The sequence below is a fragment of the Hordeum vulgare genome, chromosome 7H (assembly GCF_904849725.1).
Source record: "Hordeum vulgare subsp. vulgare chromosome 7H, MorexV3_pseudomolecules_assembly, whole genome shotgun sequence".
NCBI lineage: Eukaryota > Viridiplantae > Streptophyta > Magnoliopsida > Poales > Poaceae > Hordeum > Hordeum vulgare.
Window position 1 is genome coordinate 524,229,233 of NC_058524.1, and position 72,089 is coordinate 524,301,321.

Genomic DNA, 72,089 nt, shown 5'->3' on the forward strand with positions numbered 1-72,089 from the left:
GGAATAGTCTGCCTCGTCAACAGATCGTTTCTGGCACCGTTGCTATTATACTCCTTTTGTTGCTTATATCCTGCTTGTAGATACTAATCCTTCAGGTGTGGTTGAACCGACAACTCAACTGCTAATACTGGAGAATATTCTTTCACTCCCATCGTGTCGAACCAACAAATTTGGGTTGAATACTCTACCCTCGAAAACTGTCGCAATCCCACACGCTGGTGGGCCATTGCAAGACAATTGCTAATTGTTGAGCAACTCGAAGCAGTTCTTTTCTGGTGTCATTGCCGGGGACTGCTAGCAGAACTACAACCGACTGAAATTGGAATTTCATGAGAAGTTTTATCCTATGCATCTGGTTCATCGTGATCGGAATTATATTTATATTTTTTGGCCTCGTGAAGGAGAAAGAATCGCTCAAGCTTGGGGGAGGCTTAAGTCAATGTTATATTCATGCCCCAATCATGAGCTCCCGAGAGAAATTATTATTCAGATTTTTTATGCTCGGCTCTCTCGTAATGATCAATCCATGCTCGACACTTCTTGTGTTGGTTCTGTTATGAAGAAAGATATTGAATTCAAATGGGACTTATTGGAAAGAATTAAACACAACTTTGAAGATTGGGAACTCGACAAAGATAATGAGTTACGTATAAGCCTTAAGTTTGATTGTGTTAAATCCTTTATAGACACCGATGCTTTTCGTGATTTTAGCACTAAATATGGACTTGACTCTAAGGTAGTAGCTTCATTTTGTGAATCTTTTGCTACTCATGTTGATCTCCCCAAGGAGAAGTGGTTTAAATATCATCCTCCCATTGAAGTTAAAGTGGTAGAACCTATTAAAGTTGAAGAAGAAACCACTATTTATAATGTCGATCCTGTTATTCCTACTGCTTATATTGAGAAATCACCCTTTCCTATTAGGATAAAGGAACATGCTAAAGCTTCAACTGTGGTTCGTAAGAGTTGTGCTAGAACACCTATACCTCCTGAACAAATTAAAGTAGAACCTAATATTGCTATGGTTAAAGATCTCTTGGTTGATAACATTGATGGGCATGTCATTCACTCCTGTGATGAAGCCACTAGAATTGCTAGACCTCATACTAAGGGTAAACATAGACCTTGTTGGTGTGCCTGTTGTTTCTGTTAAAATAGGAGATCATTGTTATCATGACTTATGTGATGTGGGTGCTAGTGTGAGTGCAATTACCTTTACCTTATACTAAGAAATTATGAATGATATTGCACCAGCCGAATTAGAGGAAATTGATTTTACCATCAAGCTTGCTAATAAAGATACAATTTCACCAACTAGGATTGTTAGAGACGTTGAAGTCTTGTGTGGGAAAATAAACTATCCTTCTGATTTTCTTATTATTGGTTCCCCACAAGATGATTTTTGTCCCATTATATTTGGTAGACCCTTCTTGAATAATGTTAATGCTAAGATTGATTGTGAAAAATAAACGATTACTGTAAGTTTTGGGGATGCATCTCATGAATTTAATTTCTCTAAATTTCATAGACAACCCCATGACGAAGAACTGCCTAGTAAAGATGAAATTATTGGTCTCACTTATATTGATGTGCCTCCTACCGATCCCGTAGAACAATATTTGCTAGACGATGAAAATGATATATATATATATATATTAATATATATATATATATATATATATGAATGAAAGGAATGAAATAGATAAGATTTTCTTTGATCAGTAGCCTATCCTGAAACACAACCTGCGTGTTGAAATACTTGGAGATCCTCCTCCACCTAAGGGTGATCCCGTGTTTGAGCTTAAACAATTACTTGATACTCTGAAGTATGCACATCTTGATGAAAAAGAGATATATCCTGTTATTATTAGTGCTAACCTTTCAGAGCATGAAGAAATGAGATTATTGAAAACTCTGAGGAAGAACCGTGCCGCTATTGGATATACTCTTGACGATCTTAAGGGCATTGGTCCCATTCTATGTCAGCACAAAATCAATATGGAGCCTCATGCTAAAACAGTTCTTGATCACCAACCACGATTAAATCCTAAAATGAAGGAAGTGGTAAGAAATGAAATACTAAAGCTTCTGGAGGCAGGTATAATTTATCCTATTGCTGATAGTAGATGGGTTAGTCACGTTCATTATGTCCCTAAAAAGGGAGGTATTACCATTGTTCCTAATGATAAAGATGAATTAATCCTGCAAAGCATTGTTACATGATATCGAATGGTAATTGATTTCAGGAGATCAAATAAGGCTACTAGGAAAGATCATTATCCGCTGCCTTTTATAGATCTAATGCTAGAAAGACTATCCAAACATACACATTTTTTGCTTTCTAGATGGTTACTCTGGTTTTTATCAAATACATGTATCAAAAGAGGATCAAGAGAAGACCACTTTTACTTGCCCTTTTGGTACCTTTGTTTATAGATGTATACATTTTGGTTTATGCAATGCACCTGCTACCTTTCAAAGATGTATGATGGCTATATTCTCTCACTTTTGTGAAAAGATTGTTGAGGTTTACATGGATGATTTTTCCATTTACGGAACTTCTTTTGATGATTGCTTAAGCAACCTTCATCGAGTTTTGCATAGATGTGAAGAAACAAATATTGTCTCGAATTGGGAGAAGTGCCACTTTATGGTTAATGAAGGCATCGTCTTGGGACACAAAATCTCCGAAAGAGGTATTGAAGTTGATAAAGCTAAAGTTGATGCTATTGAAAAAATGTCGTGTCCAACAGATATCAAAGGTATAAGAAGTTTCCTTGGTCATGCTGGTTTCTATAGGAGATTCATTAAAGACTTCTCTAAAATTCCTAAGCCTCTCACTAATATTTTGCAAAAGGATATTCCATTCGTTTTCGATGATGATTGTGTAGAAGCATTTGAAATTCTTAAGAAAGCCTTGATCGCTGCACCTGTTGTTCAACTACCTGATTGGAACCTACCCTTTGAAATTATGTGTGATGCTAGTCATTATGTTGTTGGTGTTGTTCTAGGACAAAGAGTTGATAAGAAATTAAATGTCATCCATTACGCTAGTAAAACTATAGACAGTGCTCAAAGAAACTATGCTACCACTGAAAAGGAATTTTTAGCAGTTGTGTTTGCTTGCGATAAGTTTAGACCTTATATTGTTGATTCCAAAGTAATTTTTCACACTCATCACACTGTTATTAAGTACCTAATGGAAAAAAAGATGCTAAACCTAGACTTATTAGATGGGTCCTTCTGCTACAAGAATTTGATCTGCATATCATTGATAGAAAGGGTGATGATAACCCCATAGCAGATAACTTATCTAGATTAGAGAATGTTCTTGATGACCCACTACCTATTGATGATAGCTTCCCTGATGAACAATTAGCTATCATAAATGCTTCCCTCAATGGTCCTCGGTATGCCGATTATACTAACTGCATTGTTGCCAAATTTATACCGCCTAGCTTCACATACCAACAAAAGAAAACGTTCTTCTATGATTTAAGGCATTACTTTTGGAACAATCCACAACTTTATAAATAAGGAGTAGATGGTATTATTAGATGTTGTGTACCTGAGCATGAACAGGGACAGATCCTCACAAGTGTCACTCCGAGGCCTATAGAGGACACCACACAGGAGATATAATTGCACACAAGGTATTACAATCTGTTTTTTATTGGCCTACTCTCTTCAAGGATGCTCGTAAGTTTGTCTTGTCTTGTCATGAATGTCAAAGAATTGGTAATATTAGTAGACGTCAGGAAATGCCTATGAATTACTCTCTTGTTATAGAACCATTTGATGTTTGTGGTTTTGATTATATGGGACCTTTTCCAAAATCCAACGGGTATACTCATATTCTAGTTGTTGTTGATTATGTTACTAAGTGGGTAGAAGCTATTCCAACTAGTAGTGCTGATCATAACACTTCTATTAAAATGTTGAAAGACGTTATTTTCCCTAGATTTGGAGTCCCTGGATATTTAATGGTTGATGGTGGTTCACACTTTATTCATGGTACTTTCTGTAAATTGCTTGCTAGGTATGATGTTAATCATAGAATTGCATCTCCTTATCATCCTCAGTCTAGTGGGCAAGTAGAATTGAGCAACACAAAATTTAAATTGATCTTGCAAAAGACCGCTAATATATCTAGAAAGAATTGGTCTAAGAAACTTGACGATGCATTGTGGGCTTATAGAACCGCTTACAAAAACCCTATGGGTATGTCTCCTTATAAAATGGTTTATGGTAAAGCATGTTACTTACCTCTAGAACTAGAACATAATGCTTATTGGGCAATTAAAGAACTTAACTATGATTTCAAACTTGCCAGTGAGAAGAGGTTATTTGACATTAGCTCACTTGATGAATTGAAAATCCATGCCTATGAGAACGCCAAGTTTTATAAAGAAAAGGTTAAGAGATGGCATGATAGAAGGATACAAAAGCGTGAATTTAATGTAGGTGATCAAGTCTTGCTATACAACTCTTGTTTAAGATTTTTTGTAGGAAAACTTCTCTCTAAATTGGAAGGGCCTTACATTATCGAGGAAGTATACCGTCCCAGTGCCATCAAGATCAAGAACACTAAAGGCACAAATCTGAAGGTGGTAAATGGGCAAAGAATCAAACATTATATCTCAGGTACTCCCATAAATGTTGAAACTAATATTATCAATACCATAACCCCGGAAGAGTACGTTAGGGAGACCTATCAGAACGTCTCGGACCCTGAAAAGGAATAGGTATGCGCTACGGTAAGCAAACCGACTCCAAAATGTTTTCAATGGCAATTTTTACCAGTTTTGGAATACTTAAAAAAATAGGAAAATTTAAAGCAGTCCGAAGCGTGCACGAGGAGGCGACAAGCCAGGGGCGCGGCCTACCAACTAGCCGCGCCCTACAGGCTTGTCGCCACCCCGTGCACCCTCCGAACTCCGTTTTCTTGTAGAATACTCCTTCGGGTCGGCAAAAATTAGTTATATAATCTCCCGAAGGTTTTGACCTCTCTACCTCGACAATATGTCATGTTTTTGTTTTGAGCTGTTTCTCCAGCAGATTCAGAGCAATATGTCTTTGCAAGAATCTATTGGGGAGAACCGTGTCGGGCATGTCACGGAGGAAAAGGTGGAATGTCGCTTGAAAAGGATAGATTCTATGGAGGAAGACCAAGAAATTACCTCTCGTTTGCAACCTGAAGCCATGATGGAAGAACTTCACAGCTCATCAATTCCAAATTCGGTTATCCCTCCCAATGCCAAATTTCTTACTTATGAAAATATGGAAAAGAGTGTTCCCCCCCCCCCCCGCAACAATGGAACATCCATGGGTTATGGGAGCTATAACCATCACCGGAAAGCTTCACAAGGAAATAATGGATCTCACACGGCTAAATAATAAGCTTGAGGAGGAGAATCACATCTTGAGAGGCATCATCGCCAATAATATTACACTACCACCTCCGAAGAGAGACAACTGAACAAATGGGTATGGGCACTCCCCTTGGCTTGTGCCAAGCTTGGGGAGGTGCCCCGGTTCGTATCACCACCACACCTCTTTACTTTTTTTTTGTTTTTCTTCGTTCAATCCTTTTGGTTATATCTTGATCTAGTAGAATAAAGTTTTAGTGTGATCTAGTTTTAAGTTTTTCTTTTTGTTCCCCCTATGTAAGAAAGTACGAGAGTTATATAATAAAGAGTAGTTTTGAGTTGAGGGCTTTGCTTGCTTGTTATGATCTTGATAAAAAGAAATAGAAAGAAGTATAGAATAAAAGCAAAAGAGCATACATAATGATCTTATGGGGAGTGATGACTTCACATATAAAAAGTATGTTGATTGAAATTTGTTGTGAGTTGACAAACAAAGCTATTGGTCATTGTTGCAATTAAAAGGAAGTAACAAAGAGAGAGAGGTTCACATATAAATATATTATCTTAGACATCTTTTATGATTGTGAGCACTCATTAAAATATTACTCCCTCCGTCCCAAAATAAGTGTCTCAAGCTTAGTACAACTTTGTACTAGAGCTAGTACAAAGTTAAGACACTTATTTTGGGACAGAGGGAGTATATGCTAAAAGGTTGATGTTGGACAAGGAAGACAACATAATGAGTTATGTTTGCTTATTTCTGAATAGAAGTTATATGGTTGTAGCTCCTTCAACATGTGTCACTTGCTTCCACCTCATATTAGCCAGAAACTCCTGCACCAAGTAGAGATACTACTTGTGCATCCAAAAACCTTTAACCCAGTTTTGCCTTGAGAGTCCACCATACCTACCTATGGAGTGAATAAGATCCTTCAAGTAAGTTGTCATCGGTGCAAGCAATAAAAATTCCTCCTTAAATATGTGTGGTTTCTTAGTGCAAGTAAAATAAACTTTACACTAACTTGTGATATAGAAGAAATAAAAGCGACGAACTGCATAATAAATTATCACAAGGGCTAATATAAAGTGATGTTCTTTTGGATTAAGAGATTTTCCATCCAACTATAAAAGCGCATGACAACCTGTGCTTCCCTCTGAGAAGGGCCTATCTGTTACCTTTACTTTCTATTACTTACCTTTATGTGAGAGTCGTGGTGATCTTCACCATTTCCTTTATTTCACCTTTATCTTTTGGCAAGTGTTATGTGTTGGGGAATGATCTAGACAAATATATCCACTCGGATATGGATGATCATGAGTTATTATTGTTCACATTACCCTTGAGGTAAATAGTTGGGAGACAAAACTTCAAGCCCCTATCTTTGTGTGTGTCCGATTGAAGCTTTGACCTCACAGGTACCGCATGAGTGTTAGAAATTGTGAAAGACCATAAGATGATGGAGTATGTGGATTTCCTTTACAAGCTCTTATATTGACTCTTTCCTACATTGCAATAAATTGGAATTGCCTCTATGACTGAAATCATAGTTTGTTAGTTCTCAATAGAGTTCTTGATTCATATTTTTCCTTGTGAATGAATTGTTACTCTAGTATAAGATATTCTATGTCAATATATTTTGTGGTTCTAAAGATAATCATGATGCCTTCATGTCCGTATTTTATTTTATCAACACCTCTATCTCTAAACAGGTGGGCATATTTATCGATCTCGGCTTTCGCTTGAGGACAACCGAGGTCTAAGCTTGGGGGAGTTGATACGTCATTTTGCATCATGCTTTTATATCAATATTTTTGCAGTATGGGCTGTTATTACACATTATGGTACAATACTTATGCCTTTTCTCTCTCATTTTACAAGATTTACATGAAGAGGGAGAATGCCGACAGCTGGAATTCTGGACTAGAGAAGGAGCAAATCTGAGAGATCTATTCTGCACAACTCCAAAAGTCCTGAAAAGTTACGGAGAATTGTTTTGGAATATATAAAGAATAATGGGCGAAAGAAGTACCGGAGGGGACCCACCAGGAGGTCACAAGCCAGGGGCGCGGCCTACCCCTTATACGCGCCCTACAGGCTTGTGGGGCCCCTGACAGGCCTCTGGTGCCCATCTTCTGCTATATAAAGGGTTTTGACCTAGAAAAAAAATCATATCAGAGCTTTCCGGATGCGACGCCGCCGTCTCGAGGCGGAACTTCAACATAACCAATCTAGAGCTCCGACAGAGCTATTCCGCCGGGGAAACTTCCCTCCTGGAGGGGGAAATTGAAGCCATCATCATCACCAACGATCCTCTCATCGAGAGGGAGTCAATCTCCATCAACATCTTCATCAACACCATCTCCTCTCCAAACCATAGTTCATCTCTTGTATCCAATCTTTGTCTCAAAACCTCAGATTAGTACTTGTGGGTTGCTGATACGTCCCAACCGTATCTATAATTTCTGCTTGTTCCATGATCTTTTGGATGACATTGTTATATGTTTTGCTACACTTTTATATCATTTTACACATATTTGGACTAACCTACTAATGCAGTGCACCCAGTGCCAGTTTTTGTCTGCTAATGTCTATTTTGCACGGGATTTTACCCAATTTTCCGAAGCCCGAAAAATTCCAGGAAAAATATATAAAAACTCAGCGAAACAGAAGCTTCCGGATCACCGAAGATGGGCTAGAGGGGGGCCAGGGGCTGCCTAGGTGACCTGTTGGGGCGGCCAGGCCCTAGGCCGCGCCAGGAGGCCGCCTGGGTGGGCCCCACCTCCTCTGGTGCCCTCCTTTGGCCTATATTTAGAGTCCCGAGAGGAAACCCTTCCACAACTTTCAGAATCGCGAATTTCTCCATCGTTCCGCCGCCGCAGCGCTTCCGAGATCGGGAGCGTCACGAGACCTCTTCCCGGCACCCTGCCGGAGGGAGGATTGACCTTCGGGAGCTTCTCCACCGCCATGAACGCTTCCCGGACGTGCCATGAGTAGTCCTCCTTGGACCATAAGTCCATGACCAGTAGCTATGAGATGTCTTCTCTCCAGTCTTGTGCTTCAATGGTAAGTCCTTGTGAGCTGCCCTACATGATCAAGGCATCTATGTAATTCTCTTGCTATTGCTATGCTCGGTTTGTTGGGATCTGATGGATTATGAGATTATGTTCATATTGTTATGAGTTATATATTTTATTATCCTTTTATATTATGTTCCTTGGTGATTCATGCATGTTCTTCGTTGCTATTTATTGTTTTGGCAGACAGAAACATGAGACTAGGGGATGTGTTGTTGCCACCATGGAGAAAACAGGGGTCCTTGTGACCATGGTTGCAAGGATTGTTTACCTTACGCATAGTTTGTTAATGCAGTTGTCCGTTGCTTTGAGTTTACACTTTGGGTGGGGCTCGCAACTTAATACCTGCGAGATGTTCTGGATAGATATCTCAAGGTGGACGATTAGTAAGTAGATGCTGATGAATAAATAGTCTACTTGCCTTGGTGTACTGCCCATTACTATTGAACCTCTAACTATCAAGTAGCATAATTAGCATTGCGGTGCGTTCATAATTATGTTAATTGCCCAACTGTTATTTGTTTACCCAAGCATAGTTGTTTATCGTCTTTTGGGAGAGAGACGTCACTAGTGCACATCATGTGACTCCGGTCCATATCACCATCATCGTTTACACCTCCATCATTTACCACTTTCATTTACTTTTCCGTTGAAATCACTATTACCTTCCCACTTTTGTTTTGATCCTTTGAAAACTACAAGGCCAGAGAGATTGACAACCTCTCTATACTCGTTGGGAGCAAAGTTATTTGTTGTGTGTGCAGGTCCATGTCTTCTGCTAGCGCGAGGGTGGAAGACACCTACTTGTTGATCCTAGGAGTCCTCCTGGATCGATAAACCTTACAATTCCCGTGTGAGGGAAAACTTGATGTTGACTACATCTCAACCTTCCACTTGGGGTAACCAACGAGGTGCAAGAAGTATATACATCATCTCGTCATCAGTTGCTAGTAGTGTTGATTACTCCTTGCAGTTGATGCTAGTTGGTTTATTTGGTGGAAGACCATATGTTCAGATCCTTAATGATTATTAATATTCCTCTTATTATGAACATGAATATGCTTTGTGAGTAGTTACGTTTGTTCCTTAGGACATGGGATAAGTCTTGTTATAAGTAATCATGTGAATTTGGTATTCGTTCGATATTTTGATAAAATAGATGTTGTCTCTCCTCTAGTGGTGTCATGTGAACGTCGACTACATGACACTTCACCATTATTTGGGCGTAGAGGAAGGCATTGGGAAGTAATAAGTAGATGATGGGTTGCTAGAGTGATAGAAGCTTAAACCCTAGTTTATGTCTTGCTTCGTAAGGGGCTGACTTGGATCCATATGTTTAATGGTATGGTTAGATTTATCTTAATTATCCTTTTGTAGTTGCGGATGCTTGTGAGAGAGGTTAATCATAAGTGGGAGGTTTGTCCAAGTAAGGTCAGCACCCAAGCACCGGTCCACCCACATATCAAATATCAAAGTAACGAACGCGGATCATATGAGCATGATGAAAACTAGCTTGACATAAATTCCCATGTGTCCTCGGGAGCGCTTTTCCTTATATAAGAGTTTGTCCAGGCTTGTCCTTTGATACAAAAAGGATTAGCCCAGCTTGCTTCACCTTTGTTACAATTGTTACTTGTTACCCATTACAAATTACCTTATCACAAAACTATGTGTCACCGATAATTTCAGTGCTTGCGGAGAATACCTTACTGAAAACCGCTTGTCATTTTCTTCTGCTCCACGTTGGGTTTGACACTCTTACTTATCGAAAGGACTATGATAGATCCCCTATACTTGTGGGTCATCAATATCTATCAATATAAGTCATGCAAACTATAGGATAAGTAGATAAATAACTACTGCAAAAAATTGTTGAAACAAAATAGTTTGTAGCAATTTATTCAAAAAGTGTACTTATGTAGATCCAAATATTCAGAAAATTTAGGACATGATAAAGAATTTGTATGAAAGTATTGTGTTAAATTTTCAAACACTTTCCCCATTCCAATAAAATATATAGATTCACACACTACAACAAAAGTTTCTGTTTTTAAGTAGCACACATCAAACATGCAATTCAAGCATTCTAAAGGCAATCCTTGAAACTTTTTATTGAAATATGATTAAAAATAAAGCAACCAAAGTTGAACAAACTAAAATGACACTCTAAGCAAAACACATATTATGTGACGAATAAAAATATAACTCCAACTAAGATATATCGATAGCGTTGAAGAGGAAAGAGGGGATGCCTTCCGGGGCATCCCCAAGCTTAGACGATTGAGTCATACTCAAAGTTGTCAGAATCGCGATTTTGAATCGGATCGCAACTCCGTTGCTACGATCGTGAATCATAGAATCATAACTATCAGGATCGTAGAAACTTAGATTCTATGAGCGAAATCATAGAATCGGAGAGCCTAGTTTGGATCGTAAAATCGTAAGATTCTAAGACCTGAGTCATGATTCTGACAACTTTGGTCATACTTGGGTATTACATTGGGATGCCTTGGGCATCCCCAAGCTTAGGGTCGTGACACTCTTTATTCTCCTCAAATAGGTATATCACGTAAAACTTGAAAACTTCAATCAGAGAAAACTCAACGGAACTTGTGACATGGGTTAGTGTAATAAAGATGGATCATTCACTTAGATACTTCCAAGACAAGATCCATAATTGTTCTCATGTAGCGGCCCGACTCAAGACGAGTCAAGCCTCTGGTGTTTCTGTACCATCCCAAGATCATGCTGGTACACACTCAGTACATCAATGTATATATCAAGAGTTCAATCACACAGCTTTATTAATCGAAATCTCATATCGAGTACTTTATTACAATAATGGATTACAATAAAGTGGCTGAAGGCCATCTCATGAGATATCTAACGAAGACTAGCGGAAGCATCAGGTAGACGAGTCCATCCAACTCCAGGGCATGTCGCTGAGCGTAGATCGTAGCCTCACTCCTGGTCGGAAAAGTACTCTGCAACATGATACGTTGCAGCCGTGTAGGTCAGCATATGGAATATGCCGGCAAGTCATCAAAGAGAGGGGTAAAATAATAATCAACTATATCTATATGCATATTTGGCAGGTGGGGCTATAAGTTTTGCATAAAGCCAATTTTCTCCTACAACAAGAGGGGCTGAAAGTAAAATATTACTACAATGTTTGTTGTTAACGAGATGGTTCCGCCAACCAATTCTCGTACCCGAGTTGTTGTTAATATCCACATCATTATTAAGTTGTGTCGAGAGTTCAGGGAAATTTCAATGCCTTCGGCTCAAGTTGTCCATGACCGTGGACACGGCTAATCGATTAGGTTTGGGCACTCTGCAGAGTTTTGCACACGTTCCCCACAAGATTTGATCGCCTCCGAGTATGTCCTCGCACTTCAGGGTGTTTGAAGACTGGATGATCAAAACATGGTCTTTCAACGGGTCCCTCTGAATCCCTGTCGGTGCCCATCCATTCCTACCGTTCTTCTACATCTGCTAGCACCGCCTGTCCAGAGTCGCCGCGTTGTCCAACCAAGCCAGAGCCCATAATGACTTGTGGCTGTGCAGGTAAGCCTTGGGTCTTGAAGCCTCCGTCCATCTCTTCGAGCCTGGGTGAAGCTTTCCGCAAGATGTCATGGCCGTCTCCAGCATCCCGGGTCATCCACTGGTTTCTCCAGGGAGCCGATCAACCGTCCTTCACCCAGAGTTGCATTGCATCATGAGGTCTTGAAAATCTTGTCTTAACCGGTCTTGGTTATTTAATCAACCTCGCATCACTCGTGTTATGCACTCAACCAAAATCCCGTCTACTCAAGCATAGCAATATGTAATTTGTCGTCCCGGGCCAAGTATCGGGGTTTGTTGTGTGCCTACCACATGATACTACAACCTATACTAAAATTTTCAAGTACCTAAGCAACATGCAATTGGGCAAAGAAAGGTGAAACTAGCATGCATCAAAAAACATAGGAGATAGTATGATCAAAATGACTTGCCTTGATGATATTTGTCTTGATCGAGCGCTTCTAAGTAACAAGCTTCGCACTCCGGGTGATCTACCGATACAAACAAATACACACCATAAGCACTACAATCAAACAACAAGTAAAAATAACATCACAAGTAATAAGTTGCTATGGCCTAAGTGAAAGAATTCACTATACGTCACTAAGGCAGAAACTTGTTTCTGTTTTTAAAAAGTACAGAATTTTTTTGATCTACTGGAACAAGTTTCAACTCCATTGGAATTCGGGATCAAAATCTATGATCAAAACAAATTTGAAACTTTCTCTGTTTCGGAATTAAACAGAAAAAAAGAAAACAGATTCTAACAGACAGTGGTACACGTGGCAGTTTCTGATTGGCTGATGGGTGTTTGCTGCGAGGGAAAACTAACACACGGCCGCAATCTAAAGAAAACTACTCGGCTCAGTTTAAGTGACAGAAAAACCGGTCCGGTTTTCTTGTAAGACCCGAAGGGGTATGCACATCTAATCTAACCCATTGATCTAAGATCCTACGGTGGAAAAAAAACAACAAGAAGAAAACTAGAGGAGGGAGAGGCTCACCATGGCTGAGAGGAGCTGGGCAGCTCCGGTGGCTACTAAGGTGAGGGGGGGGCTGGTCGCCGGCGGGGTGGGGCAGCGGAGGAGGGGGGCGTTCGGCTCCGGGCGTCGGGGAGGCAGCAGGGCGACGGGGAGGCAGCAGCAGTTTTCTGCTGCTAGCTCGAAGGGGAGCTCCGGCGAGCTGTGCGGGCGGCGTGGGGCTCGGGCAGGGCGGCGTGGGGGTGGAACGGGGCGAGGGCGGCGTGGGGGTTCGGTTTTTATAGGGGGAGGGGGTGGCCGAGGAGGGTAGGGAATCGGGGTTGCCATGGAAATTTCAGGTTCGTTCGGAGAAAGGAAGTTCACGGGAGAACAGGGAAGGAAGGAAGAAGAAGAGGGAAGGAAAGAGAGAGAAAAAAAAAAGAGAAGTGGGAAAGAAAGAAAAAAAAAAGAAGAGGTGGCGCTAGAGGTGCTCGGCGCTGCGGTTGCGAGGGAATTTTTGGCTTCCTGGCGATGGGATCTCGCCATAATATCTCCCGTGTGTATTTTTTTTAACAGAAACTAAAACGAAAATAAAAGGAAACAAATAAAATAATTAATATAGGGTATTATATACCAAAACGATCAGAAAAATATCCTCTACCCGATTAACATTTTTCCAAGGCAAAAAAAACTTAAAAAAATGTTTTTTCAGAAAAAATCCCTTATGCTATATTTTCTTTTTGCAATTATTTTCACGATAAAACTTTGGCTTTCTTGGCTCAAAATATTTCAAAAATGCCTCACACTTTGGAGGGTCATTTTCCTCCGCTCTCTCTTGCGTGCAAGAGATTATTTCCCGGCACTTCTCGTGTGAAGAAAAAAAATAGAAATGCAAAAGCAAAAGTCGAAAGAATTCAAATGCAAACTTTATTTAAATCAATATGCATAGATGCTTAGCTAGAATGTAAAACATTCCCAATTAGGAAAATTGGGATGTTACATCTCACATAATGCCTATTGTATTCTTTCATTTATATAATTTATATCACTAAATATAAGTTATGGAAACAGTATAACAAGCAAACTATGTATGCAAAACAGAATCTGTAAAAAATAGAACAGTTTGTATAGATCTGGAGTAGAACCAGACTTACCTATCTATGAAAATTCTGATAAAACACGACAACATAGTAAATTTACAGAGACAAACTATGTAAAAATTTCAGAATATTTGGATGCACTAGTAAAATCTGAGATTTTTATACTAGACACAAAAGTTTGTGTTTTTGCAAAGAGTCAAATGAACAAGTATCCACACTATCCCAAAGGCTTTACTTGGCACAATATTGAAATGAAAGACACAAAACGTGATTACTACATTAGATTAATCATGTGAACATACGAAAAACAGAAAGGATAAGCGTTGGCTTGTCTCCCAACAAGAGCTTTTTCTTTAAAGCCTTTTAGCTAGGCATGATGATTTCAATGACACCCACATAAAAAGTAATAACTGAAACATGCAAAAGAGCATAATGAATCACATGACAAGCACATTTAAGTCTAGCCCATTGCCTATGCATAGGGAATTTTCAAGCAAACAATTTATTGTTGCAAGAATCAACTTGCGTAGGAAGGTAAAGCAAACAAAACTTTAGAACTTTGAACACATAGGGACTAAACTTGATATTGCTGCAATTCCTACAAGCATATGTTCTTCCCTTATAATAATTTTCAGTAGGATCATGAAGGAATTCAATATAACTATCACATAGAAGCATTATTTTCATGATCCACAAGCATAGAATTTTCATTACTCTCCACATAAGCAAATTTCTTATCATTCATAGTAGTGGGAGCAAATTCAACAAAATAATTATCGTGAGACACTTGATCGACATAACTAAATTGAATAATAAAATAATGATGATAAGTTTCATGATTATCACTACTATTTTAAGCATACATGTCATCACCATAATCATCATAGATAGAATCTTTATTGTCATAGTCAATTGAAACCCTTTCCAAAATAGTGGATTCATCACCAAATAAAGGCATGACCTCTCCAAATCCACTTTTATCATTATTATAATAAGATTAACCCCCCCCCCCAAATAGTGGGATCATTAGTACCTAGAGACAACACTCTTTCAAACTCAGTGTCGTCAATATAATCATCATAAATTGGAGGCACAATATCATCATAATAAATTTGCTCATCAAACTCGGGGGACAAAAATATCATCTTCATCAAATATAGCATCCCCAAGCTTGTGGCTTTGCATACCATTAGCATCATGGATATTCATACAATTCATACTAACAATGTTGCAATCATACTTATTGTTCAATAATTTAATGCCAAACATCTTATTGAATTCTTCTTCTAACACTTCGGCAAAATTTTCTGATCCATCATTTCCACGAAATACATTATAAAGGTGAAGCATTTGAGGTAACCTAAATTCCATTTTTTAGTTTTATTTTCTAAAACGAAACTAGTGATAAACAAGAAATTAAAAGATTCAATTGCAAGATCTAAAGATATACCTCCAAGCACTCACCTCCACTGCAACAACGCCAAAAAAGAGCTTGATGTCTACTACACAACTTTATGGCCATGATGTCTACTACACAACTTTGTTCTTCTAGACTGTATTGGGCCTCCAAGCGCAGAGTTTTGTAGGACAGTAGCAATTTCCCCTCAAGTGGATAACCTAAGTTTTATCAATCAGTGGGAGGTGTAGGATGAACATGGTCTCTCTCAAACAACCCTTCAACCAAATACAAGAAATCTTTTGTGTCCCCAACACCCCCAATACAATAGTAAATTGTATAGGTGCACTAGTTTGGCGAAGAGATGGTAATAAAAGTGCAATATGGATAGTAGATATAGGTTTTTGTAATCTAAAAAATATAAAAATAGCAAGGTAACAAGTAGCAAAAGTGAACACAAACGGGGTGTAATGCTTGGAAATAAGTCCTAGTGTTCATACTTCCACTAGTGCAATCTCTCAACAATGCTAACATAATAGAATCATATGATCATCCCTCAATGTGCAACAAATAATCATTCCAAAGTTCATAAGTAGGGGAGAACATAAGATGAAATTGTTGTAGGTAGTAAAACCACCTCAAAGCTATTCTTTCCAATCAATCTATTGATCTATTTATATAAGTGTCACAAACAGCCCTAGAGTTCGTACTAGAATAACACATATGATACACATCAATCAACCCTAATGTCACCTAGATACCTCAATGTAATATCAAGTATCCGTGGGCTGGTCATTCGACATGCATCAAACAATTTCAGATTCATCATATTCAATCCAACACAAAGAACTTCAAAGAGTACCCCAATATTTCTATTGTAGAATGTAAGACAAGAGCGTGTATCAACCCATATGCAGAGGTTACCCCATTGTCACCATGGGAATCCGCAAGTTGAGTACCGAAACATATATAAAGTGGATCACTAGAACTCCCAATTGTCACCACAGGTATCGACATGCAAGACATACATCAAATGATCTCAAATCCAATATTCAATCCGACATAGCAAAATATCAAGGGAAAGATTCAATTCATCTGAGAGACATAACACGGCTCGAAATGAGTTTTCTTCGGTACAAAGACTTGCGAAGGCGGAGAGGAAGTTCTAGGTTGACTTCTGAGGGTTTCGGGATTTATAGGATTTTTCAGCGTTCAAATCACGGGGATGAGAGCCACAGGGTGGTCCCAAGCCACCACGGTGTGCCCACGGAGTGGATGCACCCTATTGGCTTGGCACCAATAGGTGGCCCCCTCTGGTGGTTATTTGCTCTCGTATTTGTTATTTTCTCTTGAAAAAATCATCAAAAAATTTCAGGCGATTCCGAGAACGTTTATTTTGTGCAAACAAAAAAACACCATGGTAATTATGCTGAAAACAACGTTAGTGTTGGTTAGTTCTAATTAAATCATAAAAAGTGCATCAAATCCATATAAAAATATTGTAAACATAGGTAAATATGACATTAATACTTCATAAATTATTGATACATTGGAGATGTATCAGCATCCCAAGCTTAATTCCTACTCGTCCTTGAGTAGGTAAATGATAAAAAAGTAATTTATGAAGTGTGAATGCTAGAATAGTGTATATTATTTTGAATAATGATAACTTCAGTCACTTCTCTAGCATCATAACAAGCAACTTTTTCTCATAAAACTTCTCATGATCAAGTAGCAAGCTATTCACATGTTAAAGTATGGACCATATACTTTCTTGAAAACCAACAAACTATGTTCTCAATCATCAAACAATTACAATTCATCTTATTTTAAGAAAGGGTGTATGTAAGAGATTTGATTTATCAAATTCCACATACTCAACTAACATATAGTCTTCCATGATTGGTGACACTCAAAGCATATTTTTAGAACATACAGTTTCAGTCAAACACATAGGAAGATAGGGGCTTAATGTTTCGACTCCCAACTTATTTATATCAGGGATAATTTCAACAATAATAAATCATGATCACTTATATTAAAGTAGATATATGTGCCTCGATCTTTCCCCAACACATGATGCTTGCCACTACAGAACTAATAGATTGGAATAGGGATGAACATTATTGATTCCTGCATAAAAGTAAATACAAAAAAGTGAAAACATAAAATTAAAAGATTGGACCTTCGCACACGCAAGTAGAGGTTGTCATGCTAAAAGGACGTGGACGTCGACTAGAGAGGGGTTGAATAGGTGCTTTAAAATAATTACGGTTTAGGATTGAACAAATGCGGAATAAAACTAACATTTAATTTGTCAAGCACAAAACATAAAACAATTAGGCTCACCTACGTGCACCAACAACTTATGCTAAGCAAGATAAACAACTAAGTGATAGCAAGATATATAACAAGAAACAATATGGTTATCACAAAGTAAAGTGCACAAGTAAAAGGTTCGGGTAAGAGATAACTGAGGCACGCAGAGATGACGATGTATCCCGAAGTTCACACCCTTGCAGATGCTAATCTCCATTTGGAGAGGTGTGGAGGCACAATGCTCCCCAATATGCCACTAAGGCTACCATAATCTCCTCATGCCCTCGCACAATGCAAGATGCCGTTATTCCACTAAGGGACCCTTCACAGCGGTCACTGAACCCATACAAACAAGGTTGGGGCAATATCCACAACTTAATTGGAGGCTCCCAATGACACCACGAAGCTTCACCACAATGGAATGTGGCTCCGAGATGACCTCAAATGCTTGGGGCAATCTCCACAACCTACTTGGAGACCCCGATGCTTCCCGGAGCTTTACACCACAATGATTGAGCTCTGAGGCACCACCAAGCTTCTCGGATGCCCAAGCACCCAAGAAGAACAAGTATTAGGGTACCAACCACCCAAGAGTAATAAGCTTCTCAAACCTCACTTGCATGTATCACTGTGGAGAACTCAAACCTATGCACCAAATGCAATTACAAGGGCACACGTAGTGCCCAAGTCTTTCTCTCCCTAATCCCTCCACAACAAGTAATGCTATAGACGAAAATGAGAGTAAGAATGAAGAAGACCACAAAGAACTCCAAGATCTAGATCCAAGGGGTTCCCCTCACATAGAGGAGAAAGTGATTGGTGGAAATGTGGATCTAGATCTCCTCTCTATTTTCCCTCGAGAACTTGCAAGAATCATTGGTGGGATTGAGAGTTAGCAAGCTCTAAGAAGGTCAACAACGGGGGAGGAACACGAGCTCAAAGGATAGAGGCCTTTGGGGAAGAAGGCCCCCTTAAATAGGAAGGAGGAAATCCAACCGTTACCCCCTCAGCCCGAGCCAGGGCGGTACTACCGCTCCTGGGAGCAGTACTACCGCTTAGGAAGAGGGAGGCCGAACTGAGAGGGGGCAGGGCCGATAGTACCACCAGGAGTGGTAGTAACAAGAGGTGCCCACCACTATCGCAAAGTCCGGCCAAAAAAAAGTGTCAAACTTATGGGCAGCGATACTCGCGAGCGGTACAAGGTGGGCTACTACCGCGCTAGAGCGGTAGTACGGCCGGCCCGGGCAATACTACCGATGATAAGAGGTAGTACTGCTCCAAGGAGCATTACTACCACTTGTATCATTCCACGTAGATTACACGCAACAGATGAAAACCAGAACTGCCATATCCTTTGCATATGAGCTCCAAATTGGGCAAACTCAAGCTTGTTGGATTCAGGACGACAAGAGCTATCCAACAGTGAAATGAACATATTAAGAAGAGGCAGTATAAAAATGCCAATGATATAGAGATGTGAAACCTCTATGAGTGAAGAACTGGCAAAAACTCCAACATCGAAAACATCATCGAAGATGCATATGGGCTCCGTTTTCGATGAACTCGAGCTTGTCATGAAGATGACCATAAGCACTACAACTCACAAATAGAACCACCAAACAAGAACCAAGAAATATGATGCAACGATGCAAATGGTTTGAGCTCTTGATGAACGATACGATCAATCTACTGACTTGAGAGCCCCCATTGACAGTGCGAAAATCTATCCTAAAATAGAAAACCTATCAAAGACAAGCCTATACCTTGCACATAGTCCACCTGAGCTTGATGATGACGATCTTGACCTCCTCAAGATGGACCACCTTTCTTGATTGTGCTGGCTTGATGAAGACTTATAAATTTATCCCCCATACTCCACTATGGGTGAGCCAATCTTCAACACATCTTCACTAGTCCATTGCCACCACAATGGACGGCAAGCTTCAAGCATGATATCTTTGTGATCCTCCACTTCAACTTGCACACCACAATCTTGATGACTATCACCACTTAATGTCATCCTTCATGGGTTGTATGAGATCTTCCTCTTGACGCACGCCCATGGAAACACACCTAACCCCACATAGAGTTATCACGAAGACCATGGGTTAGTACACAAAGCGTAATGGACAATGCTTACCATCCCATGGGATCACTTGATCCCTCTCGGTACATCTTGTACGCTTTGTGTGTTGATCAACTTGATGTATTCTTTGTCTTAGTCTTGATCAACCTTGTGTCTTTATGAGCATTCTTTGGATAATACCTTGAATACCATCTTGGTCATCATATAAACTCCTTTAAACCAACAAATGGACTTCAAGAAGTGCCTATGGACAAATCCTTCGAATATAACTTAAGGCGACCATTAGTCCATAGGGATTGTAATCAATTATGAAAACAACATATGGAGAAATATGCTCTAACAATAGTCCACTGTAGGGCCACAAACCCGGAAAGTCATCTTCTCCTCCCGAGCTCATTTGAGCTTGGGATGAACAGTAATATTGAAAGAAAAATTCATTCAAAAAAATCTGTTTTTTTGCAAACATTGATAAAGTTTTTACGTGCCCATTAAATTTCATCTTGAAAAGACATTCGTGGAACTCGTGGTAAGAAAAATAAAATCATCACTTTAAAATGCTTCCAAAAATAACATTTTGGAGCATCAATTTTGTTTTGTTTTGCCACACCTTCGAAAAGTGTGATTTGAAGATGAAATTTTGTGAGCACATAAAACTTTTGTCAATGTTTACACCGAATAATTTTTGGATTTGTATTTTAGTTTTTCTTGAATTTACTGTCCATAGGGTTCATTTGAGCTCGAGCTCAATTACTTCACTTCCCACAAACCCGCAATATCTTGGGCCGCTAAGCCGCCGCAGCCGGAGAAAAGGGATACAGTTATGAAAATGCCAATGATATAGAGATGTGATACCTCTATGAATGAAGAACGAGCAAGAACTCCAGCATCGAAAACATCATAGAAGATGCACATGAACTCCATTTTTTATGAACTCGAGCTTGTCATAAAGACGACCATAAGCTCTAAACCTAACAAAGAGAGCCACCAAACAAGAACCAAGAAAGATGATGCAAGGATGCAAAAGGTTTGAGCTCTCCACGAGCTACTCACTTGAGAGACCCCCTTGATAGTATGACAATCTATCCTAAAATAGAAAACCTATCAAGGACAAACATATACCCTGCACATAGTCCACTTGAGCTAGAATATGACGATCTTGACTTCCTCGGGATGGACCACCTTTCTTGATTGTGTTGGCTTGATGAAGACTAGTTGATTGCTCCCCCATAGTGATTCTTCATCACATCTTCACAAGTCCATTCCCCACCACAATGGATGGCAAGCTTCACATCAACCAAAACCCTAATGTCACCTAGATACTCCAATGTCACCACAAGTACCCATGGGCATGATTATACGATATGCATCACATAATTTCAGATTCATCATGTTCAATCAATCACAAAGAACTTCAAAGAGTGCCCCAAAGTTTCTACCGGAAAGTCAAGATGAAAACATGTGCCAACCCCTATGCATAGATTCCCAAGGTCACGGAACCCGCAAGTTGATCACCAAAACATACATCAAGTGGATCAATAGAACATACCATTATCACCATAGATATCCCATTGCATTACATACATCAAGGGTTCTCAAATCCTTAAAGACTCAATCCGATAAGAAAACTTCAAAGGGAAAACTCAATTCATCACAAGAAGATAGAGAGGGGAAAACTCCATATGACTCATCTATATTAATAAAGCTCGTGATACATCAAAATCGTGCCATCTCAAGAACACGAGAGAGAGAGAGAGATCAAACACATAGCTACTGGTACATACCCTCAGCCCCGAGGGTGAACTACTCCCTCCTCATCATGGAGACCGCCGGGATGATGAAGATGGCCTCCGGTGATGGTTTCCCCCTCCGGAGGGTGCCGGAATGGGGTCCTGATTGGTTTTCGTGGCTCTGGAGGCTTCCGGCGGCAGAACTTTTGATCTAGGTTTCTTTCTGGGGTTTTTGGTATTTATAGGAATTTTTTGCGTCAGTCTCACGTTAGAAGGTTCCCGAGGAGGTCACAAGCCAGAGGGGCATGGCCTAGGGGGTGGCCACGCCCAGCAGGCTTGTGTCTTCCTCATCCACTTCCTCGCCCAGCTCTGGTGCTTCGGGGGTCTATTTTGGTCCATCAAAAATCACCATAAATTTTCAGCCCATTCCGAGAACTTTTATTTCTGCATAAAAAACGACATCATGGTAGTTCTGCTGAAAACAACATCAATCCGGGTTAGTTCTAATAAAATCATACCAAAATCATATATAATTATTGTAAACATGCCATGAATACTTCATAAATTATAGATACGTTGGAGACGTATCAGGGGGTGAATAGACTACTTGCATAAATCAGAACCTAGCATTTTCCCAATTTTAATTGTTGGTATATTTTAGCATTTAGAATAAGTCATACACACCCTGCACATGCAAGTCTACGAGTATAGCAGCGGAAAGTAAAGACATGTATATACAAAGTAAGGAGTAGAGTTTAGGAATATCAAAGGCAAAGATGGACACTGTGTTTTTTGGCGTGGGTTCGATGGATGGTGCCGTCGTATGTCAACATTGATGGAGACTTTAACCCACAGAGGGTTACAAGTGCGAGAGTTCACTGAGGGCTCAACGCACGAATGGTCCACGGAGAAGCAACCTTGTCTATTCCATCACGGCTTACGTCCATGAAGGACTTGCCTCACTCGGGGTAGATCTTCATGAAGTAGACAATCTCCTTGCCGTTACAAACTTCTTGGTTCAACTCCACAACATGAAGTAGGAGGTCCCAAGTGACACCTAACCAATATAGGAGGCACCACCCTCCAAAAGGTAATAGATGTGGTAGTACAGTGAACTCTTTGCTCTCGTGCTTCAAAAGATAGTCTCCTCAACACTCAATCACTCTCTCAAAGATTCGGCTTGGGTGGAAGAGATTGATTGGGTAGAAAGAAACTTGGGGAGGCTAGAAATCAAGATTCAAATGGTAGGATCGGAATATCTTGATCTCGACACATGAGTAGGTGGCTCTCTCTCAGAAAAATGGTTATGGCAAGTGTATATATGTTCTGAGTACTTCCTCTTTGAATGAGAGGTGGTGGATGGGTATATATAGGCATCTCCAAAAATCCAACTGTTACATCATTGTTGCCCAACTCGGTGGCACCGATTAGTGCAAAATGTGAAAAATTTGTATTTTCGGTGAGACCGATATATAAAGCTCCATGGTACCGATACGAGTGTCCTAGGCAATTACTAAATCTTGGTGAGACCAATTCCAAAACTTGGAAATTCCGATTCTTGAAACTCACTAAGCAGAAAGTTGGTCACTCATTTTGGTGGCACCGAGATTGCTAGGGTTTTGGCATAGGTTCCGTCTCTCATGGAAATTGGTAGGACCGAGTGGAAAATCTTGGTGGCACCGATTTTGGGTATTTAGGCCTTGGACAAAGAATTTTGTGGGAGATTGGATGAGTATTTTTGGTGGCTACCTCTAATCACTTGAGCAACCAGATCATCATAGATAGCTCATCCCCTTTTAATAGTATTGACTTTCCTATGGACTCAATTCTGATTTCTCACATAAAGTAAAATGCAGAATCTTGAAGCTTGGCCAATCCTATTCCTTCCTATTCTTCTTTGGGGCTTCTCCACACATTCCTGAGCCAATCCTCTTTGTGGAGTATATCTGAAATATACTAGGTAAAGTATTAGTCCAATAGATAATGTATGTTGTCATGAATTATCAAAACTACCAAGGGAGCATATGTGCCTTCAACGGTGGAGCGTGCAATTCTTAGAGAGCGACAGGGAAACGGGGAGAGCGACCTGGCACGACCATCTTGTTGGGGAACGTCGCATGGGAAACAAAAAATTTCCTACGCGCACGAAGACCTATCATGGTGATGTCCATCTACGAGAGGGGATGAGTGATCCACGTACCCTTGTAGATCGTACAGCAGAAGCGTTTAGAGAACGCGGTTGATGTAGTGGAACGTCCTCACGTCCCTCGATCCGCCCCGCGAACAATCCCGCGATCAGTCCCACGATCTAGTACCGAACGGACGGCACCTCCGCGTTCAGCACACGTACAGCTCGACGATGATCTCGGCCTTCTTGATCCAGCAAGAGAGACGGAGAGGTAGAAGAGTTCTCCGGCAGCGTGACGGCGCTCCGGAGGTTGGTGATGATCTCGTCTCAGCAGGGCTCCGCCCGAGCTCCGCAGAAACGCGATCTAGAGGAAAAACTATGGAGGTATGTGGTCGGGCAGCCGTGAGAAAGTCGTCTCAAATCTGCCCTAAAAGCCCCATATATATAGGAGGAGGGAGGGGGACCTTGCCTTGGGGTCCAAGGGAACCCCAAGGGGTCGGCCGAGCCAGGGGGGAGGACTCTCCCCCCCCAAACCGAGTCCTACTTGGTTTGGTGGGAGGGAGTCCTTCCCCCTTCCCACTTCTTCCTCTTTTTTTTTCTTCCTTTGATTTTTTCTTCCTTGGCGCATAGGATTTGGTGGGCTGTCCCACCAGCCCACTAAGGGCTGGTGTGACCCCCACAAATACCTATGGGCTTCCCCGGAGTGGGTTGCCCCCCTCCGGTGAACCCCCGGAACCCATTCGTCATTCCCGGTACATTCCCGGTAACTCCGAAAACCTTCCGGTAATCAAATGAGGTCATCCTATATATCAATCTTCGTTTCCGGACCATTCCGGAAACCCTCGTGACGTCCGTGATCTCATCCGGGACTCCGAACAACATTCGGTAACCAACCATATAACTCAAATACGCATAAAACAACGTCGAACCTTAAGTGTGCAGACCCTGCGGGTTCGAGAACTATGTAGACATGACCCGAGAGACTCCTCGGCCAATATCCAATAGCGGGACCTGGATGCCCATATTGGATCCTACATATTCTACGAAGATCTTATCGTTTGAACCTCAGTGCCAAGGATTCGTATAATCCCGTATGTCATTCCCTTTGTCCTTCGGTATGTTACTTGCCCGAGATTCGATCGTCAGTATCCGCATACCTATTTCAATCTCGTTTACCGGCAAGTCTCTTTACTCGTTCCGTAATACAAGATCCCGCAACTTATACTAAGTTACATTGCTTGCAAGGCTTGTGTGTGATGTTGCATTACCGAGTGGGCCCCGAGATACCTCTCCGTCACACGGAGTGACAAATCCCAGTCTTGATCCATACTAACTCAACTAACACCTTCGGAGATACCTGTAGAGCATCTTTATAGTCACCCAGTTACGTTGCGACGTTTGATACACACAAAGCATTCCTCCGGTGTCAGTGAGTTATATGATCTCATGGTCATAGGAATAAATACTTGACACGCAGAAAACAGTAGCAACAAAATGACACGATCAACATGCTACGTCTATTAGTTTGGGTCTAGTCCATCACGTGATTCTCCCAATGACGTGATCCAGTTATCAAGCAACAACACCTTGTTCATAATCAGAAGACACTGACTATCATCGATCAACTGGCTAGCCAACTAGAGGCATGCTAGGGACGGTGTTTCGTCTATGTATCCACACATGTAAATGAGTCTTCATTCAATACAATTATAGCATGGATAATAAACTATTATCTTGATACAGGAATTATAATAATAACTATACATTTATTATTGCCTCTAGGGCATAATTCCAACAGTCTCCCACTTGCACTAGAGTCAATAATCTAGCCCTCACATCACCATGTGAATTACATTGTAATAAATCTAACACCCATACAGTTCTGGTGTCGATCATGTTTTGGCCGTGGAAGAGGTTTAGTCAGCGGGTCTGCTACATTCAGATCCGTGTGCACTTTGCATATATTTACGTCCTCCTCCTCGACGTAGTCGCGGATGAGGTTGAAGCGTCGTTTGATGTGTCTGGTCTTCTTGTGAAACCTTGGTTCCTTTGCTAAGGCAATGGCACCAGTGTTGTCACAGAACAAGGTTATTGGATCCAGTGCACTTGGCACCACTCCAAGATCCGTCATGAACTGCTTCATCCAGACACCCTCCTTAGCCGCCTCCGAGGCAGCCATGTACTCTGCTTCACATGTAGAATCTGCTACGACGCTTTGCTTGGAACTGCACCAGCTTACTGCACCCCCATTAAGAATAAATACGTATCCGGTTTGCGACTTAGAGTCGTCCGGATCTGTGTCAAAGCTTGCATCGACGTAACCTTTTACGGCGAGCTCTTCGTCACCTCCATACACGAGAAACATCTCCTTAGTCCTTTTCAGGTACTTTAGGATATTCTTGACCGCTGTCCAGTGATCCACTCCTGGATTACTCTGGAACCTGCCTGCCATACTTATGGCCAGGCTAACATCCGGTCTAGTGCACAGCATCGCATACATGATAAAGCCTATGGCTGAAGCATAAGGGACGGAGCGCATATGCTCTCTATCTTCATCAGTTGCTGGGCACTGAGTCTTACTCAATCTCGTACCTTGTAACACTGGCAAGAACCCTTTCTTGGACTGTTCCATTTTGAACCTCTTCAAAACTTTATCAAGGTATGTGCTTTGTGAAAGTCCTATCAGGCGTTTTGATCTATCCCTATAGATCTTAATGCCTAGAATGTAAGCAGCTTCTCCTAGGTCCTTCATAGAGAAACTTTTATTCAAGTAACCTTTTATGCTCTCCAAAAGCTCTGTGTTGTTTCCAATCAGTAATATGTCATCTACATATAATATTAGAAACGCCACAGAGCTCCCACTCACTTTCTTGTAAATACAAGATTCTCCAACCACTTGTATAAACCCAAATGCTTTGATCACCTCATCAAAGCGTTTGTTCCAACTCCGAGATGCTTGCACCAGTCCATAAATGGATCGCTGGAGCTTGCACACCTTGTCAGCATTTTTAGGATCGACAAAACCTTCGGGCTGTATCATATACAACTCTTCCTTAAGGAAACCGTTAAGGAACGCCGTTTTGACATCCATCTGCCAAATTTCATAATCAAAAAATGCAGCTATTGCTAACATGATTCTGACGGACTTAAGCATCGCTACGGGAGAGAAAGTCTCATCGTAGTCAATTCCTGGAACTTGTGAAAAACCCTTTGCCACAAGTCGAGCTTTATAAACGGTCACATTACCGTCAGCGTCCGTCTTCTTCTTAAAGATCCATTTGTTCTGAATAGCCTTGCGGCCCTCAGGCAGTATCTCCAAAGTCCACACTTTGTTCTCATACATGGATCCTATCTCGGATTTCATGGCTTCTAGCCATTTGTTGGAATCTGGGCCCACCATTGCTTCTTCATAATTTGCAGGTTCATTGTTGTCTAACAACATGATTGATAAGACGGGATTACCGTACCACTCTGGAGCAGCACGTGATCTCGTCGACCTGCGTGGTTCAACAGAAACTTGAATTGGAGTTTCATGATCATCATCATTAACTTCCTCCTCAACCGGCGTCGCAATGACAGAGGTTTCCCCTTGCCTTGCGCCACCATCCAGAGGGATGAGAGGTTCGACAACCTCGTCAAGTTCTATCTTCCTCCCACTCAATTCTCTCGAGAGAAACTCCTTCTCGAGAAAAGTTCCGTTCTTAGCAACAAACACTTTGCCCTCGGATTTGAGATAGAAGGTGTACCCAACTGTCTCTTTTGGGTAACCTATGAAGACGCACTTTTCCGCTTTGGGTTCCAGCTTTTCAGGCTGAAGCTTTTTGACATAAGCATCACATCCCCAAACTTTAAGAAACAACAACTTTGGCCTTTTGCCATACCACAGTTCATATGGTGTCGTCTCAACGGATTTCGATGGTGCCCTATTTAAAGTGAATGCAACTGTTTCTAATGCATAACCCCAAAATGATAACGGCAAATCAGTAAGAGACATCATAGATCGCACCATTTCTAACAAAGTACGATTACGACGTTCGGACACACCATTACGCTGTGGTGTTCCAGGCGGTGTTAACTGCGAAACAATTCCACATTGTTTTAAGTGAGTACCAAACTCGAAACTCAGATATTCACCCCCACGATCAGACCGTAGGAACTTGATCTTCTTGTTACGATGATTTTCCACTTCACTCTGAAATTGCTTGAACTTTTCAAATGTTTCAAACTTGTTCTTCATCAAGTAGACATAACCATATCTACTTAAATCGTCAGTGAAGGTGAGAAAGTAACGATATCCGCCGCGTGCCTCCACGCTCATTGGACCACACACATCGGTATGTATGATTTCCAACAAGTCACTTGCACGCTCCATTGTTCCGGAGAACGGAGTCTTAGTCATCTTGCCCATGAGGCATGGTTCGCACGTGTCAAGTGAATCAAAGTCAAGTGACTCCAAAAGTCCATCAGCATGGAGTTTCTTCATGCGCTTTACACCAATATGACCCAAGCGGCAGTGCCATAAAAATATGGCGCTATCATTGTTTACTCTAACTCTTTTGGTCTCAATGTTATGTATATGCGTATCTCTATCAAGATTCAATATGAACAATCCTCTCACATTCGGTGCATGACCATAAAAGATGTTACTCATAGAAATAGAACAACCATTATTCTCAGACTTAAAAGAGTAACCGTCTCGCAATAAACAAGATCTAGATATAATGTTCATGCTCAACGCAGGCACTAAATAACAATGATTTAAGTTCATCACTAATCCCGATGGTAGTTGAAGTGACACTGTGCCGACGGCGATTGCATCAACCTTGGAACCGTTTCCTACGCGCATCGTCACTTCGTCTTTCGCCAGCCTTCGTCTATTCCGCAGTTCCTGCTTCGAGTTGCAAATGTGAGCAACAGAACCGGTATCGAATACCCAGGCACTACTACGAGAGCTGGTTAAGTACACATCAATAACATGTATATCAAATATACCTGCTTTTTCTTTGCCCGCCTTCTTATCTGCCAGATACTTGGGGCAATTGCGCTTCCAGTGACCCATACCCTTGCAATAGAAGCACTCTGTTTCAGGCTTAGGTCCAGCCTTGGGTTTCTTCGGCGGATTGGCAACAGGCTTGCCGCTCTTCTTCGAATTGCCCTTCTTGCCTTTGCCGTTTCTCTTGAAACTAGTGGTCTTGCTCACCATCAACACTTGATGCTCTTTACGGAGTTCAGACTCTGCGACTTTCAGCATCGCAAACAACTCGCCGGGAGACTTGTTCATCCCTTGCATGTTGTAGTTCAACACAAAGCCTTTGTAGCTTGGTGGCAGTGATTGAAGGATTCTGTCAGTGATAGCTTCTTGCGGGAGTTCAATCCCCAGTTCAGCCAGACGGTTTGAGTACCCAGACATTTTGAGCACATGTTCACTGACAGACGAGTTTTCCTCCATCTTGCAAGCATAGAATTTATCGGAGGTCTCATACCTCTCGATCCGGGCGTTCTTCTGAAAGATAAACTTCAACTCCTGGAACATCTCAAATGCTCCATGACGCTCAAAGCGACGTTGAAGTCCCGGTTCTAAGCCATACAAGACTGCACATTGAACTATTGAGTAGTCCTCCTTACGTGCTAACCAAGCGTTCTTAACATCCTGATCAGCCGTAGCGGGTGGTTCATCTCCTAGCGCAGCATTAAGGACATAATCCTTCTTTCCAGCTTGTAAGATTAGCTTAAGATTACGAGCCCAGTCTACAAAGTTGCTTCCATCATCTTTCAACTTAGCTTTCTCTAGGAACGTATTAAAATTGAGGATGACACTTGCGTGAGCCATGATCTACAACACAAATATATTCAAAGTGGACTTAGACTATGTTCAAGATAATTAGAGTTCAACTTAATCAAATTACATGCTAAACTCCCACTCAAAAAGTACATCTCTCTAGTCATTTGAGTGGTTCATGATCCACTTACACTATCCCAAGTCCGATCATCACGTGAGTCGGGAGTAGTTTCAGTGGTAAGCATCCCTATGCTAATCATATCATCTATATGATTCATGATCGACCTTTCGGTCTCATGTGTTCCGAGGCCATGTCTGCACATGCTAGGCTCGTCAAGCTTAACCCGAGTGTTCCGCGTGCGCAACTGTTTTGCACCCGTTGTATGTGAACGTTGAGTCTATCACACCCGATCATCACGTGGTGTCTCGAAACGACGAACTGTAGCAACGGTGCACAGTCGGGGAGAACACAGTTTCGTCTTGAAATTTTAGTGAGAGATCACCTCATAATGCTACCGTCGTTCTAAGCAAAATAAGGTGCATAAAAGGATTAACATCACATGCAATTCATAAGTGGCATGATATGGCCATCATCACGTGCTTCTTGATCTCCATCACCAAAGCACCGGCACGATCTTCTTGTCACCGGCGCCACACCATGATCATCCATCAACGTGTTGCCATCAGGGTTGTCGTGCTACTCATGCTATTACTACTAAAGCTACATCCTAGCAAAATAGTAAACGCATCTGCAAGCACATATGTTAGTATAAAGACAACCCTATGGCTCCTGCCGGTTGTCGTACCATCGACGTGCAAGTCGATATTTCTATTACAACATGATCATCTCATACATCCAATATATCACATCACATAATTGGCCATATCACATCACAATCATACCCTGCAAAAACAAGTTAGACGTCCTCTAATTTTGTTGTTGCATGTTTTACGTGGTGACCAAGGGTATCTAGTAGGATCGCATCTTACTTACGCAAACACCACAACGGAGATATATGAGTTGCTATTTAACCTCATCCAAGGACCTCCTCGGTCAAATCCGATTCAACTAAAGTTGGAGAAACCGTCACTTGCCAGTCATCTTTGAGCAAAGGGGGTTACTCGTAACGATGAAACCAGTCTCTCGTAAGCGTACGAGTAATGTCGGTCCAAGCCGCTTCAATCCAACAATACCGCGGAATCAAGAAAAGACTAAGGAGGGCAGCAAAACGCACATCACCGCCCACAAAACCTTTTGTGTTCTACTCGAGAAGACATCTACGCATGAACCTAGCTCATGATGCCACTGTTGGGGAACGTCGCATGGGAAACAAAAATTTTCCTACGCGCACGAAGACCTATCATGGTGATGTCCATCTACGAGAGGGGATGAGTGATCCACGTACCCTTGTAGATCGTACAGCAGAAGCGTTTAGAGAACGCGGTTGATGTAGTGGAACGTCCTCACGTCCCTCGATCCGCCCCGCGAACAATCCCGCGATCAGTCCCACGATCTAGTACCGAACGGACGGCACCTCCGCGTTCAGCACACGTACAGCTCGACGATGATCTCGGCCTTCTTGATCCAGCAAGAGAGACGGAGAGGTAGAAGAGTTCTCCGGCAGCGTGATGGCGCTCCGGAGGTTGGTTATGATCTCGTCTCAGCAGGGCTCCGCCCGAGCTCCGCAGAAACGCGATCTAGAGGAAAAACTATGGAGGTATGTGGTCGGGCAGCCGTGAGAAAGTCGTCTCAAATCTGCCCTAAAAGCCCCATATATATAGGAGGAGGGAGGGGGACCTTGCCTTGGGGTCCAAGGGAACCCCAAGGGGTCGACCGATCCAGGGGGAGGACTCTCCCCCCCCCAAACCGAGTCCTACTTGGTTTGGTGGGAGGGAGTCCTTCCCCCTTCCCACTTCTTCCTCTTTTTTTTTTCTTCCTTTGATTTTTTCTTCCTTGGCGCATAGGATTTGGTGGGCTGTCCCACCAGCCCACTAAGGGCTGGTGTGACCCCCACAAATACCTATGGGCTTCCCCGGAGTGGGTTGCCCCCCTCCGGTGAACCCCCGGAACCCATTCGTCATTCCCGGTACATTCCCGGTAACTCCGAAAACCTTCCGGTAATCAAATGAGGTCATCCTATATATCAATCTTCGTTTCCGGACCATTCCGGAAACCCTCGTGACGTCCGTGATCTCATCCGGGACTCCGAACAACATTCGGTAACCAACCATATAACTCAAATACGCATAAAACAACGTCGAACCTTAAGTGTGCAGACCCTGCGGGTTCGAGAACTATGTAGACATGACCCGAGAGACTCCTCGGCCAATATCCAATAGCGGGACCTGGATGCCCATATTGGATCCTACATATTCTACGAAGATCTTATCGTTTGAACCTCAGTGCCAAGGATTCGTATAATCCCGTATGTCATTCCCTTTGTCCTTCGGTATGTTACTTGCCCGAGATTCGATCGTCAGTATCCGCATACCTATTTCAATCTCGTTTACCGGCAAGTCTCTTTACTCGTTCCGTAATACAAGATCCCGCAACTTATACTAAGTTACATTGCTTGCAAGGCTTGTGTGTGATGTTGCATTACCGAGTGGGCCCCGAGATACCTCTCCGTCACACGGAGTGACAAATCCCAGTCTTGATCCATACTAACTCAACTAACACCTTCGGAGATACCTGTAGAGCATCTTTATAGTCACCCAGTTACGTTGCGACGTTTGATACACACAAAGCATTCCTCCGGTGTCAGTGAGTTATATGATCTCATGGTCATAGGAATAAATACTTGACACGCAGAAAACAGTAGCAACAAAATGACACGATCAACATGCTACGTCTATTAGTTTGGGTCTAGTCCATCACGTGATTCTCCCAATGACGTGATCCAGTTATCAAGCAACAACACCTTGTTCATAATCAGAAGACACTGACTATCATCGATCAACTGGCTAGCCAACTAGAGGCATGCTAGGGACGGTGTTTCGTCTATGTATCCACACATGTAAATGAGTCTTCATTCAATACAATTATAGCATGGATAATAAACTATTATCTTGATACAGGAATTATAATAATAACTATACATTTATTATTGCCTCTAGGGCATAATTCCAACACATCTCCCTTGCACGCAACCTCCTCATTTGTTGATTGGCCGGCGCTAGTGCCTCCTCATCATGACCAGCCGCATCCATAGCCGCACCATGGTTGCGCTGGCCATGGCCATCACCGTAGCCGCTCTGAACCGCGTCTTGGCCCGAGCAATGACCCGCGCTATGGGCAATGCCATCACCATACAAGCAAGACCGGTAGGTCCTCCAACGTTACATGTGCCTCGGATCATCGCTCTCCGCCTTCATCATTGCCTAGTAGACGTTCTCCATCGAAAGAGCGGCTTATGCGAGCTCTCCTACCTTCTCCTCCTCCGTGACACAACCGGCAATGTCGAGCGCCTTCTTGTGGAGCATCGACCAGTCATGGAACCACGAGCATATATCACGCAGTTGGACGAGCTTCTCCACATCGCCGCCGACCACCTGAACGAGGATTACCGCTAGTGAAGGAGTGATTTGCATTGTGTCTTGGAGATTGGACGACGACGTCCGGGAGATCGATCGACGATGGTTGGGGATTTAGGTGAGATGAGGGATTTTGTGTGTGTGTGAGAGAGAGAGAGAAAGAGAGAGAGAGAGAGAGACGAGCAGCCAACTAGACGGAGAGATAGGAGTGATGGAGTCGAGGCAGCTGGCTTATTGTATAAGGCACCAAAGATTGAATACTCAACGCGTGTGGCCGACATGTGAGGCCCACACGACAACACTGGGTGTGGATCCACGCTGGAGTGTTGGTTGATTTCGAAAAAACTAACGGGGCTTTCTACAAACAAGCTGCATCACGCGATGGCATAAGAGTGATCGACCCTCGAGGGGACCATATATTGAATCATACATGTTACATATTTTCATATATAAGACAATATTGTAGTGTTTCTTGAGTTGGTCACTAGTACGCACTAAGAGCATCTCTAACAGCAACCCTTTATAGGGCAACCACTTTGGGTGTTATAGGGGTGCTCTATTTTTGTTTTAGGGCAGCAAAACGGCTCATGCTTTTCAAACAGACGAAGATAGGGGCATTGCACTGCTCCAATGACTGCCCTATATAGGGCACGACTGCGGCCAAACTACCTTCATATTTTGTATATGTTTGCACATATATCTCAACAAAAAATATGATAAATAAGCTAAAATAAATTCAAACAGATAATAGTTCAATAGTACTTAATTATTACACGAATTGTTCATCAAATGGTTCAACAAGTTCCTCACAAATCATCACACAACAACAAGTTTCATCACATAGAAACACATAAATCAAGTGCACGACTTTGATCTTTGCCTTCCATACCATGCCCACCACTCCTCCATTAGATCTTTATGAAGATCTATGTGCACATCGGCATCACGAATGTCGTGGTAGGCATCCAAGAAGCGCTCAATCCGGTCTCCACCTCTCCTAGGACGCACCGGACGTCCCGTCAACTCATAGGCACCATAGACCACATTCTGGCCACGCTCATCTTGTATAATCACGTTATGCATGATTATACATGCAGTCATGATATACCAAAGCATCTCTTGATCCCAAAACCTCGCGGGTCCCCTGACAATAGCAAATTGGGCTTGCAGAATCCCAAATACCCTCTCCACATCTTTCCTTGCCGCCGCTTGAGCACTATGAAATACACATTCTTTTTACCTTCGGGGGCAATTATGGGCTTCACAAATCTAACCCACTAGGGATAGACCCCATCCGCAAGATAATACCCCATGTTGTATGTGCGGTTGTTGGCTTGGAACTCCACAGGTGTTGACTGGCCGACGCAAGCTTGGCAAAAAGAGGAGATCGTGGAAGAACATTGATATCATTGCATGAACCGGGCATTCCAAAGAATGCATGCCATATTCATGTCTCATGATCAGCCACAACCTCTAAAATAATGGTGGAGTCCTTCTTTTGCCCTCTAAATTGTCCATGCCATGCCGCAAGACAGTTCTTCCACCTCCAGTGCATACAATATATGGAGTCAAGCATACCGGGAAATCCTCGGGCCTTGTTCACTCAATCTATGTAGCCAAGCATACCGGTAAATCGGATTGGGGTTGAAATAGCCGCGCATGAGCTTGTTGTCGACTTCAATGCGTTCCCTCCGAATCATCTCACGACCATAGACCGAACCTCCATGTTTCGGTTTCTTCCTCTTGTGCAAAAGCAGAATCAAAGCAATATCTTCCTCCTCCTCCAAATCATACTCCTCCTCGGACGAATCATCAAATAAATCCATTTACAGGGAAAACATCTATTAAAATTCTATTCCTAAGCAAAAAAAATATATTGAGGGGGACATTACCTCAAACACCTTTAGTGCGGCAGAGTCGGTGGGGTGGCAGCGGAGTCGTCGGTCTGGCCGCAGCTAGCCCGCGCAACCGTCACACGGAGTTGCTGGCATCATGGGGACCGTGTTTTAGCGACGGCGAGGTAGCGGCGGTCGCGAATCGACGGCGAACGACCAATTTCGGGTGCGGCGGCAGCGGCAGCACACACGCGATTCCGGTCACTAGCGGCGAGAATCCGACGACCTACGGCTGCTGCAGGGTCAAGCGGTGGACGACCGACGGTCCTTGGCTGGTGGCGCGGTCTACCGGCGATGGATTTGTGTGGGGCGGCGGAGTGGTATCGCGCGGGGGGGGGGGGCATGAAATGTCCAGTTAGCGGTTGACCTTGGCGCGCGTGTGGGGTTGGAATTTGGAGCAGCCCTTTGCTGCCCTAAATATACATAAGTTTGCTACATTTTAGGACAGTGCCCTAATTATTATTTTTGACCATTGACCTATTTAGGACAGCCATTGAAGACCCTTTTGACCATTTTCTGCCCTATATTCCTCCGTCCGGAAATACTTGTCCTATAAAAGGATTGCTGTTATAGATGCTTTAAAGGGTTTAAGGACGAAAACTGTAATTTCTAACCTTATGTAGATAGGGAAGAAGATAATTCTATACGGACGTATGGACATTTTTTTTAATAAACACACCTTGTTTTACCACAGGGTATATATATATAAATAGATAATAGTCCTGTTTCCTTTTTCTATTCGGATGCTTTGCGGATCACGCAGGCGACCTGTTCATCCGCGTGGATGCCACTCCATCAACCCGGTTGACAATTTAAGCGGCGCGACCTGTTCATCGTGCGCGGCCCTTCACTCCCATCAACCCGATTGCAACGTACGTGGACGCTGTCCCGAGCCGCTGACAAGATCTCGAGACGTGATAAAGCGACGCACACCACCGAGTGAAAATGAAAAGAACACGGGCGCATTGGGGGATCGGCCGGCGACGTGTGGTTGAGCGACCCACCCACGCACATTTCTTTGTGAAAAAAATAGTGAAAACAGGTACGTACGTACGTACACGCGGCGTCGATCTCGCTCGCTCTATAGTGGCATAAATTCCTGGCCACCACCACCACCACCACACCACTGTGCTCTGCGCCGCGTCGAAGAGCGCGAAAGGCACGGGCCCCAGGCCCCCAGCTGGGCTGAGCCAGCGCGGCCAGAGCCGAAGCGTTGGAGTCAGACAGAGGGAGGAGATGGCCGACTCGTGACGGGTCACAATTTAATTTGGGCAACCACCCGACCCCCGTCCACCTCCCTCCCTCTCCGCACTTCCTCTCCTCCCCACCACCTCAACCAGCCGGCTCTTTCTCCTCCACCGTTCTCTTCTCCGACGCCCGGGTCAGCCGGCTGCTGCTCCTGCCCCGTTTGCCGCCCGGCGCACGGCGGCCGGGGCCACCGGAGCGGGGTCCTTCGCTCTGCTCTGGCGGTGTTTGTTTGTTTGTTTGTTTGTTTCTCTGTCTGTCTCTGCGACAGCACAAGTCCCGTCTTGTCGTTAATGCGGCGGCGCCTGTGACCGGGAGACCGAGGAGGAGGCAAGGGGGAGGAGGGGGAGGAGGAAGGAGCTGTTTGTTCGACGACCAGGGCTGCCGGCAATGGAAGGGGACGAGGCGGGGGCCGCGGCGGCGGCGGCGGCGAGGATAAGGGTGGTGCGCTGTCCCAAGTGCGACAAGTTCCTGCCGGAGCTGCCCGCCTACTCCGTCTACGTCTGCGGCGGGTGCGGCGCCACCCTCCAAGGTGCGCACCTCTCCTCCTTTTCCCTTCACCTCGCCACTCCATCCATTTACTGCCTCGCGGCGCCGGCGCGGCCTTGGTTTGTCACGGGCCGAGGCACGACGAAAATGTCGGGTTTTCGGGCTGTCTTTTTTCTTCCTCTGTCTGCGCATCGATTGCGTCGTCTCTTCTCCTGACTGGCCTCAATATTCCTCTTTCTTTTCTTCCACCGCCTTCAGACAGGGCGGAGTGGGGAATTGATTAATTAGCACGATAACTAGTCGATCCATGCATATTTTTCTGTCATTTTGCCTTGATGGTGACACTGACGCCTGGAGCAAGGAACAGTTTGATTCTTTACCTTCCGCGGCAAATTTGGAAAGAGCTTTTACCTTTTTTGTGTGGGGACACATCCGTCTTCCAATTTTTTGACGTCAAAGAAATTTTTACCCTGTATATAGGGTTAGTTTTGAATTTTAACCCACCCATCCACCCTCTGAACCGGGAAGCTCCATTCTCATTTCAGGCTAATTTAGCCTTTTACCATTTAAGTTACTTTTTGGAATTTAGCCTTCAAATGTCTGATTTATATGCAATTTCCTGAAACTTGTGTACCTTCTTTCTTAGAAAGGTTTTGATTTGGAGGACCGGGTCTAATTTTTCTTGCTGTTTCTTGCAAGACAAAGCATAGAGAAAAAAAATCTCGTGTAAAAAGACTAAAGCTGAAACCTCTACTTATGACCGCTTCTTGCCGAAAAATGCCTGTGGCCAGTGTAGGAAGACTTGGTTTTTTTTACTTGTGTAGGTTAAGGGAAACAAGACATGTTGGATTTGACCTAACCTACATGTTTTAAATTACTTGACAATGTCAATAATTATAATTTTATATCCAGCTTATGATCTGTCTGCTCGCTAATAGTCTAGGATCTACTTGCATTTTAGTCTTCGATTGTGCTTTGCTTAGGTTACACTTGGGGCCAATAGGAGGCCAAGGCAATGTCATTGATGCGAGTCTAGGAGATGCAGTTGTGTTTTGCACATCCTTCTGAGATCTTTGTTAATATTATCATGATTGGTTGTCATAGTATGACTTGGTATTCTTTATTAATGATAATTGATATGCCCAATTAATCTGTACCATTGAGTGCTACTAGTATGAATCTGGAAATGACATCATTACTCTCCTGAATTTTTGCAGCAAAGAGAAAAAACTCAGCTCAAGCTTTGGATAACTCTGATAATGGAAATATGAAATACTTGGAAGTGCTGGAGAGTGTGCCAGAGACATCTGAAGCAATGGCTGGAGCTAGCATTGAATATAAATCAGTACCCAATAGATTGCCACCTTTGCACAGTAGATCAGCTTACAGCCGTGATAATAGTCGGATTACAAGAGAGGCAAGCACCTCAAGTGTCAAAGCAAACGTAAGAGATGATGTCAGGGAGGCCAAGTACATGCGCTTTCGTAATGTGGAAAATGGAGAGACTGCACATCCGGTAAGAGCAAGAGGTGTGTCTGACGTAAGCCCAAGGGCGCCGGTCGACAGTCTCCCACCCAATGCATGCCGAGGAGAAAGCCCTGTTAACCACCATTTGAAGTCGAGGAACACATATTCCAACCGAGAGCATGCCAATGATACAGACTTGGATGGTCCAAGCAGAGTTAGGGATCTTGAGAAAGATCGGGCTGAGCTGTTGAGAATGCTTGATGAGTTGAGAGACCAGGTGCAGCAATCGTGTGAGGTAAAGGGGCCGAATACAAGTGCTACAGTCAATAGAGTAGCAGATGCTTCAAGTTCGTACAATATTCATGAACGGTCAAGTCAATTTAGGCATGATCCATCTCAATTGCATCGGAAGGGTACTCAGCACTCTTCATCCATGAATATGCGGGATCCTAGCGTTCCACATATTTATGGTCCATTGCCTACACAGCAAAGCCTTCATGGATATGTGGAACCCATTGCACATGCAAGAACCTCTAGCTATCCTGCTGGCCCTTACCCATGGAGAAATTTCGATAACTATTTCTTTGGACAGCATGATCCTGATCCTCTCCTCTCTTGCCACCATGAAGGTTTCTACCACCAGGCTGCTTGTTCTTGCTCACATTGCTACCACCGGGAGTTCTTGCCTGTACAGGGAACGCCCCTGGGTTTCACTGACCAGAGGGCACCGTATCTTGTGAACAGTTACGGGGCCTATCCTGTGGATGGTCCCTTGCTTGGTCAGCAAAGGTACAATTCCAGAGGCGCTAATCCTTCCTTGCAGCAGCATAACCTCAGGGCCAACGTAAGCAAGAAACCTGCACAAACTTGTGAGCCAATTGCTGGTGGTGCTCCTTTCACCATATGCTACAACTGCTATGAAGTACTGCAGCTACCGAATAAACGCTCCTTGTTGGGAAAGGAGTATAAATTGCGGTGTGGATCATGCTCACACACAATTGTAATCAAGCTTGATGGAACTAGGCTTGATGTATCAGAACTTGCGCCAAGTGCACATTTATCTCCTGCACCTCAAAATGGCACTGGTGATGACATGGCAGACAACTTGCTTGCTAGTGTTGATGAGAGGCTCCTTCCGCCATATGCTTTTTCTGTAGCAAGCCATCAATCTCAGGAAAAGGATAAACACTCAAATTCAAGCGAGACAGACAGCAAGCATACCCCTCTGGGGACTAATTCTGTGGATAGTCCCCAATCCAGGGATCTTCCTGCTGAAGACAATGTGATTTCCCGCACACCGAGTTTACCACGTCGTGATCAATGTGGATTCTCACCATCTGAAGGTTCTGGAATAGGAAGCAGAAGTACCCGTTCTGAACATGAAAAGGTTGTACTGTTAACTGAAACTTGCAAACAGAACTCAATCAAAGATGTATGTGTAGCAAATGAGATGCACTCTTCGGACAACGAGTTTGATGATCCTGATTACACACAAGATGTATTAAATGTACCACAAGATTCTGGCCACATCAGGGCGACAAAGGCGGGTGATTCATTTTTCTCAAATCTTATAAAAAAAAGCTTCAAAATGAACAATGGAACACGCAATGGAAGAGCAAGAGTTTTTGTAAACGGTTTCCCTATCCCAGACCGTGCGGTCAGGAAGGCTGAGAAGCTAGCTGGACCAATATATCCTGGTGATTACTGGTAAATTCTTCAAGGCATATTCTGTTTTTGGTTTTGCTTCATGGATTTTACATTTCATGCAGTTAAGCTTCACTAACCTAGAAAATAAATACTTTAGTTAATTCGTATAAATATGTCCTATGCTCTTAGAACTCATCCTTGTATAAAGTACTCAAATGTTGTCTAATGTTCTCTTACTTAGGTATGACTACCGTGCTGGGTTCTGGGGTGTTGTCGGTCAGCCCTGCCTTGGCATGATACCTGTAAGAGCTTGTGGATTTTGTGCAATTCAGTATTCTGCATAGCGTTGAATAAATTTCTAAGTAGATGTTTTGCTTGCAGCCTTATATTCCAGAGTTTAATTACCCTATGCCCAAGAGTTGTGGTGGTGGAAACACTGGCATATATATTAACGGAAGAGAACTCCACCAGAAGGATTTGGATTTACTTGTATCCCGAGGACTCTCTGATTCCCCTGAAAGATCTTACATAGTTGAAAATTCTGGGAAAGTTACAGATGAAGCATCTGGCGAAGAGCTTTATGGCCTTGGCAAGCTTGCACCAACGTAAGTATCTTGTTGATCATCGTAAATTCTGTGTATGCAAAGTACTTGAGATTATTTTGCTTCCTCTCTATTTTTCTGGCAAAGAAGTTCCCTGTTTGAATAAGTTTTGCCTACAAGTGCAGTTAGTGCAGTAATCCTATAATCTTGCTGTGGCACCTCTTGGTGTACTGATATCACTCTAACCAAGGATAATTTGTTTTTGGTGAAGAAAATATAGGGTAAAGTGAAATCTATTGCTAAGCAATCATATATCATGAGTTCCTAAGCTTATAGCAAATACGTTAGTGCACCGTGCTTAGTATTATTTGATGTAGAGCTTCTTGAGCTGCTGAAGTCGTGCTAGAATTGCAAGTCATAATACTTAGTCATAATACTTTGATATATATTTTACCTTCTTAACATAGTGCTTGATGCGAAACTAGTAGCACTGTTTAGAAATGCCATGCGCAAACATAGCTTTCGGACAGCTTGTTGTCAAGAGCTACATTATAATGTACCATCCATGTGATCAAAGCTTGAACAGTGTTAGCTGTGAACTTCTGATTGCTCATATCACCATCGGTTGATCCTGACTAGGCAGTATACTGAAATGTGGATTGCTCTTTGGGAGGACATGATTTTGTGGGAATTCTTGAACTAGTGCATGTGTCGTGATCAATGCGCAAACAAGTCCCATGTTGGGGAACAGTTAGGGTCTTTGTTCAGTTGGTGCGGTTTCTCCACCGTGGACCACGCCTGTATCTTTCGGCAAATAGCCTTTGCCAGTTGTATTTTATACCAGTCTTCTAATATTTCCTTTCTTTTATAATTGCAGCGTCGAGAAACTGAGGCGCGGATTTGGTATGCGAGTCCCCAAAGTTATCGTGACGGGCCAGCACGGTACAATCATAACCCACGGGTAAGCTCGGGGATAAACCGGTGGCGTAGCTGCATCCAAGAACATAGAGATCTGAAGATCAATGGTGGCAGATCTGATTTCCGGAATTTGTTTTCAACTTGAGCCTATGGTGGACGTGGCCTCCTAGTTCGTGTGCTTGTTGGATTGTTCATGTGAGGCCTCCTATAGAGGCGTGCTTGTAATTTTCTACCTAGCTAGACGTTTTGAGTGAAAAGCTCGTCGATTTTGTTTGTTTGCTTGTTGCATCTTGATACACCAACCTACCTACCTAAAGATTTACCGTTGGAGTCCGAGTCCTTGTTAAAATGAGGGGAAGGAAACTACCAGTAGATAACTTCTACAGTAGCATTTTTTTATATACAGGAGCGGTGTCCTTAATATGTATGCCAAACTGAGACCAGGATCCTGCGTGCACACGAACCAAAGTTGTTTTAATTTGAGGGCATTTTGTGCCCTGGTTGCAACACAAGAACACATCATCATGAAACGGAGATAGCAGAAACATTATGGTGACACACTTTCAGAAAGCTTGGTGTCCTGCCTACCTGAGTCTGGAGGGGTAGATAGATAGATAGATATCCTAGGACGGACCCTGAACCATCAGGACCATGCGCGGGACGCCCTCCCTGATGCAAACCGCAAAGCTTGGTATTGGGCCCACCACATCTGTGCTCGCGCTATGATTTGTTTCTGTCAGCGCAGGGCGGAGACGATCCACGCCTCGACGGGGCCATGGCCCAGCTAGTCCCAGAGGGGCCATGGCTGGCTGCTGCGCCTGCCGCGGCGGGCGTCACGCCCGGCCCGGGGGACCATACGATGCATCCTGTGCGACGTCGCGCATAGCGAGGGCGGACATCGACGTCACAAGCGACCCTGCCCACAGCGTGCCATGCCGTGGCCCATGGACGTCGACGAGCTCGCTTCATCTTTGATTGGTTTCGTTGTGGCCGGCGACAGTCCCGGGCGGGCACGGGCGCCGTCGTCAGCCGCCGGCAGCCAACAACACGGGGATGAGTGAAAAACTACAAAACTGGCCATTCTCGAGAAGTTCAGCACACAAGTAACATATTTTGATTTTTTTACCTCACGAATGACCCTTTTGCGTGACGTCCGAGCCTGTGACATCATGCTAGACAACATGACGTCTTGAACGCCATGCTAGTGCGCTCATCCATCACATTAGATGGATCGCAGCCCAACAGACGGCGCATAACGCGCCAAACGGGGGCGCCATGGTGTGAAAGATGGCGCCTTGGCCTAGGGTGTCATCCCCTCCGCTAGTAATGCCCCCCTTTTCGAGTTTTTTTTTGGATTTCAGTGATGCCTTGTATTCACTCATATGTTAGGATTAGTATGTTTAGGTATGTCTTGTATTTTTATGATGCTTACATGTTTATGTATCTATTTGGTGTATACATTAATATTTCCGTATCTATTTGATGTATACATTTTTTAATGTATGGATATGGATATTTGCACATGTATGTATGTATGTATGTATGTATGTATGTATATATATATGTATGTATGCATGTATTTGCACCATTTCTGATATTTGCAAATGGCAAAGAGGCTTATGATATAAATTGCAATTTACTAGATGCCTTCTCTTATCCATCAATCTTACGATGAAATTGCATCGTGGACGTTACATGACAGATGAAGGAAGGATTTTTTGACCAGCTTAACCTGAGGTCACGTGCAGTTCATGGCAAGATGCAATATGACGAGTGATACATTGAGTATATCTGGAAAACTGGGCTTCTCCCTTTCGTCACACTCGTGCTTCGTTCGATGTCGAAGATGAACCCTTGTTCGATCACGACACTTGCTGATCGTTGGTGCCCTGAGACACATACTTTCTATATTTTTGCTCGGGAGATGACGATCACTTTGTAGGATGTTTCTCTGATCACTGGACTTCCCATCAAAGGAGAGCCTATTTATTTTCGCCCAGATTCTGAGGGATGACGCGACACTATGGTTGGACTCATTGCGAGGGAGCTGGTGGTGCGAGGGAAGTCCGCCGGTGCAAGTTACCATTGGATTGCTAACAACTTTGGGGTTTGCCCGGATGATGTGGACGATGAAACTGTGCAAAAGTATACCATACTTTTGGTGTGTAGTCACTTTGACTCTTTTCTCTGACGGCACTAGCGTGAACGCTTCTTTTATGCGTGTTAAGTTGTTTTTTGGGTGGGAGCATGGACTCAGTTGAGGTACTGTGGCACTAGCATATTTGTATCGCTAGGTATCTAGTTTTGCATAGTATCTTCACAATGTAGATTTTCTCTAGTTTGTATTGACATATTTCTTGTTTGTGTGTAGCTGGACGAGGCATGCCGTAGCGGTGTTAATCCAAAAACACCGTAGAGTCAAAGAAATCCAATATCGGTGGTTTGATGCTTGTCTAATCGATCTGGAGTTAGGAGCACTTGCTAGTTGGGCAGTCGGCGCCTTCAGGTGATGGTTACGAGGCATGGGAGGATCATGATGACTTGGACCGTATGCGTACATGGGCGTATAAAGTGGGACAAGGTTGAAGGTTTTGTTGGCGATTCAAATGCCATGTACTTGCAGTACTTTAACAAGCTCGACATCATGACCCCAGAATAGGTTACCTTCGTAGCTTGTTGCACTTATTGTCGCTTCGGTTTTCCAAAAATCATACTAACCATGTTTATTGTTAATATAGATAGGTGTCCGGGGAACCATACGGAATGTCGGGCGATATCGGCGGAAGTCTTGCTTTCAGATTAAACCAAAAGTGTCTAGATGAAGCACACCTATGAAGGATGCGTTGCCCGTTGATTTGTTACTATGGCGTTGAGTTTCATCACGCGCAGCGGGTTATGACACAGTTTGGCTTATTTCAAGAGATCCCACCAAAGTTTAAGGACAGCTTGCTACATTTTCATCGGTAATTGTTTAATAGCACTTGAAATGCTCTTTTCATTGTTTCAAGATAGTAAAGAAATACAAATTCAATACGCAATGTGGACAAGATGAAGCAGTAGAGTATAAAGAACTAGAATCGAGAGCATGATATGTATATTTAGGAGTTGAGGCACAAGATTGATATTTCATTGTGTCAACCCACTTAAAAGGCCTCCCACATGGTCTTTTGATACGGAAGCATTCAACCACTATCTCTTGTGGTTTGTTTCGTTGCACAGTCATTGGCGTACCTCGCTCCTTCGTTGTCGAATACCCATGCCCACTTTTCTTTATCGGCAAGGTTCCTATTTAGAAAGTCTTTGCCATCAAAATGTGCTTACACTTTGCCTCACAATTTCTCAAAAAGTCGAGTGGTGAATGTGAGACAAAAATCATGTGGAAGGTCATATAATTCCTTGTTTCCACATGCCCTATAGAAGCTAGACATAAATACCTCATGCACCATATATGGTCCACGCGGGCATGTCTTGGGATGCTAGTCTCTACTACATTGTATATCCCAGGGTGGCGGCCCGAGATTGTGTAAACCTCCCGTTGACATCCAATTATCTCGGTCCTCACTAGATTAAGAAACCACTCCCAGTTGGGTTTGTTCTTCGCCTACACCAAAGTGAAAGCCAATTGAACCAATTTGTCACCACCATCATTTGCTACGGCAATCAACAACGTGCCCTTGAATTGGCTGGTCATAAATGTGCCATCCACGAACATAAACGACCTACAATGGTTGAAGGCCCTAATGCATGGCTCAAAAGTCTAATGCACGTCCAAATACTAGGGCGGTTGCATCGTTATATATCCTTGTTCTCATACCATCTGGATCCATCACATAGTACATGCCTAGATTTTATGCTGCCATCACATTCAACACCATATATAGTAAGGCGGTTGTATGATTCTTCCCAACCACCATACAATATGTCAAAGGTGGCTTGCTTGGTCTTACATTTCTTCCCGTACTTCACCGAGTACCCCAAAGGCCTCCTTCACTATCTCCATAAATGCCTTAATTGGATATGTCGGGAGTATCTTGATGAAGGGTGAAAATCGGTATGCAGCGATTTTGGAGGTCAACTGACGGTGATCATCCTTTACATTAACATCATCGATATTCTTACCACCACATCGATGTTTAAACATGGACTTCGTAATTTTCCGATGCGGACCACCTTTCACACATCTTGCACATATAACCCAAGGACAATTATTCTTGTGTTCCTCACATTTGACCATGTAACGTAATTTGGAATTCGACTTCTCCACCTTGAATGGTCGATGAAATTTAACCGAGTAGCCCTTGAGGCATATTTGAAGTTCTACCAAGCTTTCAAAGATTATTTCTTCACTAAAACCATACCCACTTTTTCCCCGTTACCTTGCTTTGAAGTAAACCTTGGTGCAATAATTTTACTTGTGCTACCATCAACAATCGCCCTATCGGATAGGCTTAGATCATAAAACAATCATGTCTCATGAACCCAACCTATTACCTTCTTGAAAGTATTGGTTTCTCTAGCCGTTAAACAATCCTCATCTATTTCTTCATTCGGGCATTCGTCCTCCGAGTCTCCCGCATAGGATCTATTGTATGGAGTATCGTGGTCCATGTCCTCTTCCATTCAATTTCCCTCCACATCACCAACATAATGGTCACGAAGATAAGCCTCTGATTCATCACCCTCCATGTGCAAATATTGATTATCATGTTGGTCAATCCGGACGGGGCTCAAAGGTTGGGTCAATGAAGGTTCGCTCATTGTTGTGTCATACACACCTAGGTTGACATGTGGTGAATCTCGAACCAGGCTTCTAACATCACATGAACATGCATATTTATTCAAATCAATGTGCAACTGAGCACCAACCTTCATTGAGGAAAAGAACTCGGATGATTTATCTTGTGACACCAATACATCTCCTTATATGCTCCCAATGAAACTCGGAGACAAGAGCCATTGCCTTCCAACAAATGTGTCGTCCAAACCCAACATTATACCCTCTGGTTACGTCTACCCCATTGCTTTCCTCCATCCAATTCAACCTTCGTCGAAGCTCAACCACAACGTCCTCAAGGTTAGGACTTGTGGGAAACACTGTCACTACTGCAATTCGGGTCACCATATCCAGCGTCTCCCTTCTCAAAAGTGGAAAAGTCCACATGATGCACATTCATGGTCCTCACCATCTAAAACCATAATCACCAAGATGCAACCATGGAAATTACAAAATTGTATGACCTAGGGTTTCTCCAAATCGTCACAACGTGAACATTCTAACTAACAAAAAGTGGAGGAATGAGGGAGAATACCCCCACGGGCCGAAGGGGAGGATAATTCACCAATTTGGAGATCCAATCCGCAAAATCTAGTGTGCATAAGGGACGGGGATGAGTGGGGTGGCTGGGTGGAGAAAGGGGGGAGAAGAGGTTGTTCGCTTTGTTGGTTGAAGGGGCATGACCCGGGTGTCGTGCTACTCAGCACGACACGTCGCCCTGGCCCGGGGTGTCATGGTCCCACGTTCCACCAACATGGCAAGTGAGCGCTGACTAACATGGCACCCTTGACCAAGACGTCGTGATGTCTAGCATGGCGCCTCGGGCCAAGTCGTCATGCAAAAGGGCCAGTTTGTAAAAATAATAATTTAATATGGGTTCGTTTTGTATTAAAAATAATAATTTAATAATAATTTAATAATTTAATATTTCATTATTTTTTACCGAGGATGATGCCCAATGCTCTTGTGTGTTCGATCATCGATGTCTCTCCTCCGAGCAGCGACAGAGAGCACACACATGATGATGAGTGATCTGATGGATGGGCCACTAGTTCCCTCAACGTTAGTCATGTGGCACAAAGAAATAGACTTAAACAAAGTACATGCGGGCCAAGACTGATGGGTGCCCCTATGCATCGCGTCATGTGAGACACTGGGAACCCTAGCTAAAGGGTGGCCCGAGTTGGGCCTAGGCGTGCAGGAACAATGACCTATTTTTTACAATTTATGTTTCGTCATTTGCTTTATTTTTAAATTTTGTTTATACTTATAAATATTCCAAATAAATATATTAAAAAGTTAAATGTTAAATGTGTATAAAGAAAATGTTTGTCACGCATAGAAAAAATGTACTTATACAAAAAACTAAAATATGTATGAATTTTTTTGATCATGTATTTAAAAAATGTTAATCAAGCATTTGAAAAATGTTGAACAAGTGTTTTAAAAATGTTAATCAACCATTTTAAAAAGGTTAAATGCGTGGAGGATTTTTTTTGATGATATATTAAAAAATAATGAAATTTTCTAATCATGTATATAAAAATGTTAATCAAGCATTTGGAAAATGTTGAACAAATATTTGACAAAATGTTATATGTGTTTACAAAAATATTTGTCATGTGTTAGAAAATGTTAATGTTGCATTTGAAGAATGTTAATCAAGCATTTGAAAATATTTAAAACTGTGTAGAGAGAAATATTGACTCTGTATTAAAAATGATAATTCTGTGATTGAATTTTTTTAACCAAACTTTTGAAAAATATTAAAAATTTGTATAATAATGAAGACATGTATTAAAAATGTTAAATTTTATTAAAAAATTAATGTTGACATGATTTAAATTTTCTTACATTTGGATTTTAAAAATATTGTTGAAACTTATGAAAAATTAATGCAGACTAAGTGCTTCTCTAATAAGGGAAACAGTCACTTAAGAGGAACTACCCCAGATACTTGATAGATAAGAAGGCTGTCAAAGTCGACAAATGTATATTGGATGTACATGATATTGATGTGTACTTTACTAATACTCCTAGTAGCACCAGTGTGTTACATACCGGTTAGGTTGCTAAGTGTTAGTAACTCGAAATAAAAGTTACAGAACAAACGGAGACTAACTAAAGGAGAGGCGACAATATGTGTTGGAAGTGTTTCCAAGCTTGATGTGATCAAACATCGTACGCTCCCCCTACCGTCGGGATTAGTGTTAAGCCTAAATAATTGTTATTTGGTGTTTGCTTTGAGCATAGACATGATTAAATTGTGTTTATCGCAACACGGTTATTCATTTAAAGAGAATAATGGTTACTCTGTTTATTTGAATAATACCTTTCATGGTCTTGCACCTAAAATGAATGGTTTATTGAATCTCGATCGTAGTGATACACATGTTCATAATATTGTTATCAAAAGATACAAAGTAGTAATGATAGTACCACTTACTTGTGGCACTGCCGCTTGAGTCATATTGATGTAAAACGCATGAAGAAGCTCCATACTGATGGACCTTTGGACTCACTCATTTTTGAATCGTTTGAGACGTGCAAACCATGCCTATTGGCGTAAACGCATGAAGAAACTCCATGCAAATGGATTGTTTAGACTCACTTGATTTTGAATCACTTGAGACATGCAAATCATGCCACTCGGGAAAAATGACTGAAGGCCTCGTTTTCAGTTAGATGGAACAAGAAAGTAACTTATTGGAAGTAATACATTTTGATGTATGCAGTCTAGTGAGTACTGAGGCATGCAGTGGATATCGTTATGTTCTAACTTCACACATGATTTGAGTAGATACTCGTGTATTTGCTTGATAAAACGCATGTGTGAATTATTGAAAAGTTCAAGTAATTTCAGAGTGAAGTTGAAGATCGTCGTGACAAGAGGATAAAATGTCTACGATATGATCATAGAGATGAATATCTGAATTGCGAGTTTGGTACACAGTTAAGACAATGTGAAAATTGTTTCACAACTCATGCCGCCTGGAACACCATAGTGTGATGGTGTTCCCGAACGTCATAGTCGTGCCCTATTGGATATGGTGCATACTATGATGTCTCTTATCGAATTATCACTATCGTTTTTGGGTTAGGCATTAGAGACAACCGCATTCACTTTAAATAGGGAACCACATATTTTCGTTGAGATGACACCATATGAACTTTGGTTTGAAGAAACCTAATCTATTGTTTCTTAAAAGTTTGGGGCTGCAACGCCTATGTGAAAAGTTTCAACGTGATAAGCTCGAAGCCAAAGCGGATAAATGCATCTTCATAGGACACCCAAAACAGTTGGGGTATACCTCCTACCTCAGATCTGGAATCAAAGTGTTTGATTCTAGAAACGGGTCCTTTCTCGCGAAAAAGTTTTTCTCGAAAGAATTTAGTGAGAGGATGGTGGAACTTGATGAGGTTACTGAACCATCAGTTCAACCAGTGTGTAGCATGGCACAGGAAGTTGTTTGTGTGGCGCCTACACCAATTGAAGTGGAAGCTGATAATAGTGATCATGAAGCTTCAGGATCAAGTTACTACAAACCTCGTAGGTCGACAAGGTCACGTACTACTCCAGAGTGGTACGGTAACCCTGTCTTGGAGGTCATGTTGTTGGACAACAATGAACCTACGAGCTATGGAGAAGCGATGGTGGGCCCGGATTCCGACAAATGGTTGGAGGCCATGAAATCCGAGAGAGGATCCATGTATGAAAACAAAGTGTGGACATTGGAAGAACTACTTGATGGTCATAAGACTATTAAGTACAGATGGATCATTAAAAGAAAGACACGCGATGATGGTGAAAAGTCAACATTAAGAAAGCTCGACTTGTCGCAAAGATGTTTCTGACAAGTTCAAAGAGTTGACTATGATGATACTTTCTCACTCGTAGCAATGATAAAAGTCTGTTGGAATTATGTTAGCAGTTGCTGCATTATTTGTGAAATATTGCAGATAGGATGTCAAAAAATTGTTTCCTCGACGGTTTCCTTGAGGAAAGGTTGTATGTGATACAACCAGAAGGTTTTGTCGACCTAAACATGTTAACAAGTGTGCAAGCTCCAACGATCCTTCTATGGACTGGTGCAAGCATCTCAGAGTTGGAATATACGCTTTGATGACATGATCAAAGCTTTTGGATTTATACAAAGTTTATGAGAAACTTGTATTTCCAAGTAAGTGAGTGGGAGCACTATAGAATTTCTGATGAGTATATGTGGTTGACATATTGTTGATCGGAAATAATGTAGAATTTCTGGAAAGCATAAAGTGTTGTTTGAAAGGAGTTTTTCAAAGGAAAACCTGGATTAAGCTACTTGGACATTGAGCATCTAGATCTATAGAGATAGATTAAGACGCTTAATAAAACTTTCAATGAAATGCATGCCTTGACAAGGTTTTGAAGGAGTTCAAAATAGATCGGCAAAGAAGGATTTCTTGGTTGTGTTGTAAGGTGTGAATTAGAGTAAGACTCAAAAGCTCGACCATGGCATAAGAAAGAGAAAGGACGAAGGTTGTCCCCTATGCTTTAGCCATAGGCTCTATAGTATGCTATGTTGTGTACCGCACCTGATGTATGCCTTGCCGTGAATCTGTCAAGGTGTACAAAAGTGATCCAGGAATGGATTACTCGACAACGGTCAAAAGTTATCCTTAGTAACTAGTGGACTAAGGATTTTTTTTCTCGATTATGGAGGTGATAAAAGAGTTTGTCATAAAGGGTTACGTCGATGCAAGCTTTGACACTAATCCAGATGACTCTAAGTAGTAAACCGGATTCGTATAGTGGAGCAATCATTTGGAATAGTTCCAAATGGAGCGTGGTAGCAGCATATATAGGATGACATAGAGATTTGTAAAGTATACACGGATCTGAAAGGTTCAGACCCGTTTACTAAAAACCTCTCTCACAAGCAAGACATGATCGAACCCCAGAACTATATGGGTGTTAGATTCATTACAATCACATAGAGATGTGAACTAGATTATTGACTATAGTGCAAGTGGGAGACTGTTGGAAATATGCCCTAGAGGCAATAATAAATTAGTTATTATTATATTTCCTTGTTCATAATAATCTTTTATTATCCATGCTAGAATTATATTGATTGGAAACTCAAATACATGTGTGGATACATAGACAAAACACCATCCCTAGTGAGCCTCTAGTTGACTAGCTCGTTGATGAAAGATGGTCAAGGTTTCCTCGCCATAGACAAGTGTTGTCACTTGATAACGGGATCACATCATTAGGAGAATGATGTGATGGAAAAGACAAAAACTATAAACGTAGCATATCATTGTGTCAGTTTGTTGGTACTGTTTTGTGCATGTCAATGTATCTATTCCTATGACCATGAGATCATGCAACTCCCGGACACCGGAGGAATACCTTGTGTGTATGAAATGTCGCAACGTTGCTGGGTGACTATAAAGGTGCTCTACTGGTATCTCCGAAGGTGTCTGTTGGGTTGGCATGGATCAAGATTGTGATTTGTCACTCCGTGTGACGGAGAGGTGTCTTGGGGCCTACTATGTAATAAAACATCACAAACAAGCCTTGCAAGCAATGTGACTAAAGAGTTAGCCAAAGGATCTTGTATTACGGAATGAGTAAAGAGACTTGCCGGTAACGAGATTGAACTAGGTATAGAGATACCGACGATCGAATCTCGGGCAAGTAACATACCGAAGGACAAAGGGAACTGCATACGAGATTGTGTGAATCCTTGACAAAGAGGTTCAACCGATAAGATCTTCGTAGAATATGTAGGATCCAATATGGACGTCCAGGTCCCGCTATAGAATATTCACCGGGGAGTGTCTCGGTCATGTCTGCATAGTTCTCGAACCCGCAGGGTCTGCACACTTAAGGTTCGATGACGTTTCGGTATACTTGAGTTATTGGTGTTTGAAAGGATCGATATGGTTGACTAGAGGGGGGGGGGTGAATAGGCAACGACCACTTTTTAATTAATCTTAGCAAGTTAGGGTAAGCAACATAAGGGTTCACTAAAATAACAACAAAGAGGTGAACCTATATGATGCTAACAACAAAGATAACTAAGACAAGTAAGAGATACACAACAACATAAGCATACACAATGTAAAGGTTAGAGATAACCACAAGTGGAACCAATGAAGACGAGGATGTGTTACCGAAGTTCCTTCCCTTTGACAGGAAGTACGTCTCCGTTGGAGCGGTGTGGAGGCACAATGCTCCCCAATAAGCCACTAGGGCCACCGTATTCTCCTCACGCTCTCACACGATGTGAGGTACCGTGATTCCACTATAGGTGCCCTTGAAGGCGGCGACCGAACCTTTACAAACAAGGTTGGGGCAAACTCCACACAAAGCTTGGAGGCTCCCAACAAGACCAGGAAGCTTCACCACAATGGAATGTGGCTCCGAGGTGATCTCAACCGTCTAGGGTGCTCAAACACCCAAGAGTAACAAGATCCGCAAGGGATTGGTGGGGGAATCAATTTTTCTCTTGGTGGAAGTGTAGATCTAGGCCTTCTCAACCAATCCCTAGAGAATCAACAAGTTTGATTGGCTAGGGAGAGAGATCGGGCACTTTTCAGCTTAGGGAGCAACAATGGAGCTTGGGAGGGTCAAAGGTAGGGTTCTAGAGCAAGAAGAACCCCTTATATAGTGGGGGGGGGGAATCCAGCCGTTTTCCCACTCACACCCTGAGCCTAGCGGTACTACCGCTGGGCCCATGGTAGTGCAGATGCACTACCGGGCCAACCACCGCCAAGAAAGTCTTCGCAAAAAGTCCGAGGAAGTACAGTCGCTAGGAAGGCGGTACTAAGTTCCTGGAGCGGTACTACCGCTGACCAGGGGCGGTACTACCGCCAGCACAGCGGTACTACCGCCAGCACTAGCGGTACTACCGCCAGCACTAGCGGTACTACCACTAGGGACAGCGGTACTACCGCTAGGGACAGCGGTACTACCGCTGAGAGACCTTTTTGCTTAGAGGAGATAAACCAGAGGCGGGAACCACTCCAAAGTTGCAGGGAAAGGGAAAGGAGGTAAAGTGTGTGCGTGCAAAATTGATTCCACCCAAACCTTTCCACTACGGGTCCCCTCTTAATAGTATGGTGTTCCTATGACTCAAAGCAAGAGAATCATAGAGTACACCGTGCTTCTGTTCCATGGAGGGGGCGAGTCGTCTTGTGTCGTTGACATGTGTTATCTGAAATCTTAACACACACGATTAGTCCTTTGCGGTACTGTCATCAATCACCAAAATTACTTAGGCATAAATATGCCCTAACAATCTCCCCCTTTTTGGTGGATTGATGACAATACCGGATTTGCACAGTAAATAGCATGTGAACATAAAGGTAGTGGTAGAGATAATTAAAGAGCATATGACTCACAACATATGATAGAAATAAGTCTCACACTAGTCCAAGTCTCACATCACACAAAGCAAAGATAGCAGATAAGATCAAACCAAGTTCAAAGCAAACACGACAAAGATAAGCAAAACTAAAGCAAAGCGCAAATCCAGCTCCTAGACTCTCTCCCCCTTTGGCACAAGACACCAAAAAGGGGCACACCTAACGACACAGGTGGTCACTCCGCATCCTCATCAGCCCCAGACTCGTCCGTGGCATCCGGATCGTCCTGCTCCTCCTCATTGTCCTCCTCAGACGCCTCCTCCTCTGCATCAGACCCAGTCCACTGATAACCTTGAGCCCGCATCCAATCAGACTCTGGAGTGTTGTCGTCCTCTGAGCCGCTGGAGATATCAACATCAAGGGTCCTCAAAACACGCTTGTGCCTCTGACGGTTCTCCTTCTGGGCCACATGAGACTGATACTGTCCCTTGGCCTACATACAGAAGAGAGTCTTCATTTTATCCTTCAGCTTCACTGCCCAAGATGGCATAGCAGAAGAGCGGGACTGAGAAGCGGGGCCTCCTTCAGTAGCAGTCTCTGTGTCAGTGTCCATGTGCTGAGACGAAGTGGATGGGTTGGCCCATTTGTCTTTGATACGGATCTTGATAGGATCATGCACAAAGTAATCAGCCTGAATAGGGAATTCATCTATCAGATAGACTTCGTGCCACCTCTGGCGAATATAGGCAAACAAGTAGGGCCCGTAGATGGGAACCTTGCGGTTCATGATGCAGTTCAAGAGCTCATTGAACATCACGTGGGCAATATCGAGAGGGGCAGATTCCTTAGTCCTAGCCTCCTCACAGAGCAGAAGCATCTCAGCTAGATGACCATGCACCTCGTCAAAGTTGCCAATGCGAGGAAAGAGAGTGTTGCGGAAGATCCGATGCATGATATCCATATGCTTGGGGAGCACACCTTTCTTCACATAAAGTTGTTGCAGCCTGTCCTTGGGGGTGGCAGTAGATGAAGACGGAGCATGAGGACGCAACCCAAGAGGAGTTTCATCTCCCTAAAAGTCGACCTTGAGAAGCTTCATGAATTCTAACCAGGAACCTGTCATCTTCTGAGTACCGGTCATCCAAGTCATGGTGCGCACGTCATCAGGTGCAAAGTGAACAGTGACATAGAATTGGGCCACAACATCTGGATCAAAGTCTCGCCTGAAGGTGATGATCTCTTTAATGCCAAGCTTGTCAATCAAAGAGAGAGCCTCACCAAAGTAATCCGGGTTCCGCTGAAGGTGAGCAAAGTCAATCCACTGCACTGGAACAAACATCTTCTTGAATTGCTTGATGATGTCGCGATAGATCATGCAGTGATCCCGTGATCAAACATGCTCGATATTCTTGATCTGAGCCTTCTCTTCTAGATAGGGATTGCGGTTGCGAAACAGCAGTAAATCCTTAGGGGGCATATTGCGAACATTGATCCCCTTGGTCTTGTGAGCTGCCTTCTTGAAAGACTTCTTTTTGGGATTCAGACCGGAAGTGGCGGAGCCCTCTGGAGCATCTGGAGTGCGATACTGCTTCGGTTGGGTGTCCCGTGGGGGATTCGAGCGGCGAGCACCACCTGTGACACACAAGACACACACCGAAAAAGCGCGACAGGAGGAGTCAAGGCAATGGTCAAAAAGAAGCATAAGAATAAACTCACGTTGCCAAACAAAACGAAAAATGTCCTCCTGGCGGTAGTACCGCTACCCCGGGCGGTAGTACCACTGGGGTCCTGGCGGTAGTACCGCTACCCCTAGCGGTAGTACCGCTGGGGTCCTAGCGGTAGTACCGCCAGGCTGGCGGTAGTACCGCTAGGGGGTTGACTTTCATATCTAAATATAGAAAGACCCATAAGAACGGCTAGATTGGATTTACGAGGGCCATGTCTACTGCATAGAATCATTACAAGAACCACCATAACCCTAATCACATGTGGTCCTCAAGAACATCTAGATAGAGACATGCCTAGTCAAGGGGATTCAAGTTTTAGATCTAATCCAAAATAAGAGAAAAAGTACTTGATCTAAATATGAAGAACCTAGGGCATGTCAAGATAAAAGCAATGAATCATAGGACCTAAACTCCCCTAGCATATCTCCTTCGTACCATCCAAGAACAAAGCACAAACCATAGCCATGGATCCAAATCAGCAAGCTCCTAACCCTAGAACAAGAAAACACCACTCAAGAGAATAAAGGGAGGAGCTTTATCGGTGTCCATGGCACTTGATGGAGGAAGGAGGAGTGGAGCAAACCCTCCAACTCAAGGGAGAGAAGGGGCTCCGCAGATAGAGATCCAAATGGGGGGAGTTCGGGGTAGAGGAAGGAAGAGCCACGAGGAAGAAGAAAGAGGGCAGAAAAAACGGGCTCCCCCTCCTTTATATAGCCCAAGGGGTACGGGCCAGCGGTAGTACCGCCGAGGTCCTAGCGGTAGTACCACTGACCTAGGGGTAGTACCGCTACCCTTAGCGGTAGTACCGCTGGGGTCCTGGCGGTAGTACCGCTACCCCTGGTGATAGTACCGCTCCCCCTTGAGACAGCCCTAGAAAGCCCTAGTCAAGTCGTGATAGGCTGGGGTCCTGGCGGTGGTACCGCTACCCTGGCGGTAGTACCGCTGAGGTCCTAGCGGTAGTACCACTGGGGTCCTGGCGGTAGTACCGCTCCCCCTGGCGGTAGTACCGCTGGGGTCCTGGCGGTAGTACCGCTCCCCCTGGCGGTAGTACCGCTGGGGTCCTGGCGGTAGTACCGCTACCCCTGGCGGTAGTACCGCTCAAAATGACACAACGAGACATAGGATTGCGTGGAAAAGACGTGGGCAGCGACTAGTTAGTGTAAATAAAAAGATAGCACCAACAATGTATACTGACTAGTCATTTTGTATCCTTTCTTCCATATGCGAGAAATGTGGGGGCGGTGGCCGTGGCCACCTATGTTTGAGGCAAAGGTATGACACCACGAAGAATTATCCTTGGGTTCATGACCAACGCTCATCTTTGAAGCACAAGTGCCATTTAGTAATGGCCAAAGTGAAAGACTTGATCGGTTTGTGCATAATGGGGGGAGGGAAAGTTCATTGAGAGAACCACACTCCCCCTATGTCCATGCCTACACCTAGAACAAGATCTAATGCATAGTGAGGTGCAAAGTGCCTAGTCTCAATCCACATTACTTGAATCAATGCTATTTAGCTCATGCCTTAACTCCCGGAACCTTGCTTCATCTAGGGGCTTAGTGAAAATATCTGCAAGTTGCTCTTCGTGTGGATGAAGTGAACCTCAATATCACCTAGCTTGATATGTTCACGGATGAAGTGATGGCGATGTTGAGGGAAATCTTGATGGCACTTTGATTGTCACATAGAAGAGGCACTTTGTCACAAGTGACACCGTAATCCTTTAAAGTTTGCCTCATCCATAGCAATTGTGCACAACAACTTGCAGCTGCCACATACTCAGCTTCGGTGGATGATAGTGAGACACAATTCTGCTTCTTTGAAGACCAACTTACCAGTGAGCGACCAAGGAATTGGCATCCTCCAGAAGTTGACTTCCTCTCCACACAATCTCCTGCCCAATCTAAGTCAGAATAGCCCACTAGGTTGAAGTTCACTCCTTTGGGATACCATAGACCAAAGTTTGGGGCATGAGCCAAATATCGAAAGATTCGCTTAACAACCATATAATGACTTTCTTTTGGTGCGGATTGAAACCGTGCACAGATCCCTACACTCAACATAATATCTGGTCTAGATGCACAAAGGTAAAGGAGGGATCCAATCATGGAGCGATATACCTTTTGATCCACTGCTTTACCATTGGGATCACTGTCAAGCTTGCATCTTGTTGGCATGGGGAACTTGACCGGCTTGACATCTTCAAGCTCGAACCTTTTGATCATGTCTTGATGAAAGTGCATGCTATGCCCCTAACCGACTTTTGGTGTTAATGACAACACATACATAGGAAACTAATCCTATTTGTTGAGTGTATCTCAGGATGGCAAGTACTTTAGTAGATTGAGAACTATGTGCCAAAGGTGCTCTGAGAAGATCGGGATTTATATTTCAAGAAGGCTTGGGATTGAGAAAAGATGATGTAGACTATCCTTTTGAGTTTACTATTATTGAGTATAGGGATCCCGCACTATTAAGAGGGGATCACAGGTTTTGTGATGAACTTGCTCATACCACATCTTCACTATCCTACCCAATACCACATATTCTCTACTCTGTTCCTATCTCAATACAGGTCTATTGCCTCGGACTTCCGGCTCCCTCCGGACGTCCGAGGGCCGGACGACCGTCAGGCTTCGGAAATCCGGAGCCCTCCACCAGAAGTATTTGAGTCATATAACTCGGAATTCCAGCTCCCTCCGGACATCCGAGGGCCGGACGTCCGACCAGCTTCGGAAATCCGGAGCCCTGCACCAGAAGAACATGATCTCTATAACTCGGATTTCCGGCTCCCTTCGAACGTCCGACGGTCGGACGTCCATCCTCTTTCGGAAATCCGGAACCTCCCACCAGAAGAAGTTGAGTCGAATAACTCGGATTTCCGGCCTTCTCCGGACGTCCGGTCGCTGTTCAAATTCACAGTGTTTCGAGTCATAGCTACAACCCTCGGACGACCGACCCCTGTCGGACGTCCGACCCCTTGCGGACGCCCGGACTTCCGAGAACTGCCGGACGTCCGGACCCTGTGTGACTTAAAGTGTCCCCAACGGCTGTTTTACACTCCCCACTATATATACCCCTCACCCACTTCATGAGTGGGTGTTCAACACAGCTAGAATACATCCAAGAACACCTTTCTTCTCACTCACTCTTGTCTACACCAAATCTTAGATCCCAAGAGCATTTGTGAGTCCCTTTGAGTGTTGTTCCAATCAAAAGATAGATTGTCTCCCTCTCGTCCTTCCCACCAAAGTGATTTGTGATTTGAGCAAGTTTTGAGCAATCCCCGTGATCTTGTTACTCTTGAAGGTTGGAGACTCCTAGGCGGTAGGAGTCTTCGGAGAGGAATCAAACCATTGTGATTTCCCCCGGAAAGTTTGTGAAGGTTTGGAAGCCACCTCAAGGCTTACCACTAGTGGTCGAGAAACGCCTTCGTGGAGTTATCTCAAAGGGAGAATAGGGTGAGCCTTCGTGGCGTTGGTGTGCCTTCGTGGTAACATCCGCCCCTCTAACGGCGACGTAGCTTCCCTCCAAGGAAGTGAACATCGGGATACATCCTTGTCTCTCTTGGAGTTTCGGTTATTCCTAACCCTAACTCTCTACTTGTGTTAATCCTTATTACGTACTTGTATTTGATTATTGTTTACCGCTTGTCTTACTTCACTCTAAATAGCTTACTCCTTGTCGTAGCAATTATTAGGCCTACACTCATATTCCGCACTTTTTCCTAAAATTGCTAAGTAATTATTAAAATTTGGAATTGTACCTATTCACCCCCCCTCTAGGTCCATCTCGATCCTTTTCAATTGGTATCAGAGCCTCGTGCTCTATTCTCGTGGCTTAACCGCCCTAGAGCGAGATGGACGGGGTTCCAGCTATGGTAGCTCCAGTGCAGAGGGACGAGACTTCCACGGAAGTCAAGTCTTTCACCTCTGAGGACCTGGAACATGCCCTTGCCAAGCAAAAGGAGGAGCATGATGCTTCTCTTGAGGCCATGGTCCAAATGAGACTGGCATCACTAACCACAGGGACAACCACGTCCCCGAGGGCCTCAGGGCCACATGTGCACGGTACTTCATTTGGCCAACAACCTCCAGAAAGGAACCAAACCAGTGTTCCATGGCTTTATGCTAGATCTCAAATTGAGAAACCTAAGTACAATCCTGGAGGAAAACCTCCCTTGCTTGATGACAATTCCGATTTTGCTTTGTGGAGAGTTGGTATGCAGGATCATCTTAAGTACGCCAATGATGAGATGTTGGACATCCTCGAGCATGGGTACAATCCTGTAGATCCAAGATGCCTCACTCCCAGAGAAACTTATGACAAGCATCTCAATGACACTGCGATCATGTGCATACGAAAAGGAATGAATGAAAAGCAACGGAGACCTTACATTCACATCACAAGTGCCAAGGAACTGTGGGATAGCATTATAAGGACCAAGACCGGTACCTCCACTCTTCGGCTTGCTCAATATGAAATTGCCAAGGGGCAATTACAGAATTTCTGTATGGAAAAGGGTGAATCTCCCAAGCAACTACTAGAACGGCTCATGACTCTCGCCGCAGACATTGAGTCATGTGACTGTGACAAGACACAAGATGGTTTCAATCTGACCAAGAGATTTCTCGTGGACAAGTTACTTCATGCTCTTGCTCCATATCACCATCAAATGGTATGGGACATGAGGCAGCACCATGGGTTCAAAGAAATGACTCCAGATGACATCATATCCACTTTCCAACTATTTGAAGAGTCAAAGGAAAATGCAACAAAGCACCTTGCCATGCATGTCACTTCAACATCAAAGATCAATCTTGCTTTGAAAGCCAAGCATGAATGTGACGAAGAAGAAAGTGAAGAAGAAGAGGGTGATGATGACTGCGAAGATGGTGACGATGTTGACTCTGATGAAAGCCCATCTTATGAGGACATTGCTCTCTTTGTAAAGAAGTTCAGTGCAGGAAAATTCAAGGGAAGATTCCCAAAGAAGAAGGTAAGGAAATGCTACAACTGTGAGGAAACCAACCACTTCTCCAATGACTGCCCTTATGAGAAGAGAGAAGACAAACCAAGGTTTCCAAAGACCTTTGTAAAGAAGAAGTTGCCAAACCCTATGAACTCCAAGCTCAAGAGGACAGATGGAAGAGCAATGGTTGCACAAGAAGAATCAGGTCCAGAAGATGTTGGTGGGGTTGCCGGAGTAGCTCAGGATACACAAAACACCTTGAGGCTAGTCAACAAAAGTGGTGATGTTGTTCACTACAACTATATGAAGGACTACAAGGGCAACGCTCACAAGTGTTTGATGGCAAAGACTGCCATGGGAGATGAGGTAGACCAAAGCTCCCATGATAAGGTTAAGGTAACTCCATGAGTAAACTCCTTCAGTCTGGCTTCTACCCCATCTGATGAGTATCTTGATGCGGAAGATCACTATGAGGATAATGACTTAGATCATCCCATGTTTACTAAAATAAACAAATTTATGTGCTCTCTTAAAGGAAAGAAGCTCGCTATGTTTCTCATACTTATGGAAATGGTGAGTAAGCACACAAATACCATCAAGGAACTCGAAACCCTCATCACCGAGGAGAAGGAAAGAAATGAAATCCTTGAGCAGAAAGTCATGTATGAGGAAGCACAAAATGATGCGTTATGCTCAAAAGTAGGTGAAAACCTTGATAAACATGCTAATGATCTTGCCTCCTTGAAAAAGGCTGAAACTGTGTGCAAAGAGTTACTAAATGATAAAAACCGACTAGTGAACTCTCATGCTTCCCTTTCTAAGGACTGTGAGCGTCTATCCATGTCTCTCAAAGACAAGGAAGAGAAACTCACTGTTCTTACAAAGAGCTTTGAGGCACTCAAGGTTACTTATCTTGACACTTTAGCTAAGGCCTACTCCTCACCTATTATTAATGTTGATACCTGCACTACTAACTCTAGTAGTGAACTGACATCTATCCTTGAGGAAAACTGTTCGCTAAAGGCACAGCTAGACAGAGGTCTCATGACATGTGCACAAGGACAAAAGACTCTCAATGAGATCTTAAGTCGACACAATGGAGGCCTTGCCAAGGAAGGGCTTGGGTTCAACCCAAGCACCGCCAAGAAAAGTGCATCTCCTCTCAAGTGTACCACTCCGCTTAAAGAAATATTTGTACGAGAGGGACACAAGGAGAAAGGTAAGGTTGTGAGTGGGTCGGCCACTAGGGGTTCGCCTACTCACAACAAGACAACCGAATTCATGCCTCCTATGTACTACACAAATCAAAGGAAGGAGAAGTTTATGCTAAATTCGTTGGTCCCCGTAATGCATTCCGATTCTATGCTATTTGGGTCCCTAAGACTCTTGTAACTAATGTGAAAGGCCCCATGACGAAATGGGTACCTCAAACCAAGTCTTAATTCGTTACAGGATGTTTTCTCCAGAGGAGCCAAATGGGTGATCGACAGTGGATGCACCAATCATATGACCGGAGATAGTAACTTGCTCTATGACTTCATGCAAGCCATTCGACCATACATGAGCATTGTATTTGGTGGAGGGTCGAAAGGGCAGGTAATTGGGTTGGGCAAGGTGGAAATCACTAATGACATGTCTATTGCAAATGTCATGCTTGTCCAATCTCTTCAATATCATTTACTTTCAGTTCGCCAATTGGCTTCCGTCGGTTATGACACATTATTTGGACTAACGGATGTGAAAGTCTTTAAGAGAGACACTCTCGAAGTGGCCTTTGTTGGAGAGTTGGATGGCAACCTTTACACGGTTGATTTCTCGAAAGAGAGCACCTTCCATACAACTTGTCTAATGGCCAAGGCCGACATGGGATGGCTGTGGCATCGCCAGCTCGCCCATGTTGGCATGAAAAATCTTCAAAATCTCTTAAATGGCAATCACATCCTTGGACTAACAAATGTATCTTTTAAGAAAGATCGTGTGTGCAGTGCATGCATAGCGGGGAAACAACATCAATCAAAACATCCACCCAAGAACATTGTATCCACTTCGAGGCCGTTAGAGCTCCTTCATGTGGATCTGTTTGGGCCTCCTTCATGGGCAAGTCTTGGAGGAAAAAAGTATGGCCTAGTCATTGTTGATGATTACTCAAGATATACATGGGTGTTCTTTCTCAAGTCCAAGGACAAGACAAATATCACTTTCATTGATTTTGCCAAACAAGCCCAGCGGAAGTTTGACAAGGACATCAAGGCAGTAAGAAGTGATAATGGCTCTGAGTTCAAGAACTACACCTTAGAAGAATTTATTAGTGATGAGGGAATTGAACATCAGTACTCCGCACCTTACACCCCTCAGCAAAATGGTGTGGCAGAGAGGAAGAACCGGACACTTGTGTAAATGGAAAGGTCCATGTTAGACGAATACAAGTCACCACATAGTTTTTGGGCTGAGGCCGTCAACACAGCATGTCATGCATCAAACCGGCTCTTCCTTCAATCAATATTGGAGAAGACTCCATATGAGCTCCTAACTGGGAACAAGCCCAATGTTAAGTACTTTCTAGTGTTTGGATGCAAGTGTTTCATCCTCAACAAACGGGAACGGTTAGGAAAATTTCAATAACAACTGAAGGGATTTTTGTTGGCTATGGGTCAAACTCTCACGCCTACAGAGTCTACAACAAATCCAATGGATGTGTTATAGAAACCTGTGACGTGACGTTTGATGAATTTAACCGCTCCCATGGGGAGCAAGTTGATCTAAATGATGCAGGTGAAGAAGACTCCCCACAAGATATCTTAAACATGGGTGTAGTGTAGGGGAACGACGCATGGGAAACAAAAATTTTCCTACGGCACGAAGACCTATCATGGTGATGTCCATCTACGAGAGGGGATGAGTGATCTACGTACCCTTGTAGACCGTACAGCAGAAGCGTTAGAGAACGCGGTTGATGTAGTGGAACGTCCTCACGTCCCTCGATCCGCCCGGCGAACAATCCCGCGATCAGTCCCACGATCTAGTACCGAACGGACGGCACCTCCGCGTTCAGCACACGTACAACTCGACGATGATCTCGGCCTTCATGATCCAGCAAGAGAGACGGAGAGGTAGAAGAGTTCTCCGGCAGCATGACGGCGCTCCGGAGGTTGGTGATGACCTTGTCTCAGCAGGGCTCTGCCCGAGCTCCGCAGAAACGCGATCTAGAGGAAAAACCGTGGAGGTATGTGGTCGGGCTGCCGTGGAAAAGTCATCTCAAATCAGCCCTAAAACCTCCGTATATATAGGTGGGAGGGAGGGGACCTTGCCTTGGGGCTCAAGGAGCCCCAAGGGGGTCGACCGAGTCCAAGGGGGAGGACTCTCCCCCCAAACCGAGTTGGACTAGGTTTGGTGGGAGGGAGTCCCCCTTCCTTCCCACCTCCTCCTTTTTTCTTCTTTCTCTCTTGATTTTCTTCTCCTTGGCGCATAGAGCCTTTTGGGCTGTCCCACCAGCCCACTAAGGGCTGGTGTGCCACCCTCAAGGCCTATGGGCTTCCCCGGGGTGGGTTGCCCCCCCGGTGAACTCCCGGAACCCATTCGTCATTCCCGGTACATTCCCGGTAACTCCGAAACCCTTCCGGTAATCAAATGAGGTCATCCTATATATCAATCTTCGTTTCCGAACCATTCCGGAAACCCTCGTGACGTCCGTGATCTCATCCGGGACTCCGAACAACATTCGGTAACCAACCATATAACTCAAATACGCATAAAACAACGTCGAACCTTAAGTGTGCAGACCCTGCGGGTTCGAGAACTATGTAGACATGACCCGAGAGACTCCTCGGTCAATATCCAATAGCGGGACCTGGATGCCCATATTGGATCCTACACATTCTACAAAGATCTTATCGTTTGAACCTCAGTGTCAAGGATTCATATAATCCCGTATGTCATCCCCTTTGTCCTTCGGTATGTTACTTGCCCGAGATTCGATCGTCAGTATCCGCATACCTATTTCAATCTCGTTTACCGGCAAGTCTCTTTACTCGTTCCGTAATACAAGATCCCGCAACTTACACTAAGTTACATTGCTTGCAAGGCTTGTGTGTGATGTTGTATTACCGAGTGGGCCCCGAGATACCTCTCCGTCACACGGAGTGACAAATCCCAGTCTTGATCCATACTAACTCAACTAACACCTTCGGAGATACCTGTAGAGCACCTTTATAGTCACCCAGTTACGTTGCGACGTTTGATACACACAAAGCATTCCTCCGGTGTCAGTGAGTTATATGATCTCATGGTCATAGGAACAAATACTTGACACGCAGAAAACAGTAGCAACAAAATGACACGATCAACATGCCACGTCTATTAGTTTGGGTCTAGTCCATCACGTAATTCTCCCAATGACGTGATCCAGTTATCAAGCAACAACACCTTGTTCATAATCAGAAGACACTGACTATCATCGATCAACTGGCTAGCCAACTAGAGGCATGCTAGGGACGGTGTTTTGTCTATGTATCCACACATGTAAATGAGTCTTCATTCAATACAATTATAGCATGAATAATAAACTATTATCTTGATACAGGAATTATAATAATAACTATATTTATCATTGCCTCTAGGGCATAATTCCAACAGTCTCCCACTTGCACTAGAGTCAATAATCTAGCCCTCACATCACCATGTGAATTACATTGTAATAAATCTAACACCCATACAGTTCTGGTGTCGATCATGTTTTGGCCGTGGAAGAGGTTTAGTCAGCGGGTCTGCTACATTCAGATCCGTGTGCACTTTGCATATATTTACGTCCTCTTCCTCGACGTAGTCGCGGATGAGGTTGAAGCGTCGTTTGATGTGTCTGGTCTTCTTGTGAAACCGTCGTTCCTTTGCTAAGGCAATGGCACCCGTGTTGTCACAGAACAAGGTTATTGGATTCAGTGCGCTTGGCACGACTCCAAGATCCGTCATGAACTGCTTCATCCAGACACCCTCCTTAGCCGCCTCCGAGGCAGCCATGTACTCTGCTTCACATGTAGAATCTGCACCAGCTTACTGCACCAGCTTGCTTGGAGAGCATAAAAGTTTCTCTATCTTCATCAGTTGCTGGGCACTGAGTCTTACTCAATCTCGTACCTTGTAAAACTGGCGAGAACCCTTTCTTGGACTGTTCCATTTTGAACCTCTTCAAAACTTTATCAAGGTATGTGCTTTGTGAAAGTCCTATCAGGCGTTTTGATCTATCCCTATAGATCTTAATGCCTAGAATGTAAGCAGCTTCTCCTAGGTCCTTCATAGAGAAACTTTTATTCAAGTAACCTTTTATGCTCTCCAAAAGCTCTACGTTGTTTCCAATCAGTAATATGTCATCCACATATAATATTAGAAATGCCACAGAGCTCCCACTCACTTTCTTGTAAATACAAGATTCTCCAACCACTTGTATAAACCCAAATGCTTTGATCACCTCATCAAAGCGTTTGTTCCAACTCCGAGATGCTTGCACCAGTCCATAAATGGATCGCTGGAGCTTGCACACCTTGTTAGCATTCTTAGGATCGACAAAACCTTCGGGTTGCATCATATACAACTCTTCCTTAAGGAAACCGTTAAGGAACGCCGTTTTGACATCCATCTGCCAGATTTCATAATCGAAAAATGCAGCTATTGCTAACATGATTCTGACGGACTTAAGCATCGCTACGGGTGAGAAAGTCTCATCGTAGTCAACTCCTGGAACTTGTGAAAAACCCTTTGCCACAAGTCGAGCTTTATAAACAGTCACATTGCCGTCAGCGTCCGTCTTCTTCTTAAAGATCCATTTGTTCTGAATAGCCTTGCGGCCCTCAGGTAGTATCTCCAAAGTCCACACTTTGTTCTCATACATGGATCCTATCTCGGACTTCATGGCTTCTAGCCATTTGTTGGAATCTGGGCCCACCATTGCTTCTTCATAATTTGCAGGTTCATTTTTGTCTAACAACATGATTGATAAGACGGGATTACCGTACCACTCTGGAGCAGCACGTGATCTCGTCGACCTGCGTGGTTCAACAGAAACTTGAACTGGAGTTTCATGATCATCATCATTAACTTCCTCCTCAACCGGCGTCGCAACGACAGAGGTTTCCCCTTGCCCTGCGCCACCATCCAGAGGGATGAGAGGTTCAACAACCTCGTCAAGTTCTATCTTCCTCCCACTCAATTCTCTCGAGAGAAACTCCTTCTCGAGAAAAGCTCCGTTCTTAGCAACAAACACTTTGCCCTCGGATTTGAGATAGAAGGTGTACCCAACTGTCTCTTTTGGGTAACCTATGAAGACGCACTTTTCCGCTTTGGGTTCCAGCTTTTCAGGCTGAAGCTTTTTGACATAAGCATCACATCCCCAAACTTTAAGAAACGACAACTTTGGCCTTTTGCCATACCACAGTTCGTATGGTGTCGTCTCAACGGATTTTGACGGTGCCCTATTTAAAGTGAATGCAGCTGTTTCTAATGCATAACCCCAAAATGATAACGGCAAATCAGTAAGAGACATCATAGATTGCACCATCTCTAACAAAGTACGATTACGACGTTCGGACACACCATTACGCTGTGGTGATCCAGGCGGTGTCAACTGTGAAACAATTCCACATTTTCTTAAGTGATCACCAAACTCGAAACTCAGATATTCACCCCCACGATCAGACCGTAGGAACTTGATCTTCTTGTTACGATGATTTTCCACTTCACTCTGAAATTGCTTGAACTTTTCAAATGTTTCAGACTTGTGCTTCTTCAAGTAGACATAGCCATACCTACTCAAATCGTCAGTGAAGGTGAGAAAATAACGATATCCGCCGCGTGCCTCCACGCTCATCGGACCACACACATCGGTATGTATGATTTCCAATAAGTCACTTGCACGCTCCATTGTTCCGGAGAATGGAGTCTTAGTCATCTTGCCCATGAGGCATGGTTCGCACGTGTCAAGTGAATCAAAGTCAAGTGACTCCAAAAGTCCATCAGCATGGAGTTTCTTCATGCGCTTTACACCAATATGACCTAAGCGACAGTGCCACAAAAATATGGCGCTATCATTGTTTACTCTAACTCTTTTGGTCTCAATGTTATGTATATGCGTATCGCTATCAAGATTCAATATGAACAATCCTCTCACATTCGGTGCATGACCATAAAAGATGTTACTCATAGAAATAGAACAACCATTATTCTCTGACTTAAAAGAGTAACCGTCTCGCAATAAACAAGATCCAGATATAATGTTCATGCTCAACGTAGGCACTAAATAACAATGATTTAAGTTCATCACTAATCCCGACGGTAGCTGAAGTGACACTATGCCGACGGCGATTGCATCAACCTTGGAACCATTTCCTACGCGCATCGTCACTTCATCTTTCGCCAGCCTTCGTCTATTCTGCAGTTCCTGTTTCGAGTTGCAAATATGAGCAACAGAACCGGTATCGAGTACCCAGGCACTACTACGAGAGCCGGTTAAGTACACATCAATAACATGTATATCAAATATACCTGATTTTTCTTTGCCCGCCTTCTTATCTGCCAGATACTTGGGGCAATTGCGCTTCCAGTGACCCATACCCTTGCAATAGTAACACTCCGTTTCAGGCTTAGGTCCAGCTTTGGGTTTCTTCGGCGGATTGGCAACAGGCTTGCCGCTCTTCTTCGAATTGCCCTTCTTGCCTTTGCCGTTTCTCTTGAAACTAGTGGTCTTATTCACCATCAACACTTGATGCTCTTTACGGAGTTCAGACTCTGCGACTTTCAGCATCGCAAACAACTCGCCGGGAGACTTGTTCATCCCTTGCATGTTGTAGTTCAACACAAAGCCTTTATAGCTTGGCGGCAGTGATTGAAGGATTCTGTCAGTGATAGCCTCTTGCGGGAGTTCAATCCCCAGCTCAGCTAGACGGTTTGAGTACCCAGACATTTTGAGCACATGTTCACTGACAGACGAGTTTTCTTCCATCTTGCAAGCATAGAATTTATCGGAGGTCTCATACCTCTCGATCCGGGCGTTCTTCTGAAAGATAAACTTCAACTCCTGGAACATCTCAAATGCTCCATGACGCTCAAAGCGACATTGAAGTCCCGGTTCTAAGCCATACAAGACTGCACATTGAACTATTGAGTAGTCCTCCTTACGTGCTAACCAAGCGTTCTTAACATCCTGATCAGCCGTAGCGGGTGGTTCATCTCCTAGCGCAGCATTAAGGACATAATCCTTCTTCCCAGCTTGTAAGATTAGCTTAAGATTACGAGCCCAGTCTACAAAGTTGGTTCCATCATCTTTCAACTTAGCTTTCTCTAGGAACGTATTAAAATTCAGGATGACTGTCGCGTGAGCCATGATCTACAACACAAATATATTCAAAGTGGACTTAGACTATGTTCAAGATAATTAGAGTTTAACTTAATCAAATTATATGCTAAACTCCCACTCAAAAAGTACATCTCTCTAGTCATTTGAGTGGTTCATGATCCACTTACACTATCCCAAGTCCGATCATCACGTGAGTTGAGTATAGTTTCAGTGGTAAGCATCCCTATGCTAATCATATCATCTATATGATTCATGATCGACCTTTCGGTCTCATGTGTTCCGAGGCCATGTCTGCACATGCTAGGCTCGTCAAGCTTAACCCGAGTGTTCCGCGTGCGCAACTGTTTTGCACCCGTTGTATGTGAACGTTGAGTCTATCACACCCGATCATCACGTGGTGTCTCGAAACGACGAACTGTAGCAACGGTGCACAGTCGGGGAGAACACAATTTCGTCTTGAAATTTTAGTGAGAGATCACCTCATAATGCTACCGTCGTTCTAAGCAAAATAAGGTGCATAAAAGGATTAACATCACATGCAATTCATAAGTGACATGATATGGCCATCATCACGTGCTTCTTGATCTCCATCATCAAAGCACCGGCACGATCTTCTTGTCACCGGCGCCACACCATGATCATCCATCAACGTGTTGCCATCGGGGTTGTCGTGCTACTCATGCTATTACTACTAAAGCTACATCCTAGCAAAATAGTAAACGCATCTGCAAGCACAAACATTAGTATAAAGACAACCCTATGGCTCCTGCCGGTTGCCGTACCATCGACGTGCAAGTCGATATTTCTATTACAACATGATCATCTCATACATCCAATATATCACATCACATCATTGGCCATATCACATCACAATCATACCCTGCAAAAACAAGTTAGACGTCCTCTAATTTTGTTGTTGCATGTTTTACGTGGTGAACATGGGTATCTAGTAGGATCGCATCTTACTTACGCAAACACCACAACGGAGATATATGAGTTGCTATTTAACCTCATCCAAGGACCTCCTCGGTCAAATCCGATTCAACTAAAGTTGGAGAAACCGACACTTGCCAGTCATCTTTGAGCAAAGGGGGTTACTCGTCACGATGAAACCAGTCTCTCGTAAGCGTACGAGTAATGTCGGTCCAAGCCGCTTCAATCCAACAATACCGCGGAATCAAGAAAAGACTAAGGAGGGCAGCAAAACGCACATCACCGCCCACAAAAACTTTTGTGTTCTACTCGAGAATACATCTACGCATGAACCTAGCTCATGATGCCACTGTAGGGGAACGTCGCATGGGAAACAAAAAATTTCCTACGCGCACGAAGACCTATCATGGCGATGTCCATCTACGAGAGGGGATGGGTGATCTACGTACCCTTGTAGACCATACAGCAGAAGCGTTAGAGAACGCGGTTGATGTAGTGGAACGTCCTCACGTCCCTCGATCCGCCCCGCGAACAATCCCGCGATCAGTCCCACGATCTAGTACCGAACGGACGGCACCTCCGCGTTCAGCACACGTACAGCTCGATGATGATCTCGGCCTTCTTGATCCAGCAAGAGAGACGGAGAGGTAGAAGAGTTCTCCGGCAGCGTGACGGCGCTCCGGAGGTTGGTGATGACCTTGTCTCAGCAGGGCTCCGCCCGAGCTCCGCAGAAACGCAGTAAGTTTGAACATGGGTGATATCACTTTCATTGATTTTGCCAAACAAGCCCAGCGGAAGTTTGACAAGGACATCAAGGCAGTAAGAAGTGATAATGGCTCTGAGTTCAAGAACTACACCTTAGAAGAATTTATTAGTGATGAGGGAATTGAACATCAGTACTCCGCACCTTACACCCCTCAGCAAAATGGTGTGGCAGAGAGGAAGAACCGGACACTTGTGTAAATGGAAAGGTCCATGTTAGACGAATACAAGTCACCACATAGTTTTTGGGCTGAGGCCGTCAACACAGCATGTCATGCATCAAACCGGCTCTTCCTTCAATCAATATTGGAGAAGACTCCATATGAGCTCCTAACTGGGAACAAGCCCAATGTTAAGTACTTTCTAGTGTTTGGATGCAAGTGTTTCATCCTCAACAAACGGGAACGGTTAGGAAAATTTCAATAACAACTGAAGGGATTTTTGTTGGCTATGGGTCAAACTCTCACGCCTACAGAGTCTACAACAAATCCAATGGATGTGTTATAGAAACCTGTGACGTGACGTTTGATGAATTTAACCGCTCCCATGGGGAGCAAGTTGATCTAAATGATGCAGGTGAAGAAGACTCCCCACAAGATATCTTAAACATGGGTGTAGTGTAGGGGAACGACGCATGGGAAACAAAAATTTTCCTACGGCACGAAGACCTATCATGGTGATGTCCATCTACGAGAGGGGATGAGTGATCTACGTACCCTTGTAGACCGTACAGCAGAAGCGTTAGAGAACGCGGTTGATGTAGTGGAACGTCCTCACGTCCCTCGATCCGCCCGGCGAACAATCCCGCGATCAGTCCCACGATCTAGTACCGAACGGACGGCACCTCCGCGTTCAGCACACGTACAACTCGACGATGATCTCGGCCTTCATGATCCAGCAAGAGAGACGGAGAGGTAGAAGAGTTCTCCGGCAGCATGACGGCGCTCCGGAGGTTGGTGATGACCTTGTCTCAGCAGGGCTCTGCCCGAGCTCCGCAGAAACGCGATCTAGAGGAAAAACCGTGGAGGTATGTGGTCGGGCTGCCGTGGAAAAGTCGTCTCAAATCAGCCCTAAAACCTCCGTATATATAGGTGGGAGGGAGGGGACCTTGCCTTGGGGCTCAAGGAGCCCCAAGGGGGTCGGCCGAGTCCAAGGGGGAGGACTCTCCCCCCCCCCAAACCGAGTTGGACTAGGTTTGGTGGGAGGGAGTCCCCCTTCCTTCCCACCTCCTCCTTTTTTTTCTTTCTCTCTTGATTTTCTTCTCCTTGGCACATAGAGCCTTTTGGGCTGTCCCACCAGCCCACTAAGGGCTAGTGTGCCACCCTCAAGGCCTATGGGCTTCCCCGGGGTGGGTTGCCCCCCGGTGAACTCCCGGAACCCATTCGTCATTCCCGGTACATTCCCGGTAACTCCGAAAACCTTCCGGTAATCAAATGAGGTCATCCTATATATCAATCTTCGTTCCCGGACCATTCCGAAAACCCTCGTGACGTCCGTGATCTCATCCGGGACTCCGAACAACATTCGGTAACCAACCATATAACTCAAATACACATAAAACAACGTCGAACCTTAAGTGTGCAGACCCTGCGGGTTCGAGAACTATGTAGACATGACCCGAGAGACTCCTCGGTCAATATCGAATAGCGGGACCTGGATGCCCATATTGGATCCTACACATTCTACGAAGATCTTATCGTTTGAACCTCAGTGTCAAGGACTCATATAATCCCGTATGTCATCCCCTTTGTCCTTCGGTATGTTACTTGCCCGAGATTCGATCGTCAGTATCCGCATACCTATTTCAATCTCGTTTACCAGCAAGTCTCTTTACTCGTTCCGTAATACAAGATCCCGCAACTTACACTAAGTTACATTGCTTGCAAGGCTTGTGTGTGATGTTGTATTACCGAGTGGGCCCCGAGATACCTCTCCGTCACACGGAGTGACAAATCCCAGTCTTGATCCATACTAACTCAACT

General features: G+C 43.7%; 1 protein-coding gene across 1 annotated transcript; it reads left to right on the top strand.

Annotated features, from left to right (window-relative positions):
- Nucleotides 1-36,112: 36,112 nt before the first annotated feature.
- LOC123407513 lies at nt 36,113-41,572 on the top strand. Its single transcript, XM_045100660.1, has 5 exons — nt 36,113-36,708; nt 37,883-39,839; nt 40,021-40,081; nt 40,161-40,384; nt 41,199-41,572. Exons 1-5 carry the CDS (start codon nt 36,567-36,569, stop codon nt 41,284-41,286), a joined length of 2,472 nt encoding a protein of 823 aa, XP_044956595.1. The 5' UTR covers nt 36,113-36,566; the 3' UTR covers nt 41,287-41,572.
- Nucleotides 41,573-72,089: the final 30,517 nt, after the last annotated feature.

What these genes read in the sequence shown, in the direction of transcription:
- LOC123407513 (XM_045100660.1), top strand. Translation starts at nt 36,567, where the DNA reads ATGGAAGGGGACGAGGCGGGGGCCGCGGCGGCGGCGGCGGCGAGGATA. An exon ending in CCTGCCTTGGCATGATACCT is followed by an intron (nt 40,082 to 40,160) that starts GTAAGAGCTTGT and finishes TTTTGCTTGCAG; the next exon opens with CCTTATATTCCAGAGTTTAA. An exon ending in CTTGGCAAGCTTGCACCAAC is followed by an intron (nt 40,385 to 41,198) that starts GTAAGTATCTTG and finishes TTATAATTGCAG; the next exon opens with CGTCGAGAAACTGAGGCGCG.